The 72,089-nt window shown below is 38.7% G+C and overlaps 2 protein-coding genes and 1 pseudogene across 4 annotated transcripts; all 3 read left to right on the top strand.

Moving 5' to 3' along the window:
• The first annotated feature begins 9,547 nt into the window (after positions 1 to 9,547).
• Positions 9,548 to 10,480, top strand: LOC110259580 (olfactory receptor 2T27-like). Its single transcript, XM_021085063.2, has one exon. It carries the CDS (start codon positions 9,602 to 9,604, stop codon positions 10,478 to 10,480), a length of 879 nt encoding a protein of 292 aa, XP_020940722.2. The 5' UTR covers positions 9,548 to 9,601.
• A 20,745-nt stretch (positions 10,481 to 31,225) lies between these two features.
• LOC146405405 (uncharacterized) lies at positions 31,226 to 48,070 on the top strand. 3 transcript variants are annotated; one of them, XM_085015242.1, is made up of 4 exons: positions 31,226 to 31,279; positions 31,536 to 31,655; positions 46,014 to 46,190; positions 47,822 to 48,070. In XM_085015242.1, the coding sequence occupies exons 2-4, from the start codon at positions 31,589 to 31,591 to the stop codon at positions 48,010 to 48,012; spliced, it is 435 nt and encodes a 144-aa protein (XP_084871368.1). In that variant the 5' UTR covers positions 31,226 to 31,279; positions 31,536 to 31,588; the 3' UTR covers positions 48,013 to 48,070. The 3 variants fall into 3 exon arrangements, with proteins under 3 accessions (XP_084871368.1, XP_084871370.1, XP_084871369.1); XM_085015244.1 differs by having other exon boundaries at positions 31,240 to 31,279; positions 31,567 to 31,655; XM_085015243.1 differs by having other exon boundaries at positions 31,244 to 31,407.
• Positions 48,071 to 48,447: 377 nt separating this feature from the next.
• LOC110259579 (tyrosine-protein phosphatase non-receptor type 2-like) lies at positions 48,448 to 56,444 on the top strand (annotated as a pseudogene).
• The last annotated feature ends 15,645 nt before the right edge of the window (positions 56,445 to 72,089 follow it).

Raw genomic sequence — 72,089 nt, 5'->3', positions numbered from 1 at the left:
AAATATAAATGGAAATGTGACAAACATGGGGCTGAAAAAAAAGCCACATATTTTTAAAAAATAAACTCATATTATTCTACTTCCTACTCAAAACCCATAATGACACAAATGTACAGATGGAATAGTTCCTGGTGGTACTTTTTCTGATAGAATAGTAGAGCAGTGCTTAGTTAACCACAGAAGGTAACCTGGCCAGCTTTATGCTTGGTTAGGAAAAGAGGTTCTTTCTCCCTGGCCTTCAGCTTGCACAGTTTTTAAGACTAGTTGGGTACTTGGAACCTTCAAGGAAGGTAAGGGTCTTTATGCATGAATATTAGAAGAAAAACAAGATCAATGATAGTTGCCATTAGATCATAGAGGATTAAAAAGAGATTGTTACATAAGCACCTTCCAGCTCTAGGAGTCAAAAGTCCAACATTGCACTGGGACAAGGTCAGTGGTCAATAAATACAAGTTGAATGAGTAAAAGCAAGAATGAATGAATAAAAACACTGCAGCAACAAAATAGGTTTACATTTGGTTAAAATAAGAATAAACTTAGAGGATGTGGGAACAATTAACAACCCCAGAGTTGTTGCTCTTGAACAAGATGCTTTCCTTTTGGAGTCTCAATTTCAGCTTCTGAAAAATAAGAGTATTCACCTCACTTCATTGTTGTGTTGATTGACATTATACATTCTGAGAGCATGACAATATTATCATTGTGACCTTCATGTTCAGCTGGTAGCAACAAACATTTATCTGATCCATAGTCACCTAAGGAAGTAATCAAGTAATAAGATATTGGAGGTAGAAGATACTTTATAATTTTTATATTATTCAGAGATATGGAATCATTTATTGTTCAGAAAACAATGAGACGTTTGATTGATTCTTTCAAAAAGTAGGCTAAAAGCCATTGTTTTCACTGAAATAACTGGTTGACTCATTCCAAGTTGTCAGTTTAAGAGACTTGTGTAGACATAACCACCAAACATGTTAACATGACCTAAATTCTCACATATCCATCTAGGGATGGATGATTACACATACAACATGCTGGCTGCATGGTAAACACAAAAGGTCATAGGTTTCACCAAGACCCAAACCTGGGTTCACACTCCAAATCTACCACCTGCTGGGCAGATGACCTTGACTATTAAGCTAATCCTCTGAATTTCTATTTCTTCATGTGTAAAATAACAATATATTTACTAATTTATAATATTATGTGAGGATAAAATAAAACAATATGTTGTGTCTAATACAACATGATAGATAAAAATAATTTGCTTTCAATTCTGATTGCTTTCACAGCCGAGGAATAAAAATCCATTTTAACAACAGAACCAAAAAAATAGCTATAGTTGAAAAGTGACTTCAATAGATATTTTGAAGTAAGGTAGGATAGGGGAGAAAGAGGGAGGGGAATGAGAAAAGAGGGAAAGAAGGAAGAAAGGGAGGGAGGAAAGAAGGGAAGTAGGAAAGAATGGAAAGTGCTTATCCACATCTCTAATTGCTGACTAGGGAACAGTTTCCCTCAGACACAGAGTTGATTCTATGTTGATCTAGGCAACAATTCCCAAGCCTACCCCACAAGCAGTCTGTATATACAAGAGTTTGAAACAATAGTGTGGGGGGGAGGGGGGCTCTGGAGCCCCTTAGGATACTGCATTACGGCTAAGGAAGTATTTGTGTGTTTTTTTTCAGAGGAGCCCACAGTCATCCAGAAACCCTTAACTTTATCTCAGACCTTGACACTTGCACTGATTTAGAATTCTTTTCAGTATAGATTGTATCTTTTTTCTGAAGCCACTTAACTGCTCCTAGGAAATAGGAGCAAGCAAGCAGAGAATAACAGCTCTCAATTTTGAAAACTCATCCTATTCAACTGCAGAGCCTCAGGTATCTGCACAGGTAAGGAACTTGCTCCCCTATTTGTAAAAAATCCCAAAGGATGAAGAGCCACAATCTTCCTTAATCAGCTATTTCAGAAACAAAGAAAAACCTTCTCTGCCAGACATCCTTCTTACAGTCCATCTCGTTCTACATCCATTAATCAAGGGGACTTTGTTAAAATGCTGGTGGAGGAGAATTAAGAAGTGCGATTAGTCACCCTCTACCTCTTTTCTCTTGTCAGTATATAAGCAGTTTGTTTCCATCGAGGTTTTTGTTTAAGGAGAGTCTATAAATTACTTGGCTCAAGGTTAAAATATGTCCACCAACCAGCATTTCTGTAAGTCATTACTTGAATTTAGACTGAAATTTGGTGACCAGTCACTCACCACTTTTGGAGCTGTGGGATCTCAGCAAGCAGTGAGGATGTTGTCAAAACAAAATGATAAGGTATAACAAGTAGTGGTTTCAGATCAGACTGAGTTTGAACCCACTACTCTGGTGTCTGCCATTTCTGAAACTGCATTCTACTCTGTAAAACACAGATAATAATGCCTTGCAGAATGTGCATTTAGCACTCTGAGCACAGTCCTGGGACACAGTAAGCTGGTAGGTGGAAATATTAGAGCTGTGTATATCCAGAAACTATGGGGCTAAGAAACCCCAAAACCATGTTAAGCTTTGGAACAAAGAGACACTTATCTCTGCCCTCACCACCCCTTCCCCTGACCTATTTCAACTGGTGAAAAAACTTCTCATAGGTCAGTCATGTATTATCTTCCTGACAGTTCAGATTTTGGCCACAACTGTAGAACATCAAACAAGTCAGCAGAACTGTGAAAATTTTGACCACAAATCAGGCCAGTAGCAAGAGCCTGTATAGTGGCAGCTTTTTCCTCATACAGTCTGAGCTACATCTATGAAAGCCCAATTCCATCCCTGTGTTAAAAAGTAAAAACACCTGCCAGTGTTTTTGTATATATCTCACAACCCCAAATAATTCATCAATGGAACTGGCAGTTTGTGCCAAGCTTCCCATTGCCTCAGAAATACCTGACTATGCCTATTTGGATCTTATGACCCAGCCTGAAGCTGTTTTGATGCTCTAAATAGGTATGAATTTTAATTACTTCAAAAGGATCCTTTAGTCAGCTAGATGAACTTTGGTCTATACCTCACGTCTATCATGAGTGGTGGTTTTGTTCATTCATATAACAGCTAGATAGCCTCATTCAGCTGCACAATAGGCACATCTCAGCAGATTTCACCATGGAGCAGGGAATTGGTAATACCTTCAGAGAATACAAGTTTGTGCCAATATCACCCAGGCAATCAACGTTGTCAAGAGCAAGTCTTCCCAATCTTGGCACTGTGGACATTTTGTGCTGGTTAATTCTCTGTTGTGGAGGCTCTCCTGTGCACTCCTGTGTTTATCAGCACCACTGGCCTCTTCCCACTGTATACCATTAGCACTCCACCTTCTAGTCGTGACAACCAAAAATGTCTTCAGACATTGAGAAATTTCCCTGGACTAGAACAGTGGTTCTCAAACTTTAGCATTATCAGAATAACTGGAGGGCTTGTTAAAACAGACTTCTGAACTTCTGATTTGATCTGATGTGGTGCCTAAGAATTTGCATTTTGAACAAGTGGCTCATGCCACTGATCCAGACACCACGTTTTGGTGTAAGGAGACCTGGGTTCCAGGAGTTGGCATAACTGGCATGTTTGTGAAATCCCTAATTCAATAGTTCCAGATTTTCTGGACATTAGAACCACTTGGAAATCTTTTAAACCTTTCAACCATCCAGCCATACTCCATACCAATTAAGTCACTATTTGTGGATATAAGGCAGAGGCATCAGTATTTTGAAGCTCCTCAAAATAATTCTGATGTCCTGACAGATTTGGGAATCATGGTCCTAAATGCCATTATCTTATTTGTAATTTGGGGCTAAGCAGTTTATATCTTCCCAGCATGTATGTCCTGTAAGTATCAAGAGCCTACATGGAATTGTGCAGTTATTTTATCTGTGGATGAAAAAAATGGGGCGAATTCAGTTACAAAGGCCTTTCAAGCATTCTGAAACTGAAAGTAGCAGGAACAGGCAGCCACTTATACACTAATCACAGAAAGATGGATAGGGTATGTTGTGAAAATATGGATCACTGAAGGGGAAAACAGGAAGCCATTAGGAACACCATGTTGAAAGGACATGGATTTCAGGCTTCAGCTTTCAGGCCTTCCATGTGAACTCCCCAAGGGAACTGCTCTGGTTTCTGAACCTAAGCCTGGAGCCCAGGAAGGAAAAAATTCAACAAGAAACCGAAATTCCTGATGGAGACTGCAGATTGGCACAGTGTGGGGTGAGTAGGGGATGAAATGGGGAGTGGGGAGAAGGAGAAGTAATTTAAAATTCTTACCTTCATTTATGCAGCCCCATAATTGACAATGGGCAATTCTACAACTTTTCTTCTGTCAAACTTTGCAGCATTTAAAACCACTGATTTTTTTTTCATACCCCTCCCCTCCCAAAATGAGATATCTTAAATTGTAAAAACCAAGGCTGTGTCTTACCAAAAAAAAAAAGGAATAAAGAAAGAATGAAGGAAAAAAAATAAAAGGAAAGAAAAATCAGTCAAACTTAAGGGGAATAAAAAAAAAAAAAACATTATCAGTACAGAGAAATCACAAGGGAGAAAACGAAGTCTTAGGCTAGATATAGTCAATGACCCAAAATGGTCATTTGCATCAAGAATTCCTTTTTTGTTGTTGTTGTTCATTGTAGTAATTCTTTAATGCCTTCCAGGTGCCAGTTCAGATCTAGGCAAGGTGGAAGATGCAGCAATAGAAAAGCATTTCTCTCCCTTCTGGGAACAGTCTGAAAGGAAAAGAATCACCCTAAATAATCAGTCTGAGATACACAAACACACTCACTGCATACACTGCAATGAAGATGTATGTGTGTATAAATACCAAGAAACTGCCATGTGAATTAAAATCAGCAGTGTCAGGACAACCAAAGAAGCATTTCTGGATGCAGGTGCTCAGGCAGAGCCCCACAGAGTGGATGTTGAATTCAAATGGCTATGCCAGAGGATGGTCATAGAGGTAATAGTATTTTTGTGAATAAGTATGTGTTTCTTTCATCTACTCACCACACACCTCCCACAAACGCTGACCAGGAGCCATAGTGAACCACATCCTATGGAGAAATGTAAAAGAAGGAAAGGACAGAGTCCCTCATCACAGGTAATTCACAATCTAGATGGGAGATCCAGAGTGGAGTGGAGGACCCGACCCCATCACAACACACAGATCTCCCTCCAAGGTTTTTGAGAACAAAATTTGTGGAAGGGAAATCTTCAAGTGAAAGGGTCTGAGAGCTCTTTGTGGGTAAGTACAAGTGATGATTGTATGATTATTTTACAAAATATCCTTAAGTGAGGAAAGGAAGAGTTCTAGCATTTATTGAATATGTATTATACAAAAGGCACATCCTCAATATTTTTCTTATTCAACATTCCCAATAACCTTTAGAAAGGAGCTTCTCTTATAAAGAGAGAAGCAGAGGCTGAAGGTTATAAAAGTTGTAATAGTCATGATATTAATAGCAGCTGACACTTAAATGGCACATTTGTTCTCCCTGACTCTACTTAAAAGAGCACTCTACATGTATTTAAAAATGTTCTCAATAGTCCCAGCAATTTTTGAAATGAGGAGCCTGAGGCTCAGTAGCCTGTCCATGTCATAGGACTGGGAAATGGTAGAGCAGAAGCTTGAACTCCAGCAGCCTGAGATGAGAGACTAATTCCTTAAGGACAATGGTTTAAACTGAGTATAAACCTGTGAGAGACATTCTGACATGCCTGGTTAAACTCATAACAGATTCTAGGCATGTGAGCTCTTTTTCTTTTTCATTTGCCATAGAAGAAGGGGAGAGAAAGAAAGGTAAATGATGGTGGAGTCCTAGTACTAAGGTTCTCAACTGGGTGCAATTTTGCCCTGTAGAGGACATTTGACAAAGTCTTCAGGTACTTTTATTTATCACAACTGAAATAGAATGCTTCTGGCCTTTAATTGAAGAATCCAAGCTGCTTCTAAATGTCCTCCAATGCACAGGACAACCCCTCACAGCAGTGATCCATCCTAAAATGTCAATTATGCCAAGGTTGAGATAGCCCACTCAGTTAGGATAATTTTGGATTTGGCCTACAAAATCAAAAAATGTTGACCAAAGCTCACTCTGCTCATGGGGGAAAATGGGAATGATGGAATAAGTTTCTTAGAGTTGTAAAATCTACCGGTTCTAAGCCATTGGATACACCAGACAATACAATCTGTGCCTACAAGATGCCAAAACAAGGACAACATGGGGGAAATCTCTTTGGAGGAATATTTAAAATATACTTGGGATCTTGTTTTTTTTTATTAGAGTGCAATTGATTTACAATGTTATGCTGATTTTTACTGGGTAGTAAAGTGACCCAGTTACATGTATATACATATACATATATGTACATACATTCCCTTTCTTATATTATCTTTCATCATGGTCTACACCAAGAGATTGGATATAGCTCTCTGTGTTGTATAGTAGTACCTGATTGCATATCCATTCTAAATGTAATAGTTTGCATCTACTAACCCCAAACTCCCAGTCAATCCCACTCCCTTCCCTCTCCCCCTTGACAACCACAAGTCTATCTTCTATGTCTGTGAGTCTGTTGCTGTTTTTTAGATAGGTCATTTGTGCCATACTTTAGATACCACATGTAAATTATCATATAGTATTTGTCCTTCTCTTTCTGACTTTCTTCACTTGGTATAAGAATCTCTAGCTGCATCCATGTTGCTGCCAATGCCATTTATTTTGTTCTTTTTATTGCTGAGTAGTATTCCACTGCATATATGCACCACATATTCTTGATTCATTCAATGTCTGTCGATGGACATTTATGTTGTTTCTGTGTCTTGGCTATGTGAATAATATTGCTATGAACATAGGGGCACATGTGTTTTTTGATTTAGTTTTGTTCAGATTATATGCCCAGGAGTTTTCTGAGGAACCTCCATACACCTTTCTACAGTGTTTGTACCCATTTAAATTCCCACCAACAGTGTAGGTAGGAGGGTTCCTTTTCCCTGCACCCTCTCCAGCACTTATTTGTAAATTTATTAATGATTTATTGTGATCGGTGTCAGGTGGTACCTTGTTTTAGTTTTGATTCACATTTTTATAGTAATTAGTGACACTGAGAATTTTTTCACGTGCCTACTTGCTATCCATATGTCTTCTTTGGAGAAATGTCTACTTAGATGTGCTGCCCATTTTTCTATTATGTTGTTTTGTTGTTGTTGTTGTTGAGTTATTTTTGTTCAGAGTATGGTGAGGTGAATAGACCAAGAGATGAATGCCATTGAAAAGATAGTTTGTTACTCACAGTTCCCAAGAGGAGGGGGCATACAACACCACATGAAGCCACATGGGAAAGAACTAGGGTAGGTGAGGAGGCAGAAGGAATGAGGGAAAAACATAGGTAAATGCCTGTGTTTTTTGTGGGAAGAATTGGATGAGGCATGGTAATCAGCTGAGGAGGTTTAGGATTAGCTAGCTTGAATAATTTCATTGGGCTCTGGGATATAGGGGTGGTCTTCATCTGAGACCTGGCCCTGTGGTGATTTAGGGCAGGGGGAAAATGTTGCAGACTGCAGGAGCCTGATAAATGGAGGCAGATGGTTGATTTTCACCTAAAAGTCTTTCTCCCAGACAAGTTGTTTAATATCTCTATGAATTGGCTAACTCTAAGAAGGGCAGTTCCTCCCTGGTCTCCAAGAGCTCAAGAAAAAAGCATCTTAAAATGTAGAAAATAGAGGCAGTATGTCATATCTTCACTAAAGCCCATCTTGGATATTTGGGTCTAACAGTGTTAATTTCTTGTGCTCAGTTTCAGTGAAAGGCTTTGGGAGTGACCCCCACTACACTCTGAGCATATCTGATTCAGCTTTAAGGGACCTGTGCAAGCAGCCTAGATAAGAAAGTCCCCGTGGCATTGTGGGAAGAGCCAGGACAAGCACTAAGGAGAAGATTTTTCTGGCACAGTTCCTTGTGATATTCTGTGGGACCCAAAGCAAGACTTAGCGACTAAATTTCTTTACACCTTCAGCCTTTAGATTGTGGGCAGTAGAGTATCAACTCAGACCACACATAAGAGTAGCCTGAAAGGTTTGAGAAGCACAGGTATTCAGAGCCCACCCCCAAGGATTAGATTTAGGGAAACAGAAAATACAGATTGTCCATAGATGCTGTGAAGGGCATACAGAATAAGGCCATATTCTGTCACATCTCTGACCTGCTGTGCCTCTGAAACACTTTTCTTCCCTCCAACTCTGTGCCAGTGACCCAGTGGTGTCCACCAACTCCAATATTCTCCCATATTCTCATTAAAGAACACTGAGCAGTTCAATTTATTTCTCTTCAGTCTCTCCAATTAAGTCATTTGCAATCAAACACAAGCACAGAGATACAAGCCGGAATTCAAGGCATTTCCTAGGGTTTGGGACCCTGGAACTAATGAACTAGGAGGCCTCAGAGGCTTGGGGAATTTTTCTGGTGGGTAGCTCTTCACTGTCTCTCTTACAGCAGAATGAGTAGTCTGAATTTGTCTCTAATCCACACCTTTTAAAACTGCCTTAGGGTGATTTCTTTCCAATCATAGCTTAACCTGACATTTATTTAAATTGACTTTACCTGAACAAATGTAAATTTAAGAATGGAAAACTTTAGGGCACCAGATCCTTCCAAGGGAAACTATTGAGACTGGATTATCTACCCCTACACTGCAATCTACAAATTTATACTTACAATGAAGCCCAGTAACTACCAAAAAGTTTAAAAAAGATCTTCTTACTCAGATAATAAGACTTAGCCATAGTGAAACCATTTGAATGTGGCAGCATTTATGAAAATAACGACAACAACAATGTAAGAGCAATTGCTGCATCTAAGCACAGTGTGTCCAGGGCTCCTGAGGGACAAGGTGACAAGGGAAATACATCAATACACAACTCTGCTAGTTGATAAAACACAACTTGTCAGCCAATGTCACAGGCTCTCACCCTTTCTAAGAGAAATGCATCACGTGAATTCTCAAGTAAATAAGAATTTTGGATCACATAACTTACATGTGTATGTATCTGGTCCTCAGATTAAGCATGAGAGTAAATGCTTCATTTTTTATTTATTTATTTAGAAAATTAAATGTTTATTTATTGGAAATATTGACAAGTATGCATATTTTACAAAACATGAGGTGTTCTAATATGCTGTGGTTCCTTTTCTAGCTTTTCGAGATGGAAACTTTGATAACTGGTTTCCACTCTTTCCTCTTTTGTAATATTTGCATTTTGAGTTTTAAATTCCATCCCCGAGCACTGCTTTGGCTGTGTGCCAAAAGTAGTTTACAGTTTTTCATTGTGAGATAATGTTGAATACACGAAAGTTTGCAAGAATATTAGAAAGAACCCCCACGTCCCCTTAGTCAGACTGCCAGTTACTTTCTGCTGTATTCATCACCACCGTCTCTCTGACTCAGAGTGGTTGCCTCTGAGCCCTTTGTTTACTTTCCTCCCCACAGTGAAGTTCAGCTGGAGGCAGGCAGAGGGCACTGGAACCACTCCTCCACCACTGGCTTTATCCTCACCAGCCTTTTTAATGAGAGCCGGATGCACCTATTCCTCTTCAGCATGGTTGTGGTCATCTACACACTCGCCATGGCTGGCAATGCCAGCATGGTCCTCCTGATCTGGGCAGATGCCCGGCTCCACACACCCATGTACTTCCTCCTGAGCCAGCTGTCCCTCTTAGACATCTTCTTCACTTCAGTCACTGTCCCCAAGATGGTAGCAGGCTTCCTCTTTGGATGGATAAGCATCTCGTTTGGGGGCTGTGGAGCGCAAATGTTTTTCTTCATGTTCCTGGGTGCTGCAGAGTGCATCCTGCTGGCCCTAATGGCCTATGACCGCTATGTAGCCATCTGCAATCCTCTCCGCTATCCAGTGCTCATGAGCCGCCAGACCTGCCTTCTCCTGGTGGCTGCCTCCTGGCTAGGGGGGTCTCTCAATGCTTCCATTCAGACAGCGCTAACCCTGCAGTTCCCCTACTGTGGCTCACGGAAGATTGCACACTTCTTCTGTGAGGTGCCTTCACTGCTGCGGCTGGCCTGTGCTGACACTGCCACCTATGAGCAGGTGCTCTTTGTAACAGGCGTGGTGGTCCTCCTGGTGCCCATTGCATTCATCACCACCTCCTATGCCCTCATACTGGGAGCTGTGCTCCGGATGCACTCTGTGGAGGGGCGTCAGAAGGCCCTGGCCACCTGCTCCTCCCACTTGGCAGTCGTCAACCTCTTCTATGGTCCCCTCGTCTACACCTACATGTTGCCTGCATCCTACCACTCTCCCCGTCAGGATGATGTAGTATCTGTCTTCTATACAGTCCTCACACCCATGCTAAACCCTGTCATCTACAGCCTCAGGAACAAGGAAGTGACGGGAGCAATGAAGAAGGTCATAGGGAAGTGTGGGGTGGCTAGGACTGCTTAAGACCTAGGAGAAACCACACCCCCACCTCTAAGATGTGCCTGGGGCTTGAGGAGACCATTCTACAATTTCCCTCTGGCATGAGAAGAGTCCCAAGCCCACATATGCAAGAAAGAGAAAGGGGAACCCTCTCATTCCCTTTCAGATCCCACACTTCTCTTCAGAGATATGTCCAGATCATTGTACCCTCCCTATTTTCCTTCTCCACCTCAGCAAACTCCAGTCTGACTTCTCCATCCATCCCTTGTCCAAATCAACAATCACTCATCATCTCCAAGTCACTAAATGTCCAGGGGCTTCCCTTTTCTCCAGAGGGATCACAGATCTCTTTATCCCTGGCTATTTTCATAAACTTATATGTCTTACCCTCCTCCAGCTACAATAACCCCCTTACTGTTGCTCAAAATTACTAATCAAAATTCTACCTTGGGGATCATGCGTTGCAGAATCCTTGATGCTTAAGCGCTTCCCCCTACACTTTTCTGTGGCTTTTTCTTTCACTTCATTTAGAATCTCTTCAAATGTGACCATATTAGATATGTCTACACTGGTCATGCTACCCAAAATGGGATTACCATTCCATCCCACCATATTTGTCTAACCTCATTTGTGTATCCAGTGCTTCTCTTTCCTTTTAGAATGTGCAGTTCAAGAGAATAGAGGCTTTGATTTTAATGCTGATTCCTAGAAGAGTATCTGGAGCACAGATCCCATCAATAAATACTTGTTGAATGAATGGATAAATCCAAAGAACATTTTCTTTTTTTCTCTTTTTCTTTTTTAGCCATGCCTGCAGCATGCAGAAGTTCCCCAGCCAGAGATCAAACTTGTACCATAGCAGCCACCCAAGCCACAGGAGCTAAAACATTGGATCCTTACACCTCTTTGCCACCAGGGAACTCCCAAAGAGCATTTTCTTTTTCTTTCTTTCTTTCTTGCTTGCTTGCTTTCTCTTTCTTTCTTTCTCTTTTTTTTTCTTTCTTCCTTCCTTTTTCTTTCTTTATTGCTTGCTTTCTTGCTTTCTTTCTCTCTCTCTCTTTCTTTCTTCTTTTCTTTCTTCCTTTTTCTTTCTTTCTTTCTTCTTTTCTTTCTTTCTTTTCTTTCTTATTTTCTTTCTTTCTTTCTTCCTTCCTTCCTTTCTTTCTGTTTTTCTTTCTTTCTTCTTTTCATTCTTTCATTCTTTCATTCTTTCTTTCGTCTTTTAGGGCCACACCTTTGGTGTGTCGCAGTTCCCTGGCTGGGGTTCTAATCAGACCTTCCGCTGCCAGCCCACACCATAGCCACAGCAATGCTAGATCTGAGCTGTGTCTGTGACCTACACTACAGCTCATAGCAATGCCATATCCTTAACCCACTGAGTGAGGCCAGGGATTGAACCCACATCCTCATGGATACTAGTTGGGTTTGTTACTGCTGATCCTCAATGATAACTTCTCAAAGAACATTTTCTTACCTTATCCCAGCAGTGCTGACACTGTTGCTAGTTCCTCCTTGAAAACTCCTCTTCTCTATCAGTGACACCACATTTCTGATTTTCCTCCTACTTCTTTTCCGATCCTTCCCATTAAGTGAGGAGTGCTTCAAAACTTGATGCCTTGTAATAACATATAATGAAAAAGAATCTGAAGAAGAACCTGAAAACATGGTAATGGGAAGATTTTAAAACTGAGTCATCAGGGGCTATTTGCTAAGTGATACGGGGAAGGCTAGCACTAACAGATGAGAAATGCCAAAATAAAGTGTTTAGTGTTCTGTCAATTTCCTACTGTACAGCAGGGTGACCCAGTTACACATACAAGTATACACTCTTTTTTCTCACATTATCATGCTTCATCATAAGTGACTAGACAGAGTTCCCAGTGCTATACAGCAGGATATAATTACTTATCCATTCCAAAGTCAACAGTCTGAATCTATTAACCACAAGTTCCCAATCCATTCCACTCCCTCCCCTTCTCCCTTGGCAACCAGAATTCTATTCTCCAAGTCCATGATTTTCTTTTCAGTGGAAAGGTTCATTTGTACCATATGTTAGACTCCAGATATAAGTGATATCATATGGTATTGTATTTTTCTTACTTACTTCACTCAGTATGAGAGTCCCTATTTCCATCCATGTTGCTGTAAATTTTTTTCTTTGCTATGGCTGAGTAGTATTCCGTTGTGTATATATACTACAGGGAAAGTTTTGTCTGGATATATGCCCAAGAGTGGGATTTATGGGTCATATGGTAGTTCTATGTATATTTTTCCAAGGTACTTCCATACTGTTTTCCATAATGGTTGTACCAACTTACATTCACACCAACAGTGCAGGAGGGTTCCCTTTTCTCCACACTCTCTCCAACATTTGCTATTTGTGAACTTATTAATGATGACCATTCTGACTGGTTTGAGGTGGTATCTCATGGTAGCTCTAATGAGCATTTCTCTAATAATCATTGATGTTGGGCATTTTTTCATGTGATTGTTGGCCATCTGTATATCTTCTTTTGGAGAAATGTCTATTTAGGTCTTTTCTACATTTTTCTATTGGGTTGTTGTCTTTTTTGCTGTTGAGTTAAATAAGTTGCTTGTATATTATAGAGATGAAGTCCTTGCCAGTTGCATCATTTGAAATTATTTTCTCCCATTCTGTAAGTTGTCTTTTTGTTTTCTTTTTGGTTTTGTTTGCTGTCCAAAAGTTGTCAGTTTGATTAGGTCCCACTGGTTTATTTTTGCTCTTATTTCTGTTGCTTTGGGAGACTGACCCGAGAAAATATTCATGAGGTTGATGTCAGAGAATGTTTTGCCTATGTTCTCTTCCAGGAGTTTGATGGTGTCTTCTCTTATATTTAAGTCTTTAAGCCATTTTGAATTTATTATTGTGCATGGTGTGAGGGTGTGTTCCAGTTTCATTGATTTACATGCAGCTGTCCAGGTTTCCCAGCAATACTTGCTGAATAGATTTCCTTTTTCCTATTTTATATTCTTGCCTCCTTGTCAAAGATCAATTGACCATAGGTGTCTGGGTTTATTTCTGCATTCTCTATTCTGTTCCATTGAAAAGAAAGAAAAGGAAGAAAGAAAAGAGGAAAGAGAGAGAGAAAGAAAGAAAGAAAGAAAGAAAGAAAGAAAGAAAGAAAGAAAGAAAGAAAGAAAGAAAGAAAGAGAGGAAGGAAGGAAGGAAGGAAGGAAGGAAGGAAGGAAGGAAGGAAGGAAGGAAGAAAGAGGAAATGCTCTTTTGGAGTTCCCTGGTGGCAAAGTGGTTTAAGGATCCAATGTTTTAGCTCCCATGGCTTGGGTAGCTGCTGTGGCACAAGTTTGATCTCTGGCTGGGGAACTTCTGCATGCTGCAGGCATGGCTAAAAAAGAAAAAGAGAAAAAAAGAAAATGTTCTTTGGATTTATCCATTCATTCAACAAGTATTTATTGATGGGATCTGTGCTCCAGATACTCTTCTAGGAATCAGCATTAAAATCAAAGCCTCTATTCTCTTGAACTGCACATTCTAAAAGTAAAGAGGGAGTTCCCGTCGTGGCGCAGTGGTTAACGAATCCGACTAGGAACCATGAGGTTGCGGGTTCGGTCCCTGCCCTTGCTCAGTGGGTTAACGATCCGGTGTGGCCGTGAGCTGTGGTGTAGGTTGCAGACGCGGCTCGGATCCCGCATTGCTATGGCTCTGGCGTAGGCTGGTGGCTACAGCTCCAATTCGACCCCTAGCTTGGGAACCTCCATATGCCACAGGAGCGGCCCAAGAAATAGCAAAAAGACAAAAAAAAAGAAAAGAAAAGAAACAAACTAAAAGGAAAGAGAAGCACTGGATACACAAATGTGGTTAGACAAATATGGTGGGATGGAATGGGAATCCCATTTTGGGTAGCATGACCAGTATAGACATGTCTAATATGGACAAGTTGAAATGGAGCTGTTGCTGCCAGCCTACACTACAGCCACAGCACGCCAGATCTGAGCCACATCTGCAACCTACACCACAGCTCATGGCAACAGTGGATCTTTAACCCACTGAAAGAGGCCAGGGATCAAACCCACAATCTCATGGTTCCTTGCTGGATTTGTTTCCACTGTGCCATGATGGGAACTCCTATAGTTTTCTTTTTTGGTGGTATCTTTGTCTGGCTTTGGAATTAGGGTGATGGTAGTATCATAGAATGCCTTTAGGAGTGTTCCTTCTTCTTCAACATTTTGGAAAAGTTTAAGGAGGATGGGTATAAATTCCACTTTTTATGTTTGGTAGAATTCGCCTGTGAAGCCATCTGGTCCTGGACTTTTGTTTGTAAGCAGTGTTTTTATGACATATTCAATTTCATTTCCAGTGATTGGACTGTTCAGTTGTACTATTTCTTCTTGATTCAGTTTTGGCAGGCTGTAAGTCTCTATAAAGTTGTCCATTTCTTCTAGGTTGTCAAATTTGTTGGCATACAATTGTTCATGTTATTCTTTCATGGTTTTTTGTATTTCTGTAGTATCCATTGTGACTTCTCCTTTTTCATTTCTTATTTTGTTTATTTGGTTTTTTTCTCTCCTATTGTTGGTGAGTCTGGCCAGAGGTTTGTCAATATTGTTTACCTTTTCAAAGCACCTCTTGGTTTTATTGATTTTTCCATCATTTTTTGAATCTTTATTTTATTGATTATCTCTCTGATGTTTATGATTTCTTCTCATTTGTTCTTCTTTTTCTAATTCATTTAGATGGTGGGTGAAGTTGTCAATTTGAGATTTGTCTTCTTTTTTTGAGGAAAGCCTGTATTTCTACAAATTTCTCTATGAGCACTGCTTTTGCAGACTCCCATAGATTTTAAGTGGTCATGTCTTCATTATCATTTATCTCAATGTATTTTTTAATTTCCTTCTTGATTTCCTCATTGACTTATTGTTTTTTTAGTATTTTCTTTAAAACCAAGTTTTCTACATGTGCCTAATACTGCAAGGCCTGCCCAGGGCAGAACTTCTGTCTATTTTTTAACTGATGCATTCAGACTCTTTAGATCATCCCTTGAACACAGTAGGTACTCAGTAGTTATTGAATTAAGTTGTGTTTCTGGACTGTTTTTTATTATCTTTTTAAAAACCTAAATTAGAGCTAATTGTGAATTATGAAATCCAAGATAACATATTTTTTAGAAATATACAGATTAAAAGCACTTTGCTGGATGTGGAAAATAGTTTAGTGTTTCCTCAAAAAGGAAAGTATAGAATTAACTTATAACTCAGCAATCCTTTGATACAAAGAACTGAAAATGTGATTTAAGCAAAAACTTGTACATGAGTGTTCAAGGCAGTATTATTCACAATAGCTAAAGGAAGCAATCCAAGTGGCCATCAATTCATGAATGGATAAATAAAATGTGGTATATTTATATTATGGAATAGTATTCAGTCAGAAAAAAAAGAATACCAAAAAAATTTAGGAGTTCCTGTCATGGCTCAGTGGAAATGAAGCTGATTAGCATCCATGAGGACACAGGTTCAATTCCTGGTCTCTCTCAGGGGGTTAAGGATCCAGCATTGTGGTGAGCTGTGGTGTAGGTCGCAGACATGGCTCAGATCTGATGTTCCTGTGGCTGTGGTGTAGTCCAGTGGCTACAGTTCCTATTCAAGCCCTACCCTGGAAACCTCCATATGCCATCCCCATAAAAAGAAAAAAAGAATGAAATACTGATATATGTTATGATAGCTTCATGGATGAACCTTAAAAATGTTATGCAAAAGTGAAAGAAGCCAGTCACAAAGACCACATATTCTAAGGTTTTATTTTATTAAATTCTAAAACAGGCAAATCCACAAGATTAATAGTCCTAGAGGCTAGGAGGATAGGGGAATGCAGTGTGGCTCCTTAATTAATACAGGGTTTCCTTTGAGAAGATAAAAAATTCTGGAACTGGGTGGCACAACATTATGAATTTACTAATGCCACTTAGTTTTGCACTTTTACGTTTTTGTTGAAATGGTGAATTTTATGTTGTGTGTATCTTGCCACAATTTTTAAAAAGTACTTTGTAATACAGTCTTCATTTAATCCTCATGTCCATGGCTGATGACCTGACCTCTACTCCAAAACCTATAAAACTTCTACTATGTGCTAATGATAAGTCCAATTGTGGACTGAGTGTTCATCCTTGGACTAAAGCAGAGGGCCAACCCAATCAAGCACCATTTATTAGTTTCTTCCTGGTAGGACTTTATCCTGGCACTGCTGCCGAGAATGATACCTTGATCTGGTATTTACAGCCCTCCTCAATGGCCACCCTCTCCTCACCGGCCACCCTCTCCTCACCAACACCTTGCTAGAATCTGCCTTCTATTCCAACTACACAGGCTACTGTACCACCTTAATACCTCCATCATTGCCTGACTACACCTTTTCCCCAGCCCTTTTTCTCTCTTTGGGTGCTCACCACTCAATCTATATCTAGCACATAAGTGGGAGTATTCCATCTCCAATAATCCTCCTAAGCCCTACACTATGAAATCTCTAGCACAGGTATAGCTGTAATCTCTTTTCCCTAGGATAGTCTATAACATCTGCTCCAAACACTTCCAAGTAGATTATAAAACACTATAAAGCTTTAGCTTATAGTCTATGTATATATCTATACCCATATCCATATCTATATCTATATTCATATCTACATCTCTATTCCATCAGCTCTTAGAAAAATAAAATTATAGCGTTTTGAAAATCATACAAAATGATGTTCTTTACCTGCTTAAAACCTGAAGTGATTCAAAACAAAGAAAGTTATCAAGGATAAAGAAGGTCATTACATAATTACAAAATGGTAAATTTTCCAACAAGAAATAATAATCTTTAACTTCTATGTGTCTAACAACAGAGTATCAAACTATGTGAAACAATACTAATGAGAATTTTCTGAAACTATTGTCTGACACTGACAGTAATTGAACCAGGAAGATCAAACAACATCAAGTAAAATATATGCCACAAACATTACACCTAGATATATAATTTTCAAACTACAGAAAATGAAAGATAAACTCTTGAAAGAAGGAAAGATAGGAATTATATCTAACTTCTCTTCAGAAAAAAAGAAACTAAGAAGGAAATGGAGAGAATTATTTAGTGTTGAAAGGAAAATATATCAACCTAGAATACTGTACTTTGTGAAATTATCCTTCAAAATTGAGAGAACAGTCACATGCAAAATAATGAAACTGACCATATAAAAAATTACCTCAAAATGATTAAACAAGCACCTAAAATCATAAAACTCCTAGAAGAAAAATAGGTGGTGAGCTACTTGAAACCAGTCTTGGTAATGAATTTTTGGATTTGATACCAGAAGCAAAGCAAAGGTAAAAATAAAAGAAATAAAAATGAGAAACCTCAAACTAAAAATTATCTGCACAACAAAGGAAAGTATCAATAAAATAAAAGGCAACATACAGAATAAAAGAAAATATTTGGAAATTATATATCTGATAAAAGATTACTATCCAAAATACATAAAGAACACAAACAATTAAATAACAAAAAAGTCCTATTAAAAACATGAGCAGAAGATTTGAACAGACATTTTGTAAAAATGCAAAGATGGCCAATAGATACATGAAAAGATGCTAAAATTGCTAATCATCAGGGAAATGCAAATCAAAACCACAATGACATACCACCTCATACCTCTTAAAATAATGTCTATTATCAAAAAGACAACCCTCAAAATGGAAGAAAATCTTTACAAATGAAGCAACCAACAAGGTTGCGTCTACAAAATATACAAACAACTCATATAACACAAGAAAAACAAGAAAAAAAATTGAAAAATGGGCAGAAGACCCAAATAGACATTTCTGTAAAGAAGACATATGAATGGCCAGTAGACACATGAGAAGATGCTCAACCTCACTAATTACTAGAGAAATGCAAATCAACTACAATGAGGTACCACCTCACACTGGTCAGAATGGTGATCATTAATAAGTCTACAAATAACACATGCTTAGAGAGGGTGTGGAAAAAAGGAAACCCTCCTACACTGTTGGTGGGAATATAAATTGGTATAAACATGAAGGGTATTAGAGGTTCTTCAGAAAACTAAATATGGAGCTACAATATGATCCAGAAATCCCACTCTTGGACATATATCCAGACAAAACTGCAATTCAAAAAGATACATTCTGGGAGTTCCCATTATGGCTCAGAAATAATGAATACAACTAGCATTCATGAGGATGTGAGTTCAATCCCTGGCCGTGCTCAGTGGGTTAAGGATACAGCATTGCTGTGAGCTGTATTATAGGTCACAGATGTGGCTTGAATCTGCTGTTGCTGTGGTTGTGGCATAGGCTAGCAACTGCAGCTCTGATTCGACTCCTAGCCTGGGAACTTCCACATGCCATGAGTATACAACCCTCCCCAAAAAAAGATACATGCACACCTATGTTCACTTCAGTGCTAATCACAATAGCCAAGACATGGAAACAGCATAAATGTCCACCAACAGATGAATGGATTCAGAAGACATGGTACATATATACAATGGAATATTACTCAGCCATAAAAAGAATGAAACAATGTCATTCACAGCAACATGTATGCAACTAGGGATTCTCATGCCAAGTGAAGTAAGTCGTAAAGAGAAGCATAAATACCATATGATATCACTTATATGTTGAATCTAAAATATGGCACAAATGACCTAGCCACAAAAGAGGAACAGGACTCACAGACATGGAGAACAGACTTGTTGCTGCCAAGGAAGAGGAGGGGTGGGATGGACTAGGAGTTTGGGGTTAATAGATGAAAACTATTACATTTAGAATGGGTAAGCAATGAGTTCCTACTGTATACTACAGGGGACTATTTCCAGTCTTCTGGGATAGACCATGATGGAAAATAATATATATTGCTAGTCATATATATATGACTAAGTCACTTTGCTGTACAGCAGAAATTGGTATTACATCATAAATCAACTATACTTTAATAAAAAATTTAAAATGTTTTGATTATTCCAGAACTTATGAATAAAAGAATGAAAAACACACACACAGGGATGATAAAAACAAACAAATAAACAAACAAAAAACAGAAGAGTGTCCTTAGGAAGAGAGCATTCAGGGCTGGGGTAGATGGTACTGTGTTACCTTATCCATGTGAGGCTAGCCCTTCAACATCACTGTAAAAGGAAAACTCTGTATGTCACAGAAAGGAGGAAGGAAGGAAGGAAGGAAGGAAGGAAGGAAGGGAAAGAAAGGAAGAAGGAAGGAAAGAGAAAGTGGACATGTGTAGTCAAGGATGTTAAAAAATACATAAGCATAAGTGATGTAGTTTGCTGTGCACCTGAAACTAATGCAACATTGTAAGTCAACTATATGCCAATATTTTTTTAAGTTAACATAGAACTACCATAAGATTCAGCAATGTCCCAGCGGGCAGGTATAGTGATCTTGGAAATAGCACAAATTCCACAACTCTTGCCAGCACTGGTCAGGGGACCACAGGAGCAGTGCAGATTCTGCTATTAGCCACAGGATCTAGGAGCAGACCAGCAGGTGGGCAAAGACCTCAGGAAAAGCACAAGTTCTTGGGCACTGCAAAGAACACTCCTTCATTGGCCCAGCAGTGGGGGTGAGACCAAGGGAACTACATGTTCTATGGCTACAAAAAGAGCCTCCTAGCAAGAGTTAGGGACCATCCCCCACACTTAAGGCTAAAAAGAACTCTCCCTAGAATGGCCAAACAAAGGGAGTGGACTGTGGAATGGCACCTGTCCCCACAGCTACAGAGAGCAGTCTCCAGAGATTCATAGGCAAAGGGAGGGACTGCAGGAGTAGTTGCCGATTCTGCCAGCTACAAGAAAGTGTCCTGAGAGCTGTTGTGGTAGTGGGAAGGGTTGCAGGAGTCGCCATTGCCCCCTGCCACCACAAGAGCAATTCCAATTCTAAAGAAATTGAAAGCAAGACTCAAACAGATATGTGTATGCCAATGTTCAGAGCATCATTATTCACAATAGCAAAAAGAGGGAAACAACCTAAATGTCCATCAATAGATAAAATTTTTTAAAAATGTAAATACATACAATGGGATATTATTTATCCTCAAAAAGGGGTGAAATTCTGACACATGCTAAAAGATGACTAAACCTTGAAACATCATGCTAAGTGAAAAAAAAACACAAAAAGGGACAAATATTTTTGATTGTACTTATGTCAACTATCTAAAATAGTCAAATTCATAGAGACAGACAGTATAATGGTGATTTACAGGGACTGGGGGCAATGGGGAATCATGAGTACTGCTGATGGGTACAGAGTTTTTGGGGGTAATTAAAAAGTTCTGGAAATGGTGATGGTTGTGGTTGTACTTAACTCCACTGAATTGTACACTTTTTAAAATTGAAGCATAGGTAATTTAAAATGTTGTGTTAATTTCAAGTATACAGCAAATTTATTCAGTTACACACACACAAACACACGCATATATATCCTTTTTCAGATTATTTTCCATTATAAGTTATTACAATATATTGAATATTGTTCCCTATGCCATGAGAATGTCCTTGTGGGTTATCTACTTTATATATAGTTGTTGTATATGTTAATCCCAAATGCCTAATTTATTTCTCCCCCTGACCCCTGCTATCCCATTTGGTAACTATAAATTTGTTTTCTATGTCTGTGAGTCTATTACTCTTTTATAAATAAATTCACTTGTATAATTTTTAGATTCCATGTATAAGTGATATCATATGTTTTACTTTGATTTACTTCTCTTAATATGAATGTACACTTAAAAGCAGTTAAAAGGGTTCAATTTAATCATAACTTAAAAAAAAAACTTTTAAAGCCCTGACAGAGGTGCTTTGTAATCATTTGATAGAGGCAGGTTTGTAACCGTGTATGTGAAATCTACACATTTAAATTTTTAACATGGAATAATGTGGTCTAAAGATTGGAGCAAAGAAGACCCTCTGCTTTCAAAAAATCCCAACCCTACTGCAAGAAGAGTTGCCCACAGTTCCTGCTCCAATACTTATCAAAAGCCTCCTGTGCTATGATCCAGAACTCAGCCTGAATTATCTATCTTTGGTTCCCAAGTAATGTTCGTTTCACATTCATAAGAACTGGAGAGAAAAAAAAGCTTCAATATTTCTTCACTGCCACTCACTGAAGCATTGTCTTAGAATAAGATAAGCCTCATTTCTCTCATCTAAACAAAGAGAAAACTGGTATACACTATTTGCAAAAAAAAAAAAGGAAAAGAGGCTTCTAGGACCACACTGACCTATTCACGGGAGGTCAGGAAACATCTATACAGCTCACTCATTAGCACAGAAATTCAAATGTATACAGCCAGACAATAACTTAGTCATCATTATATAGATTAATACAGATTATTTAGAATTCTTACCTCAGCATTTGTAGAAAGGTGGCAGGAGCAAACTGGTGCAACCTCATAACGGAAACACTGATAATGAAATCTCATTCCGGAACATGTAGCCCAGAGCATGTTTCCCACAAACCCATCAGGAGACAAGTACACCAATGTTCCTGGAGGGGGCCTTGATGACCATCCCCCAGAGGAAGGAAAAGTCAATAGTAATAAATGCTACTGTAGTCAAAAATAATGGGACTAGATTTTTGCACAGTAACATATACTGTAGCATATGGAAGTTCCCCAGCCAGGAATTGAATCCCAGCCACAGTTGAAACAATTCTGGATCCTTTAATCCACTGTTCCAGGTGGGGGATCAAACCCACACACCTCCCCAGCAACCCAAGGCACTGCAATTGGATTCTTAATCCACTGTGACACAGTGGGAATTCCATGTCTTTTTAAATATATTTTTATTAAAGTATAGCTGTTACAATATTGTGCCAGTTTCTATTGTACAGCAAAGTGACTCAGTCATACATATACATACATTATACACACACACACACACACACATATATACACACACATACATTATTTTTCATTATGTTCTATTCCAGGGGACTGGATGTATCTCCCTTTGCTACACAGTAGGACTTTATATAGTCTATCCATTCTAAATGTAACAGTTTCCATCTATTAACCCCAAACTCCTAGTCCATCTCACACCCCCTACCTTGGCAACCACAAGTTTGTTCTCTATGCCCATGAGTCTGTTTCTGTTTTGTAGATAGGTTAGTTTGTGCCATATTTTAGATTCCATATATAGTGATATCATATGGTATTTGTCCTTCTCTTTCTGATTTATTTCACTTAGTATGATAATTCCTAGTTGCATCCATGTTGCTGTGAATGGCATTATTTCATTCTTTTTTCATGACTGAATAATAGTCCATTGTATATATGTACCATATCTTCTGAATCCATTCATCTCTTGATGGACATTTATATTGTTTCCATGTCTTGGCTATTGTGAATAGTGCTGCAGTGAACATAAGGGTGCATGTATCTTTTTGAATGGAAGTTTTGTCCTGGAATTCCTGTCATTGCCCAGCAGAAACAAATCTAACCAGGAACCATGAGGTTGCAGGTTTTATCCCTGGCCTCACTTAGTGGGTTAAGGACCCAGCGTTGCCATAAGCTGTGGTGTAGGTCACAGATGAGGTGCAAATTTGGGAGTTGCTTGACCCCTAGCCTGGGAAACTCTGTATGCCTCAGGCATGGCCCTAAAAAGCAAAAAAAAAAAAATGTCCAGATATATGTCCAGGAGTGGGATTGCTAGATCAGGTGATAGTTCCATATTTAGTTTTCTGAGGAATCTTCATACTCTTTTCCATAGTGGTTGTACCAATTTACCTTCCTACTAACAATGTAGGAGGGTTCCCTTTTCTCCATATCCTCTCCAACATTATATCATTATTATTATCAACATCACTATTATTATTATTACCATTGACTTTTTGATTGTGGCCATTCTAACTAGTGTGAAGTGATAAAGTGATACCTCGTTGTTTTGATTTACACTTTTCTAATAGTTAGTGGTGTTGAGCATCTTTTCATGTGCCTGTTGGCCAACTCTATCTTCTTTGGAGCCACAGTTCAGAGTTCCACATGACTAGGATCAGGGTACCCTCCAGCAGATGAGAGTAACCCCTGGCCATGAGCCAGAAGGAAAACAGAGACCTCAGTCCTAGCAAGAAACTAAATTCTGCCAACAACCAAAATTAGCTTGTAAAAGGACCCTGAGCCTCAGATGAGACTGCATACTGGACATAACCTTTATTTCACCCTGGTGAGGACCCAGCTAATCAGTGCTAGACTTTTCTACCCACAGAAACTGTTAAGATAATAAGTATATGTTGTTTTAATCAACTATATGTGTGTTGATTTCCTCACAGTATTAGAAAACTAGTGTACAGAAGATTTACTTACTTTTTGCTTTATAGGAACATAGAATCAAAAAAACAGGAATTTCTTGTTAACTTTCTTCCACTATACTGTCAACTTATATCTCTCACTTTTACCCCTTTGTCCCCATCCTCTTATTACAATAAAAGGCATGTTTCTTCACACACTTTTTACAGGCTTTCTCAAATGAATATTTAAACATGGTCCCATCCTTCTTACTTTAACACAAATTCATTCAGTCCCACTTTTCCATATAGTTTCTTCCTTTTCTCTTTTCTCCAAGATACAGTCAAGATTCCTAAACTTGAGTCAGTCTGGAGTCAACATCTTCCCCATCATGGGATGCATGTATATGAAATCATAGCATTTGTTTGGCACATTGTAATAAACATCTGAGGCTGCTCACAGGTGAAAACAACTAGTGTGAGTGCTCCACACACCCACGGAAGTGGTTCTCAATGTGTGTTCCTTGGGTCAGGAGCAGCTGCATCACCTGGAAACTCATTAAAAATGCAGAATCTAGGATCTCAGTCCAGAACCATTGAGTAGAACTATTGAAACAGGGTCCAGCAATCTGTGCTTAATAAGCTCTTTATGTGATCCCAATGTACAGCTAAATTTGGTTCTGAATACACCCATTGCTGATGGTGGTAGGGAAGGGCCAGCATCTCCCTTCACCTATAACACATTCCCAGTGCACTAGCTGAGAAGCATAAATTTATCTACATTAACAACTTATAGTTTCTCAATTAACTGTGAGTTCCTAACATTTAACAATCTAGTTTTGGCAGTACTGAAATCTCATTTAGGGATAATCTTAGGGGTTTTGGTGGATTGAGAATGACATGGTCAAGAAATGACACAACCTAGTGGAGCTAGCGATCATACTCTTCAACCATAGTCAATGTGATGCTCAGACACCAAGCTGGGATGAGGCAGTGCCTGGTCTCTTGACATAAGGATGAATCCAGCAGGGAGGAAAAGGCCAGACTGGCACTGACACTTCTGCGGCCCCACTTTTCTAGCTGTGGCCTGCTAGTCTCAATGAATCATTTAATTACACTCTTACCACGTCATCCACTGGGATGTTTGTATTTCCTCTCTTCATTTATTATCTATGGAATTTCTACCCACAAACTGCAGTGGATCTCAGTCCAGAGCAGTGCAGCTCAGTATGGTAGCCATTGGTGAAATGTGACTACTGTTCTAATGAGCTAGAGTTTTTATTTTATTTCAGTTACTTGAAATTTAAAAACTAATACTTCATTCAATTATTAGAAAACTTTTAAGTATATTTGTAATAATTTGGGTATGCGGCTTTCCTTTTCTAACTATAAATTTCATAAAATCAAAATAGAGATAAGGATTTTCCATGAAAATTTAGCATCCAAGTTGATATAAGTATGAAATACTCAATTTTGAAGTCCTGGCACAAAATGAGAGAGGATGTAAACCATTTCATTAATATTTTCTAATTGATTACATAGTGAAATGATAATATGTTGGATAAATAGGATTAAATAAAATATAGGCATACCTTGTCTCATTGTGCTTCACAGATTTTGCACTTTTTAAAAATTGAGGGTTTGTGGAAATCTTGTGCCAAACTAGTCTATCAGCACCATATTCCAACAGTAATTGCTTATTTTGTATCTCTTTGTCACATTTTGGTAATTACTGAAATATTTCAAACCCAGAAAAAAGATTACAACTTGCTGAAGTCTCAGATGATAGCATTTTTTAGCAACAAATTATTTTTAATTAAGATACACGAATTTTTTAGGTAAAGTGATATCACACACCTAACAGACTACAGTATAGTGTAAATATAACTTTCATTTGCACTGGGAAGTGAAAAAAATTTCATGTATCTCCTTATATTAAGATAATTGCTCTCTTATTATGGTCTGGAACCAAACCTGCAATATCTTCAAGGTATGCCTATGTATTTTTAAGTTAATTTCACATATTTCTTTTTAATTTTCTGGAAATTTTAAAAGCACAAATGTAGTTCATTTTATTTCTATTGGACTTCCCTGGTGTAGATTATCAACAGTCCAATAGTAAATAGACATTAGTGTAAGACATTTTGTGTTCTCTCTTTTGCAAGGTGCTGTGCTCTTTCCTCATCACTTTATTAAGTTTTTTGAGACAAAGTTAATAGCTCATCTTTCTAAGATATATAGATGGTCAAGAGGCACATGAAAGGATGCTCATCATTGCAAATTATTAGAAAAATTTAAGGAACATTGTAAATCAACTATACTTTAATTTAAAAAAGAAAAATACAAATCAAAACTACAATAAGATACCACCTCACACCAACCAAAGTAGCCACCATTAATAAGTCTACAAATAATAAATGTTGGAGAGAGCATGGAGAAAAGGGAAACCTTCTACACTGCTGGTGGGAATGTAAATTGCTGCAGCCACTATGGAAAAGAGAATGAAGGTCCTCACAAAACCAAAAATAGACTTCCCCTATGATCCAGCAATTCCACTGCTAGGCATATATCCAAACAAAACTATAATTCAAAAAGATGCATGCACCTTGAGGTACAAATCAGCACTATTTACAATAGCCAAGACATGGAAACAACTTAAATGTCCACTGACAGATTAAAGGATAAAGCATTTGTAGCATATACATATATAATGGAATACTATTCAGTCATAAAAAGAATGAAATAATGCCATTTGTAGCAAAATGGATGGACCTGGAGATTATCATACTAAGTGAAGTAAATTAGACAGAGAATGACAAATATGATATGATAACATTTGTACATGTAATCTAAAATATGATACAAATGAAGTTATCCACAAAACAGAAAAATACTCACAGGCTTAGAGAACAGACTTGTAGTTGCTAAGGAGGAGAAGAGGTGAGAGAGGGATGGATTCAGAGTTTGGGATTAGCAGATGCAAACTATTATATATAGAATGGATAACATCAAGGTCCTACTGTATAGCACAGGGAACTATATATTCAACATCCTATAATAAACCATAATGGAAAAGAATATGAAAAATCACATATGTATATATGTATAACTGAATCACTTCTATAAAGCAGAAATTCACACACTGTAAATCAACTATACTTCAATAAAATAAAATCTTAAAAAATAAACATAATATTCACCCTTAAAAAAAAAGTTCTTCTTTCTTATTAAAGGGAAGAAACAACAAGGGATCCAAGTCCTCAAATAGTTATTGATGTTGCGAATTACTAATCTGTGTTAGTCCTTAAGCCTCTCCACAAAAATTCACCTCCTTCAATTATGAAAGGGTTATTCTGCTCCATCCCCTTAAAGTTAGGCATGGCCATTGGAATGTGATTTGGATGGACAAGAGGGAGTGGGATAGATTAGGAGCTTGGGGTTAATAGATGCAGACTATTACCTTTGGAATGGAGTGAGATCCTTCTATGTAGCACTATGAACTATGTCTAGTCACTTATGATGGAGCATGATAATGTGAGAAAAAAGAATCTATACATGTATGTGTAACTGGGTCACCATGCTGTACAGCATAAAATTGACAGAACACTGTAAACCAGCTATAATGGAAAAAAAATCATTATATGTAAAAAAAAAGAATGATTAAAAGATTTGCCATATTACCCTCCCCCTGCTCTGGTGACTAGGGAAGTCCATGTTGATATAGAGCTTCCTGCTACCCTATGGCAACATAGAGTATAATTTAGAAATAAAATGTCCACGGTGTTAAGCTACTGAGGCTTGTGATATTGAATTATAGCAAAACGATTCTGACTGAAGCACATTCTATAATTGGCAGTTGAAGCCAGGAAGCCACCCTGATCAGGTGTATACATACATGTGTGCTGCTATATCTTGTAATTGTTGGAGTTTGTTCTCTTACTGAACTCTGAGTTCCTCGAGGGAAGAGACAGTGTGCATTTAATTACTTCACACCACCAGCGGATCTGTCACATAATGAGAAGTTAGTACCTATTCGAAGACTGCATAGAACAAGTGAATTAATGGATGATTTTCATAGCAGGTGGCTAAGTCTTTTGAGCAAAGAGTTTTCTCAGAAAAAAAAATAGGAGAAGAGGAGTAAAAGACGGTTAAAGTAAGTTTGGAGCTCAAGTAAGGATATAAGCATAAGTCTGTTGTAACACATACCTACAGGTTTGAGAGTTCGTTTTGTAGTAGCACATAGCTATAGGTATGAGAGTTTGGTTTTTTGCTTGCTTGCTTACTTGAATTTTGTTTTTACTAGTGCTGTATGTTTTTATTTCTGATAGTGCCTATATGATTCTGAGTCAGATGCTGGCAAGTCACCTGACAAGAGAAGAACACTAAAGAAACAAAAATACAAGCAGGTAAATAGATAATAACTAGAATCTAAACTTAATCAGTAATGATTTGAGAAGATAAAAAGGACTCCCCAGTGGAAGGGGATAAAAAGGTGCTTTTAAAGCAGTTGAGGTATTAATGGGAATGTAAACATCTGTTCAGATAGAGCCAATTTAAAGAGTTGAAAATCTTCCCACCATTGACTAGGCAGGGAGGGAAGACAATGATAAATGCCAGCTGCAAAGTTAATAGGAAACATTATTTCTCCCAGGCTGAATTTTTTTCTCTCTCTCTAGTGAAGTGGAGTGACTATTACTTTCTTACTCACTGAAACACTTGCCTGAAAAATCTAAGTCACTTTGACAGACAAGCATCCTAGATCTCCAATGCAGGAGCAAATGAGCAGATAAGGGGTTTCTACATTTACTTATTCCTATCTTAACTTTGTCATTTTAGAGTCAACCTCACAGTCCAGACTTGACATGGATCTATTTACATACAGTTTTGCTCCACTTTGAGCTTCATATTCTCCTAAATGCCACCCTTCTCCCAATCCTATAATAATTCTTTCTTTGGTGAGGTGTCCCACAGTTCTTACACAAGCTAAGAAACTTAACTCTATAGGACTATAGATTTGTCTGGATGTCTAGTTGATTGGTCTAGCACTAACAAACTTTTCTCTACTATTAATATTTTGGGCCAGATAATTCTTTGTTGTGGTGGTGAGGGAGGCTGCTCTATGCATTGTTTATCATGTTCCACAGAATTCCTGACCTCTATTCACTAGATTCCAGTAGCACCCCAGTGTGACAACCAGAAATGTCTATTACATTGCCAAATATCCCCTTGGGAATAAATTCACCACCAGTTGAGAGTCACGGGACTAGGGCATGCATTCTCAATGAAGGCAATATCATAGCAAGATTTTGAATTTTCAAGTTTTCTAATGAGAGCGTTTTTAAAGGGGGGATAATAAATCTTAGTACAAAGGTGTGTGGCCCTCCAAAGGATCATAGTACATAAACAGGTAAACAATATATTAGTAGTATTAAAATTTCATAAGGGAGGAGTCAGTTAGGAAGGAATAGAGTCTAAGAAAGTCTGCCTAGAGGGACAATAATGAAAAGAAGTTGAGAAACCATGGGCTTGGATAAGCTGCCACGGAAGCAGGAATAAGAATATTGGAAGTACCCAAAGTGGGAGTTAAAACACTAATAATGGCAGGGTCCAATCAGAGACAGGCGTCTGGGAGTTGGAAATTCTCTTCAGTGATTGTATGGGAATGGAGCACAGGCAAAATGCAAAGGAAAGCAATTCAATCTGATAGCTCCAGAGTTTGATCTATTTGAGTTTAAATCAAATTAAAATTTTAGTTTCCCATCTAACTAGCCACACTCCAAATGTGCAATTGCCTCAAGAGCAGAGTGGGTTACATATACTACTTTCTTATGGCTGCTCTAACAAATTACCACAGACCAGATGACTCAACACAACAAAAATGTATTCCCTGACAGTTCTGAAATCAGGTGTTGGAAGAGCCACCCTTCCTCCAGAGGCTCTAGGGGAATCTCTTCCTTGCCTCTTCCAGCTTCTAGTGGCTATCAGCATTCCTTTGTTTTTGACTGTATCACTTCAATCTGTTTCCACAGGCTCATAGCCCTATCCTTTTCTCTGAGTCTTCTCTGTATGACTGTCTCAAAACTTCCCCTGCTTTTCTTTCACAAGGATACATGTGATTGCCTTTAGACACCACCCAGATAATCTAGGGTAAATGTCTCAAAATCCTAACTTAATCAAATTTTTCACCATATAAGGTAACATTCATAGGTCCCTAATCTAGGGATTAGGATGTGGACATATCTTTGGAATAACTATTCAGCCCATTAAAGTACTATATTAGCACAGACATAGATCATTTTCATCATTGCAGAAAGTTATTTTGTACAGTGCTATATAAAGATTATAATATAAACCAAGTGTCAAAACATTTGATGAGTGGTCAGAAATGACCTAGTAGCTTGTAATTTATCAAAAAGAATGAAGGCAGTAGATGTAAACAGCAAAGAGGGAGTTTTTTTTTTTTAATGGGGTTAAAATAACATAAATTTCCCATCTTAATCATGTTTAAGTGCACAATATAGTAGTTTTAACAATAGTCACATCACTGTGCAACAGCTCCATATATTTTTTTTGTATCTCAAAACTGTAACTCTATACCCATTGAGCAACTCCCCCTTACCTTCTCTCCAACCACCAGCTCTTGGAAACCACTACTCTTTTGTTTTGAAGAGTTTGACTACTTTCAATACCTCATATAAGTGGAATCATGTAATAATTGCATTTTTGTGACTAACATTTCATGTAGAAAAAACATCTTCAGGGGATATGCATAGTTCCGTATGGTAGGATTTTCTTCTTTTTTAAGGATGAATTAACACTCCACTGTATGGATAAACCACATTTTATCCACTCATCCCTAATGAACATTTCGGATGTTTCCAAAAAGGAGCAGAGTTTTTGTAGCTGCTGTTGCCAAAGCAAAGCCTGGAAAATAGCAATAGGGGAATGGAGGAATTCTAACACTAGCGATGAAAGGCAGAAAGGAACTTTCATTCATTCAACACACTGACAGTGCATTTGAAGTTACAGGCACAGGGACCGGGTATACGGTGAATTATGCATGTGCACAAAGTCCCTAACTCCCAAAGTCCTCAGTCCAGGGTTTCACTGTCAAGGAGGTGTGGAGTGTTAGAAACTATTTTGAGGTTCCAGAATCACTATAAGCCACACTGACCACTTGAGGGGAGGGTGGCAGGACTGCTCAGAGAGTTAAGCGTTTTCTGAGAGATGCTTAGAGTTGGTAGGGAAGAGGATCAGCCACATCAACACATCGTTAACAGGGAAGGCGAACAAGTGCCAAAGAAAAACAAGGAGGCCAGCGAGTCTGAGATCTTGCAATTCTCTGAACTGTGGAAGTAGCCCACCAAACACTCTCCAGTCACGTGAGCTTTCAAGCACTAGCACCTCATTGGCCAGGGCTCCCAGCAGGGCAGGAAGAGCAGGAGGAGGGACCAATGGGGAATAGGTCACCCCGGAAGCCAAAAGCCCTGACCTGGCACTTGCGCAGTGCCCTCTGGCCCGCCTGAGGAGGAGTCCCGCTTGAGGCTTAAGGTACCCTGGTGTAGTGACCCCCCTGGCCAAGCAGCCAAATGGGGGATGGCGTGGTCCACTCACTCGCAAAGCCCTGTCTAAAGTAGCGGAGAAGACAGAGGCAGCCCCGGACCTCTTCCGAATTCCAGGTGCCTCCAAAGGCTGAGCTCACAGTGGCCTGCCCAGCTCTGAGGGCCCCCGGGAGTGGTTCGTTGGCAGCAGAAAGTCTATTTCTGGGGGAGGGCGGCCTGGATTAACTGGGTGTTCTTTCCTCCAGATATTGGCTGACTGGCCCCTGTCCTTCACAGAGAACAGGACAAGGCATCAGCCATGTGCCCAGCAGCTCCAAGCAGCCTCTTCTTGGCCTGCAGCCTGGCCTTGGCACCCTTCCTCACAGGTAAGAGTGCATGGTGGGTCCTTGTCCAAATTCCCTCATGCCTATATCCCCACCACATTCCAAATTCCTACTGGTCAATCCTATATCCCTAACTGACTTATCCCTTGTATTCCCGCATTCTTCCTTGCAGTCTCTCATTCCTGCCTTCCTGCCTGAATTCCTCCATTACTATATGCATTCTGCAGACCTTCAGTGGCATTTCCCTTGCAGGTGTTGTGCTCAGCAAGGCGCCTTCAGTGATTAAACAGACATGGTTCCTGACCTCATCGTGCTTCCAATCTACTTACCAGTGTTGGGAACAGAGTCTTGAGTGTCACCTCCAAATCAGCCCCTTACTGTGAGGCCTCACGCAAATAGTTGAGCCCATCCATGCCTCTTGTATCCTTATGGAAGAGCTGGGAATATTGGTTCCTGCCTTTTGTGAGGGATATGGGAGATAAGGAAAGATTGACACTTAAGATTTCATTAAAGGTATTGATTTAAGATAATAAAATAGGTTTTATAAGATAGCAAAATAGGTTTATTTTGAAATAGCAAAAATTGGAATTCAAGACACACAATCTGGTAATCCACAGTCAAGTCCAGAGAACACAGGAGAGAAACAAGTTCTTTTATAGAGTAGAAGGAATATTTGGGAGGGGATCTTAACAGTTCTTTGGAGGAAATTGGGAGTTGGAAGTGTAGTAGCTTTTCATTGAATTGTGGCAGTCTCTTCTTGGCTGGGCTGTTGCCAGGCAGAGAGAGATCCTTCCTTCCTCCTTTTAGGGCATGAATTAGTAACTTTCTCCCTGTTGAAGTTGCAAAGGTACCTCTTCCCACTGGGTCTGTGACTGATGTGGAGTGGTAAGGAATAAGAACTCCCTCTGCTGGCCTATTACATTTTAAACGAGGTTTCTGTTTATTAATTTTCACATTTTCCATTTTTGATCAGTGTCTTTCTCTGAAAGCATCGCTGATCAAAGGTCTTTTTATTCCTGATTCAGTGATGTTTTGTCCCTCACTGCCAAGAAGGACCTTTCCTGGAAGAACCTTTCATATCCCACATCAGAGGGAAAGTGCACAGACTGGAAATCTATTGAGGTCACATTTGAGTAACAAAAAGGGGTAGGAAGGAGATATTTCAGGCATTTCTCATCCAAAGACCATATCTTTGTAGGTAGTGCAGAAATAAACATGAACCAATACATGATGGCTTTTTGCAAAAACAGCAAAACTTCAGAGAACTTTTTATTTTTTATTTTTTTTAATTGTACAGTTGCACTATATAATTATAATTATCATAAATTCTTTGATGGAGAGGAAATCAAAATCAGTTCTAAGAAGACTTAAGCATTCCAAGAATGATGTCAAATGACCCCCTTCATGGTGGATTATGCACTTATTTACTATGAGATATATTTCTTCTTCAGAGATTCCTTGTTTGTGTATCAATTGTAGATTTTTGGTTTGTGGTTATTCTGAAGTTTTGATATAAGAGTCTATATGTATATGAGATTGTTTTCAGTTGTTGTTCTCTTAATTGCAAGTTCATTTCTAGTGTCCTGCATTTGTACCCACCTCTTCTCGTGATTTCTGATTTTGATGGTATAATTGTGCATGGATGATTTCGTATCTTTACTGTATATGTACCTTTATTGGTGAGCCTCGTCATTTGTGGAATTTTTGTTTCCTGTTCCTGTCTCTTCTTTCCTGCCTAGAGAAGTTCCTTTAGTATTTGTTGTAAGGCTGGTTTAGTGTCGCTGAATTCTCTCAGCTTTTGCTTATCTGAGAAGGTTTTGATTTCTCCTTCAAATATGAATGAGAGCCTTGCTGGGTAAAGTAATCTTGGTTGGAGGTTTTTTCCTTTCATCACGTTACGTATATCATGCCACTCCCTTGTGGCCTGCAGAGTTTCTGCTGAAAAATCTGCTGATAGTCTTATTGGGGTTCCCTTGTATGTTATTTGTTTCTTTTCCCTAGCTGCTTTCAAGATTTTCTCTTTGTCTTTAATTTTGGTCAGTTTGATTAATATGTGTCTCAGTGTATTCCTCCTTAGGTTTATTTTATATGGCACTCATTGTGCTTCCTGGATTTGAGTGAGTGATTCCTTTCCCATGTTAGGGAATTTTTTGGCTATTATCTCTTGGAATATTTTTTCTGTCCCCTTCTCTCTCTCTTCTCCTTCTGGCACCCCCATAATATGGATGTTGGTGCATTTCACATTGTCCCAGACTCTCTGAGACTCTCTTCATTTGTTTTCAATCTTTTTTCTCTTTTCTGTTCTGTGTCCGTAATTTCCACTAACCTGTCCTCCACCTCGCTTATTCATTCTTCTGCCTCCTGTATTCTGCTGTTAGCTGCTTCTAGTGATTTTTCTATTTCAGTTATTGTATTTTGCATCTCTTCTTGTTTAAGTTTTATATCTTGTATCTCTTTGGTCAGTGTTTCCTGTAAGTTATCCATCCTTGCCTCCAGTTTATTTCCAATGTCTTGCATCATCTTCGGCATCAACAATCTAAAGTCTTTTTTCCTGGAGGCTAAGAATCTGCTCATCACTTAGCTGATTTTCTAGGGTTTTTCCTTTCTCCCTCATCTGAGGTAAAGTTCTCTGTCTCTTCATTTTTATAGGTTTTTGGTGTGGTGACCCTTTTACAGATAATAGGGTTGTAGCCTCTCTTACTTTTGGTGTCTGCCCCCCTTGTGGCTGAAGTCTGTATGGGAGCTTGGTGTAGGCTTCCTGATGGGAGGAGCTGATGCCTGCCCACTTGTAGGTGAAGTTGATTCTAATCCCTCTGGTGGGTGGGGCTTAGTCTCTGGATGGGATTAGAGGCAGCTGTGTGCCTGAGGGGTCTTTAGGTAGCCTGTTTACTGAGGGGTGGGGCTGTGAACCCACTTGGATTGTTGTTTGCCCTGGGGCTTCTCAGCACTGACTGAGGGTGGGGCCAGATTTTCCCAAAATGGCCACCTCCAGAGAAAGGCAGCTGCTGAATATTCCCGAGAGAGTTTTGCCTTCAATGTCCCTCCCTCACAACAAGGCACATTCACTCCTGTTTTCCCAGGATGTCCTCCAAAAACTGCAGTCAGGTTTGACCCAGATTCCTATGGAGACCTCACTCTGCCCTGGGACCCAGTGCATGTGAAAGTCCATGTGCACCTTTTAAGAATGGAGTCTCCGTTTCCCCCAGTGTTGTGGAGCTCCTGCACACAAGCCCCACTGGCCTTCAATGCCAGATGCTCCAGGGGGTCTTTCTCCTGGTGCTGGATCCCAGCATGTGAGGGTTTGATATGGGGCTCAGAACTCTCACTCCTGTAGGTGAGTCTCTCTCTCTGTGAACCAGTTAGTTTTCAGTCTGTGGAGCTTCCCACCCGGGAGGTATGGGGTTGTTTATATCATGAAATCGCCCCTCCTATCTCTTGATGTGGCCTCTTCTTTTTCTTCTGGAGTAGGGTATCTTTTTTAAGGTTTCAGGTCCATTTGGGTGGGGATTGCTCAGCTTTTAGTTGTGAATTTTGTTGTTTTTAGGAGAGAAGTTGAGCTCCAGTCCCTCTATTCCGCCATCTTAATCCTCTCTCTCCAGAGACCTTTTTAGAAACAATACTGTCACCTCAAAGAGCATTTTTGAAACCAAATGTTTTATCAGTAATACAGCCTGTAGGTTGCAGATCAGAGACTGTGAATTTGAATAAGCATCTGGTCAGTTAATAGTACAGATAAGAATAATGACAATAAAGACACAAACTAATGGGACCTAATTAAACTCAAAAGGTTTTGCACAGAAAAGGAAACCATTAAAAAAAAGAAAAGAAAAGATAACCCACAGAATGGGAGAAAATCTTTGCCAATGATGCAGTAGACAAGGGCCTAATTTCCAAAATAAACAACTTGTGCAACTGAACAGCAAAAAACAAACAACCCAGTAGAAAAATGGGAAGATTTAAATAGATGTTTTTTCAGAGAAGACATATGGATGGCCAGCAGGAATGTGGAAAAATGCTCAACATCACTAATTATTAGAGAAATACAAATCAAAACTACAATGAAGTACTACTTCACAGCAGTCAGATGGCCATCACTAACAAGTCAGCGAATGACAAATGCTGAAGAGAGTGTGGAGAAAAACATACCCTCTTTCCCTGTTGGTGGAAATGTAAATTGGTATAACCACTATGAAAAACAGTATGGCGGTACCTCAGAAAACGAAATATAGAACTACCATATGATCCAGTAATCCCACTCCTGGGCATATATCCAGATAAAATTTTCACTGATAAAGATAAATGCACACCTATGTTCATTGCAGCACTATTCACAGTAGCCAAGACATGGAAATAATCTAAATGTCCAGCAACGGATGAATTGATTAAGAAAATGTGGTACATATGTACAATACTATATTACTCAGTCTTAAAAAAGACAAACTAATGCCATTTGCAGCAACATGGATGGAACTAGAGATTCTCATACTAAGTGAAGTAAGCCAGAAAGAGAAAGACAAATACCACATGATATCACTTATTTGTGGAATCTGAAATATGGAATATATGATCCTATCTAAAAAAACAAACGGATCATGGCAAAGGAGATCAGACTCAGGGTTCACAGGGAGGGAAGGTAGAGGGAGTGGCATAGATGGGCATTTGGGGTTTTTTTGATGCAAATTGTTATATTTGGAATAGATAGGCAGTGTGATCCTACTGTACAGCACAGGGAAATGTATGTGACTGGGTCACTTTGTTGTACAAAAAAACTTGAAGAAACATTGTAAATCAACTATAATTTTTTTTAATTCTTTTTTTTTTTTTTTGTCTTTTTGCCATTTCTTGGGCCACTCCCATGGCATATGGAGGTTCCCAGGCTAGGGGTCTAATCGGAGCTGTAGCTGCCAGCCTACGCCAGAGCCACAGCAACATGGGATCTGAGCCACGTCTGCAACCTACACCACAGCTCACGGCAAAGCCGGATTGGTAACCCACTGAGCAAGGACAGGGATCAAACCGGCAACCTCATGGTTCCTAGTGGGATTCATTAACCACTGCGCCACGACGGGAACCCCATCAACTATAATTTAATAATAATTTTTAAAAAGAAGGAGACTTCTGTGAATTCTAAACCTTCTAATAGTCTTTGTCCAGACATCTTATGAAAGCTATCTCATCATATTTTGTCTGCTTCAATTCTAGGAAATCTTTACCTCAGGTCACCAGATGCTGTGCAGGTCTAGTCAGTATTTGGTGCTTTCTTTAGATGAAGCATGTGAATCCAAGGGTTTATTCCATGGAATTTGTCCATATAGAGGCTGGCTAGCAGTACGTGTTAGGGGCCTCTCCAATGAGGTTAAAGAGAATACTTCTGGAGGCATCTTTTCCAATTGATGAAATATCCAGTTTGCAAGTAATGATGCTTGAGGTCTTCATATCCTGAGAGTTCACTGTGAAATGATAGCTCTACCAAAACATGGCTATTTTTAATAGAAGCCAATACAATATTGGAACATATCTCCTTTTATCACTTGTGGATTGAAAGAAGCAGGAGCAAGTGCATTGGGCATTATATGACTATCTCAAAGAGTGACATTTTATGAGTTCCAAAAGTGGTGACTCTGAGACTTAGGATGACCAAAGGTAATGCTTCTGGTCAAAGTACATGGGGAGTCTTTACAAATTTCACCAATTGATAATCTACAAAAAGGAAGTAAAAATATACAGTGGAGAAATGACAGTATCTTCAATAAGTGATGTTGAGAAAACTGGACAATTACATGTAAAAGAATGAAATTAGAACATTTTCTCACACCATATATAAATATAAACTCAAAATGGATTAAAGACCTAAATGTAAGGAGGGAAACCATAAAACTCCTGAAAGAAAATATCTCTGGAAGACTCTTTGGCATAAATCATAACTGTATTTTTTTTGATCTGTCTCTTAAAGGAAATACAAGCAAAGGTAAACAAATGGGACCTAATTAGACTTAAAAGATTTTCACAGCAAAGGGAAATATCAACAAAGTGAAAAGATAACCTACCAAATGGGAGGAAATATTTGCTAATGAGATGAACAGTAAGGGGTTGATATCCAAAATATAGAAATAGTTTAAACAACCCAATATCAAAAAAAAAAAACAAGCAACCTGATTAAAAACTAGTCAGAAAACTGAATAGACATTTTTCCAAAGAATACATGAAGTAGGCCAACTAGCACATGGAAAAATGTTCAATATTATTGATCATCAGAATTGCAAATTGCAAATTAAAACCACAATGAGATATCACCTCACCTGGTCAGAATAGCTGTCATCACAAATAACAGATGTTGGTGAAAAAAACCCATAACCTGTTAGTGGCAATGCAAATTGGTGTGGCCACTATGAAAAACAGTATGATGATTTCTTAAAAAAAAATGGAACTACAATATGGCCCAGCAATTCCACTACTGAGTATATATCCAAAAGAAAAAAAATAAAATAAAACACTAATCTAAAAAGATACATGCACCCCAATGTTCACAGCAGCATTATTTACAATTATCAAGATATAGAAGCAACCTAAGTGTCCATCTACAAATGAATGAATAAAGAAGATGTGGTATATATGCATACTTATATGAAATTTTGCCATCTGCAACAACATGGATGACTTGGAGGGTTTTATGGTAAGTGAAATAAATCAGACAGGGAAAGACAAATACTACATGATTTCACTTATATGTGGAATCTAAAAAAAAATAAAACAAATGAGTGAATATAACAAAAAGGAAACAGACTCACCGATATGGGAAATAAACTTGTCATTACCAGTGGGGATAGGGAAGTGAGGAGGGATAAGATGGGTGAGGAATTAAGAGTACAAACTATTATGTATAAAATAAGCTATAAGTATATATTGTACAACACAGGAAATATAGCCAGTATTTATAGTAACTATAACTGGAGTATAACCTTTAAAAATTGTAAATCAGGGAGTTCATGTCATGGCTCAGTGGTTAACAAATCCGACTAGGAACCATGAAGGCCAAGGGTTTGATCCTTGGCCTTGCTCAGTGGGCTAAGGATCCAGTGTTGCCGTGAGCTGTGGTGTAGGTTGCAGATGTAGCTCGGATCCTGCATTGCTCTGGCTGTGGTGTAGGCTGATGGCTACAGCTCCATTTAGACCCCTAGCCTGGGAACTTCCATATGCTGTGGGTGCGGCCCTAAAAAGACAAAAAGACCAAAAAAAATGTAAATCATTATGTTGTACACCTGTAACATATTATGTTGTACAAACTATATCTCAATTTTAAAATGCTGTTACAAAAACAAAATGAAATTTTATCATTGGAGTCTTAATAATGACATTAGTGTGTTTGACTAACCCTGAGGCCTGAAGATGGTAAGCACAGTGAAAGTGTTCTAAGGCCAGCCAGACAGCACAGACTTGCCAAAACACCTAACCAGTAAAATGGGTTCCTTCATCACTGTGAAGTTCAAAGAGGTTCTCCAGATAAAGATAATATTTTCTAAAAAAATTTTAGCCACAGAAGAAGTGGCCTGTCTACAAGAGAAAAGTTTAGTCCAGTAAGAAAACATACAGAATGACGTGTGTGTGTGTGTGTGTGTTGTGTGTGTGTGTGTGTGTGTGTGTGTGTGTGTGTATGCAAGTGTAAGACAAGACACCATCAAACTCCTGGAAGAGAACATAGGCAAAACATTCTCTGATATCAACCTTACAAATGTTTTCTCAGGTCAGTCTCCCAAAGCAACAGAAATAAAAGCAAAAATAAACCAGAGGGACCTAATTGAACTGACAAGCTTTAGCACAGCAAAGGAAACCATAAAAAAAAAAAAAAAGACAACTTAGAGAATGAGAGAAAATAGTTTCAAATGATGCAACTGACAGGGGCTTAATCTCTAAAATATGTAAACAGTTTATACAATTCAACAGCAAAAAGCCAACAACCCAATTGAAAAAGGGGCAAAAGATCTGAGTAGACATTTCTCCAAAGAAGATATACAGATGGCCAACAAGTACATGAAAAAATGTTCAACATCACTGATTATTAGAGAAATGAAAATCAAAACTAATTTGAGGTACCACCTCACACCAATCAGAATGGCCATCATTAATTAATACCATAAGTAACAAATGCAGGTGAGGGTGTGGAGAAGAGGGAACCCTCCTGCACTGTTGGTGGGAATGTAAGTTAGTACAATCGCAATGGAAAACAGTACGGATATACCTTAGAATTCTGTTTAGAACTATCACATGACCCAGCAATCCCACTTTTGGGCATATATCCAGACAAAACTTCCCTTGAAAAAGGCAAATGCACCCGCATATTCATTGCAGCACTATTCACAATAGCCAAGACATGGAAACAACCCAAATGTCCATCAACAGATGATTGGATTAGGAATATGTGGTGTATATACACAATGGAATACTACTCAGCCATAAAAAAGAACAAAATAATGCCATTTGCAGCAACAGGGATTGAACTAGAGACTCTCATCCTGAGTGAAGTAAGTCAGAAAGAGAAAGACAGATACCATATAATAGCACTTATATCTGGAATATAATATATGGCACAAATGAATCTTTCCACAGAAAAAAAAATCATGGACATGGAGAACAGACTTGTAGTTGCCAAGGGTGGGGAGGGAATGGGAGGGACTGGGAATTTAGGGTTAATAGATTCAACTATTGCCTTTGGAATGGATAAGCAGTGGGATCCTGTTGTATAGCACTGGGAACTATGTCTAGTCACTTGTGATGGAGCATGATAATGTGAGAAAAAAGAATGTATACATGTATGTGTGACTGGGTCACCTTGCTATGCAGTAGAAAATTGACAGAACATTATAAATCAGCTATAATGGAAAAAATAAAGACCATTAAAAAAAACAAACAAAAACCAAAATGTCCAGGAGCATTGTGAATAGGTTTTCTCTGGATTGTATTTTGGAGAAGTGGGACAAGCAAGATAAGCACATTTTGAAGCCTTATTAATATTTCCCCACCAGTATTGATTCATGAATGCTATCATTTTTGTCAGTGAATCAATGGTTTAATCAATGTACACTGGTAAGGAATGGGAATCTTACAATTTCTGGTAGGATTGATTATTATTTGGCCCAAACCAGAGTTCTCCCTTTTTATTTAACCAACAGTTACTAGATTTCCAATATTCTTTTCCATTTTCCAGGTCCAATTTTTGGACATTTCTAGTCAATTTTCCTAGATTGTTATCTCAGGAAGCATCCCTCTGGACCATGGCAGAGGTTTGATAGTTCCTTTAAGAGCAGCACTTTTGGCAGAAATACCATCAGGATGGTTTCCTTTAGCCTCTAGGAATGTCCAGGGATCTCAGTTATAGCCAAAGTATCTGGCAAGAGTACGGCATCTAATAAATTTTGGTTATAAGAGCAATTTTTAATCTTTTCCCCACTAGAGGTAAGGTAACTTCACTGTTTCCATAGTTTCCCAAAGACATGGGCTACTCCAGAGGCTTATTGGGGTAAAAATGTTGGTGATTTTATCCTTTGACAAAGTACAAACCTGAGTGAAAATGTATAATTCAGAGTGTTGAGTTATAGTAGCTAAGAGACAGTAAAGATGCTGCCTCAGGGTTATTGGAGCAAGAGGTTTTGTCTCTGGATTCCACTTCTGACATCAAGAAGATAGTGCTTTTAACCCACCCAGGGCACTCTACATTTTAATAGAAACCAAAGCCTAAGGCTAGAAAAATTTTTTAAAAAAGAAAACCTCTTACTGCAACAGCAGACATAATAGAGTTTATGAGATGAGTATTTGGTTGAGAGCGCAGGGAGATCCGTTGATCTGCACAAGGTACACACACTAATAATTTCCTTCTAGTTGAAGTGCCTTGCCTTGGGCACCAGAGGGGCAAGGGAGACTTGAGGAGAACTTCAAGGGGAAAAGAGAAAGTAATAATCCCACACTTAATTAGGTGACCACTTGTTTCCTCAAAAGTACCCTCCTTTTACTCCTCTGGTCATAGCTTGCTTTGTGGTTATGATTTATAGTGAAGTTTGCTTTAATATTTTCTACAATAAGCCTTTTCCCCAGCTTTATTGATATGTAGTTGACATACATCACTGTATAAGTTTAGGGTGTACAGCGTAATGATTACTGTAGTAAGTTCAGTTGTTTTCCCTGTGATGAGAACTCTTAGGATTTACTGTCTTTTAACAACTTCCATATATAATACCGTTAATTCCATATATAATACTGTTATAATAGTGTTAATTATAGTCATCATGTTGTATTATATCCCTAGTACTTTCTTATTTTATAACTGGAAGTTTGTACCTTTTGACTACCTTTCTCCAATTTGCCTTCTCCCCACCCTGGTAACCACAGATCTGATTGCTTTTTCTTTTCCTAAGAGTTTTTTTTTTTAATGCCACACAGTGAAGTTCCTGGCCAGAGATCAAACCTGTGCCACAGCAGTAACAATGCTGGCTCTTTAACTGGTAGGCCATCAGGGAACTCTGAGTTTTCTTGGTTTTGGTTCCACATATAAGTGAAATCATACTTATATGATTTAGCATATAACTGACTTATTTCATTTAGCATAATGTCCTCAAAGTCCATCCATGTTGTCACAACTAGCAGAATTTCTTGTTTTTTTATTGATGATAGATGATAGATAGATAGAGAGAGAGAGAGAGAGAGATGATAGATAGATAGATAGATCTCACAACTTCTTTATTTATTCATCCATTTATGGAAATTTAGATAGTTTCCCTATCTTGGCTGTAGGAAATAATGCTTCTATGAACATAGGGATGCAGATATCTTTTCTAGGTTAGTGTTTTTGTTTCCTTTGAATATACTCCCAAAAGTACTCCCAAAAAAAACATGGGGTTTTTTTGTTTGTTTTTTGTTTTTTGTTTTTTGGTTTTTTATTTTTTTTATTTTTTGTCTTTTTGCCTTTCTAGGGCTGCTCCCATGGCACATGGAAGTTCCCAAGCTAGGGATCTGATCGGAGCTGCAGAGTTGGCCTACACCACAGCCACAGCATTGCCAGATCTGAGCCATGTCTGTGGCCTACACCACAGCTCACCACAATGCTGGATCCTTAACCCATTGAACAAGGCCAGGGATTGAACCCACAACCTCACGGTTCCTAGTCGGAGTCGTTAACCACTGAGCCATGGTAGGAACTCTGACAGTTTTATTTTTAATTCTTTGAGGATCCTCCATACCATTTTCCATGGTGCCTCAACCAGTTTACATTCCTTTTCTCCATATCTTCACCAGCATTTGTTATCTCTTGTCTTTTTGATAATCATAATTCTATCAGGTGCAGGGTGATATTTCATTGTAGTTATGATTTGCATTTCCGTGATTACTAATGATGTTGAGCATCATTTCATATCTCTGTTGGCCATTTGTATCTCTTCTTTGGAAAAATGTCTTTTCAGGGTTTTTGCCCATTTTCTAAATTTTATTTTCAGGGACACACCTGTGGCGTATGGAAGTTCCTGGGCTATAGGTTGAATCAGAGCTACAGCTGCCGACCTATGCCAAAGCTACAGCAATGCTGGATCCAAGCTGCATCAGCAACCTCCACCACAGCTCACAGTAACACTGGATCCTTAACCCACTGAGTGAGGCCAAGAACCAGCGTCCTCACAGAGACTATGTTGGATTCTTACCAGCAGAACCATAATGGGTACTCCTTTCACCCATTTTTAATTGGAATGTTTGGTTTTTTGCAGACCTTTTTTTCCCCCCTCACATCAATGGACAGATCCTCTAGACAGAAAACCAATAAAGCAACAGAGATCCTAAAGGAAACAATAGAAAAGTTAGACTTAATTGATATCTTCAGAGGAAAGAGCAAATTTTAGAATCCATCTGTTCCTATTATTTATCATTTTTATTTACTTATATTTATTTGGTTTTAATTATGTATCTTTTAAAACAAATTAATATGTGCTTATGGCATAAAATGCAAAAGGTATAGAGTAGAGAGTATATGCTCTTTACCCCCCGCCAGCTCAAATTCTTTGAGACAACCACAGTTATCCTTTTCTTGTGTACCTTTCCAGAGATGGTCTATGTATTTACAAACAGATTCAAATGTACCTTTTTCTTACCATGGCAACATTTATACCGATGGTTCTATATCTTGCTTTCTTCCCTAATGGTAAACCTTGGAGAACTTTTCACATCAATGCATACTGGAACAACATATTCTATATATCCATTTCATGAACATCCCAGAATCCATCCAGCCATGAGCACTTCAGTCACTTCTAATCATTTTTTTTTATCACAGAGGATGATGCAGTGAATGACCTAATACAAATGCAATATGTAGGAAATATCTAGAAATTGCTGGTTCAAAGAGTTTATGTGATCTAAATTTTTATTCTTTATCATCAAATTGCCCTTTAAAGAATTTATACTAATTTACCCATCAGAAACAGATGAAAATACCTGTTGCCCAAACTCTCGCCAACACACTTTATTTTTAATTCATATTTGTCTAACCACGAAAAGACCCTAGAGCAGTGCTGTCCAATAGAATTTTCTGCAATGAGCAATATGTCTGTATCTACACCATCCAGGACAGTGGCCGCTAGCCATGTTCAGTTATTAAGCATTTGAAATAAGACAGGTGCAACTGAAAAACCAAATTTTAGTTTTTTTTGAAATTGATTTAAATAGAAACATTGGACAGAGTAGCTTCAAGCAGAATGAGTTTAAAAATTTGGAAAGAGAGAAATGGGCATATGAGACATATTACAGAGAAATTATAAATTGGAAAGCTTCTTTAATGTCATGACTTAAATTTTTATGTTATTTTCTTTTGTTTGATTTTTTATTTTTTTATTTATTTTTTAATATAATGATTTTTATTTTTTCTGTTATAGCTGGTTTACAGTGTTCTGCCAATTTTTTACTGTACACCATGGTGATCCAGTTACACATACATGTACACATTCTTTTTTGCCACATTATTATGCTCCATCATAAGTGACCAAAACTTTCATTAATCTTGTCTCTCTGCACTGTGTTCCATCAAACGAGACTCTCTAGGGAGGGCAGGCCAGATTAGCCCTGCATCTCTAAGGCTTTATATGTCTAGAGAGCTCTAGCCATCTCTGGACTCTGCCTCTTCCTCTTATTATGGCAGCATGTGGCTCCCAGCCCCCAGATGCCAATCCCCAAACTCCTGCTCTTGCCCAGGGTGGAGGCTTGCTGCCCTCACATTTGCAGGGCCCAGGGTACATTGGCTCAATATTTAAAAGTTATACATTAATATAAAAACAAAAAGGTTAAGATGGAATCTTTGTCTTACTAGAGAAACATACCTTCAGGATTACCTAAAAGGCCTGGGGTTTTCACACTCCTAAGGAGTCCACGCCAGGGAATGCCGGCACTGAGAGATTCCCACCCTGGTCACCAGCCCACTTCCTCTTCCCACCTCATCTTCCCCTTCACTGACATACCAGTTTTCAAGTCCATACTCCCCATTCCTACAAGTTCTGCAAACTATTTATTCTACTTGACCAAGAAATGTCAGGATTGTTGGTTCAGGCTCCAAAAGGGCATATCCTCTTGGTGTCACACACTACTCTCCCTGTGGGGTTTGGCAGAACCAGAGGAGGGGAGGTTCTGCTGGAAGTGGAAGGTAAACAATTTAAATCACTTTTTAGTAGCCTGAGAAAAGTTTTACAGATAATAAATACTGTTGGCTTTTGCTCCCTTTTTTTCACCCTGCCCTTACTTTCCACAAGTTTCCACTTCTTCTTCCATAGTTCCTTCCACTCTCTGCTCTGCTGCATGACACCTTTCGCTGGAGCAGTAAGTCTAGTCTTTGTTCTCAACAATAGCTGGTAGTGAGGACATTTGAATGGAGACAGGGGGTCAGTGACATCAGTTCACTAAGGCATTGTTACAAAGCCCCAAAGACAGAGAATGCAAGAGGAGTTAAGTCTCCTTCTTCTCAGCTGGGGGCCCCTTCTTTGAGCATCCTGTGCCCTTTATTTGTAATACAGTTATTCTTTGCAAGTATTTGGAAGTAGGTCTCTTTTAGGCCTCCATTCCAAAAAGTTACCCTTTCAGTGAGACCGTCTCTAACCACCCTAATAATTGTAACCACACCCTGCACGTCCTATCCTATTCTGTCTTTCTCATTAGTATTTATCATCACCTGGCATACCATGTCATTTTCTTCTTTCTTTAGTTTGCCTCCTCCATCTGAACTTAAGCTCCATGAGGGCAGGAATTATTGCGGTAACTCCAGTGTGACTCTCCAAGAGTCATGGATGGGACAGACCTAACTCTAATTCTGCTCTGTGAGCATAGGTTCATTTGCCTGCCAATGAAGGGCCACCAATTTTCCTTCTTTCTTTTTTTTCACAGTCTCCTGGGAGATTAAAATGAATGATCTAGAGGAGAAGGATATTGATGAATTCCAATCCAATGGCTTTAAGTGTCCAACATGCTTTGCAGTGTTAGGAAGAAAGTGTGACAACACTCTCAAGTGGTGCAGAGCAGATAAATTGAAGTGTGTTGAATTTTCTGGCATCATAAACACAGGTACTTTCCTATGATGCAGTGTTGTATAGCCACAGAACAAGTGGCACCCTCTCACAAGATGATGGGGTATGTATATTAAGGGTAGTATTGAGGAGAAATAAGCTTAGAAATGAGGATACCTGCAGTTCCTTTTGTGGCTCAGTGGGTTAAGACCCTGACATTGTGTCCATGAAAGTGCAGGTTCAATCCCTGGCCTTGCTCAGGGAGTTAAGGGTCTGGTGTTGCTGCAAGCTGTGGCATAGATCACAGCTGTGGCTTGGATCTAGCATTGTTGTGGCTGTGTTGTAGGCCTGCAGCTGCAGCTCTGATTCAAACCCTAGTTCCAGGAACTTCCATATGCCGCAAGTGTGGCCCTAAAAAAAAAAAAGAAAGAAATGAGGATACCAATAGTGGGTTGATTCTGAAAATGTGTCTAATTGGCTTTCTCACATTCATTCATTTGTTCATTTGTGGATTTTTGCACGCTTTTATCAGAAAACTCTCAGCTAGTTTTGAGGAAGTTGTTTCAGCATATTGCATGATCTTTCATCCTCTGCAAATTTTGTTTGTTTGTTTTTTAACAGAGGGGTAATTTGTGCCTTATCCTACCCTGGGACTTTTTTTTTTTTAATTTTCACAGTCAATGTTTTGGAGAAAGGCAGTGTCTAAACTTAAACTTTACTCAAATATGTTGTAAAGCATAATTTACTATGCTTCCTTTGAGAAGATCTAACATGAAACTCTAAACACCTGTAGACACCCATTAGAAATTATGAGCAGTTCTATCATGGAGTGTGAAGAGCAATAAGCAGAGTTCCATGAGTATTGGGTTGTTTACATAGCTCTTCTCTCTCAGTTTTTCCTTCTGACTCTGGAGAGCTCAGCCTCCTTGAAGCTCAGCATCAGTGAGATAATTGCAGAGTCTAGTCATGTTAGTTGGTCTCTTGAATTCTTACATTTCTACTTGCATAACAGAGTGATCCTCCATTTTAAAATAGCAGTCACTGGCTATGGCACCCAGAGAAGGCAAGATAAAATCACCAGGAGCATAGTGTGGCTGCCATGTAAAAGAATGTATCTGATGGTACTTTGAAAGGCAGAGACCACAGGCTAAATGATAGCTATTTTATGGCTATTGCTACTTTTTGAAAGATAACCCCCCCAAAAAAAAGATAACCCAGACCAAGAATAAGAGAAAATTAGATTTGTGTACCTCAAACATGAGGGGGTGTATATAACCAAAAAACAGATGCACCAAATCCTTGTGGATCAGCAGCATGGAGGATGCTCCTAACAAAGTCATTTGAGGACTAATAAAAAGAGCAAGTTCTTACTATCATCTCCACAAAATGTCTATAAAAACATCATGCTAGATCCTCAAGTGATAGCATGGATTGGGAAAAAATTTATTTAAAGAAAGTTTGTAAAATAGACCAATATTTGACTGTTATAGATTGTAGGGGATTCAGGGACTTGAAGGTCCTAAATTTGGAGGACACCAGCCCATTTCCTCTGCTAGAGAGAGACATATTAAATGACTGCCACCCAAATGTGGCCTGTCTGATATCTTACTCCAGCCCAATCTTGGTGGGTAAAAGGGGGATATAAGGAAAGAGGAGAAGAGTGGAAGTCTCATTTATGGTTTTTTGCAGGTGTTAAAGACATAGCTGTTGAAATGAAGAAATGCGTACAAGCAGACCTCTGCAAAGAGACGATAACTTATATGGGTTTTCCAATTGCTAACCAAAGTAAAAATTGCAGATCAGCCATCAGAAATGGGGCCAAGATCAGGTCCCCAACTCCCATCATCTTTGTTCTTTTCCTGGAGAAGCTGCTTTATTGAGCTCCTCCAAGGGCCCAGCCATCTCCATTTGTGAATTAAACATGTGTTTTTTTTGGTCTTTGTATTCTTTCATGCCCATTAATTTATCTACACGTTTATTCAGCTGTCAGTTTGTTTACTCATTCGGCAAGGTTTACTTGTGTACCCACCCCCCACACACAAAGTGCGTCAGGATAAATATCAATCAGTGCTGGCTGTCTTCCTTTAAGAATACCCCAGGGCATTTAGAGAATAAGGGTATGCACAGGATAAATGTTAAGAAAGCAAAAAAAAGCAAGAATAAGACTGGTACTCCTCAAGTATCCAAAGCTGACTGCTTTAGACACTAGGTAGAAGTGGAAGACTGTATGGATTTGATTAGGGAAAGGCTAAGGTTTTAGATGAACTTTGAGGAGATCTGTACTATTTAGCAGCAGGAATAGTGTGTATTTCGGCATGGTGATGAGGAAGTGGGCAGAGGCTAAAGTGCAGCAGTTAAGATTAATGGTAGGGAAAGTGGAGGAGAGGAAGGTGTCAGTAAATATATGGACCCAACTAGAAGCCTACTTCTGAGAGTGATGGGAGGTGGCACCAATGGGTGAACACAATAGATTCATTGAACTGAGCACAGGCCTCCTCCCTCCATGATGGAAAGCAATTCCCCTCAGTCCTCTACAGATATGATCTGAAGGCTGAGGTCTCTGTGGCTCTGGCTCCTAATTGCTCATTAGCATCACCTGGTGGCTTCAAATTACAAGTCTTCTGCTTTAGATGAGTCATGCAATGTAAGGACACTGACCAAATAAATACGTTTTGTCTCAAAGGACTTAACAGATTTTTGAGGAAATGTCAATTCATGACCCACAAAATCAAATTCATTGCACAGACATCTGTCAAAGAAAATTTTCAGCTAAACATAATTGAATTAGTTTCTATCATGGAGTTCCCGCTGTTGTGCAATGGGGTTGTTGTCTCTGCAGCAGCAGGGCAGACGTAGGTAGGTTCAATCCCTGCTTGGCATAATGAGTTAAAGGATCTATTGTTGCCAGAGCTGTGGCATAGGTCGTAACTGTGGCCCAGATCTGATCCCTGGCCCAGGAACTCCATATGCCATGGGGCAGCCAAAAATGAAAAAAAAAAAAAATGCTTTTTATCATCAGGAATGATTCTTTAGTTATCTTGGTTCGTATATCAAGATTTGTTGGAATTTTTAAAGGCAGGTGTTTTTATTATTGCTTCATTCCACTGGAATTATTTCAGCTCAGTTTTTAAAGTAGCCTCTATTAAAAGTGTCAGAGGTAGTTTTTAAAGTCACTGAATGTATATGTGCAAATGCAATGAATCATCACCAGTTTATGGCACTCTGAAATAGAATACAGTGAATTTAATGATCTCGCATTCTTCACCAATGCTCCTTAAATGAATCTTGGGAAGAGTATTGCAAAAATTTATCATACTGTTTTCTCCAATTCAATATTTCCTTGAAACAAAAAGAATATCTGCAAATATTTAATAATCAAAGACCAGAAAGGCAATTTATGCTTACTCATTGATATTACACTGCACATGCATGCTAATGCTAAATTTTAATCTCCAATAAAAGCTAAAGCTAATTTGTGATCTTTGTAGATGGATATGAGAATTTATGTTGAGAATGAAATCTTTCATAAGATAAACCAATAATAATTTTACCCATTTTTAACATGAATCAAAATACAAAAGATTGTAATTATAATCAACACTGTTATGTAATATCTGTAAAAACTATAAGAAAATTAGAACCCTTTTTTGATATTGATAAATTTAGAATTGTTTTTAATTTATGCAATAGCCCTTTCAATACAATATTAACAATATTGAGTGGGCAGAGAGTTAGTGAAGTTACCTAAGTTAGACTGATTCAGTTCTGAAATTTATATGGTTTTGCTTCAAAGTCAAACCAGGTCTTATAAAAAAAAATAAATCAATTTTGTCCATGTGAATGAGAATACTAAAAAAAAATTACTTTTTCATAACTAATTCAGTTATTAGAAAACAGTTTTATGAAACAGTTGACTTACATGAATCTACTTTTCAATTTTCATTTTAAATTTTGTGAAATCTAAAGATAAATCAAGTATTTTTGATGAAATTTTGAAATATGCTATAAGTGTAAAATACACATAGGACTTTGAGGACTTTGCAAGGAGAATACTTCATTGATATTTTCATATTGACCACACAATGAAATGATAATATTTTGTATATATTGGGTTACATAAATGTTGGGTTTTTTCTTTGTCTTTTGTCTTTTTAGGGCTGTGCCCATGGCATATGGAGGTTCCCAGGCTAGGTGTCTAATTGGAGTTGTAGCTGCTGGCCTATGCCACAGCCACAGCAATGCCAGATCTGAGCCAGATTTGTTTCTGCTTCATCATGATGGGAACTCCAGTGGAAATATATTATGAATATTAACTTTCTGGGAGTTCCCATCATGGCTCAGTGGTTAATGAATCCAACTAAGAACTATGAGGTTGCAGGTTCAATCCCTGGCCTCACTCAGTGGATTAAGGATCCGGTATTGCCATGAGCTGTGGTGTAGGTTGCAGATGGGGCTCAGATCCTGCATTGCTGTGTCTCTGGCATCAGCTGGTGCCAAAAGCTCTGATTAGACCCCTAGCCTGGAAACCTCCATATGCCACGGGTACAGCCCTAGAAAAGACAAAAAAAAAAAAAAAAAAAAAAAAAAAAATTCTAAACCACTGAGGTTTAGAAAGTCACGTTGCAGTCATACCTCAGCAGAGCAATATGTCCTAGAAGGAGAATAGACAAAGAGTCAGGTATAGGTCTCTCCTCCTGAGCACTCTTCCCACTCCTCTAACCTTACTGCCACCATTTTCCATCAGAAATAAATTGAATGTTCCCTCCTTGAGGAAGCTTTCTCTGTCTACCCTCCCAGAGCAGCTGAGTGTTCTTGTCATGCACTACCATAAAATCTTTATTGATGTCCTTATAACACCCAACACTTTTTATTTTCAATAATGTTTTTATAGTCTTCCCTACTTCAACATAAGCCATATCTGCTATACTTATCACTGTATCCCCTGTGCCTGAGTTTTCTATGCTGTATGTCATTATCCTGGAAGTAGAATGGGGTCCACTGGAGTAGAACCTCTTCCAAAATAGATTCTCTCACAAAGTCTGGCCAGTTGATGTGGCAAGTCTGGGGCTGCCCACAGTTGACAGTTGGAGTTCTCTTCATGTATATCCTCCAGTTCTTCCATTTTCCCACATTTATTTGTCTCCCAAAATATATATGTTTTCTTTTTAAGACTGAGATTTTTTTTTGTTTGTTTTAATAATAATGCTCGATTGTTTTTCAAAGCAAACTGAAACCAAGTCCCCCTAAAACTGAGTTCCTCTGTCAGGTTTATGTTTAACCTTTCTGTTAAAAACAGTATTCTTTTTCTTGTTCAACACCTGTTCCCCTCAAGATTGAGTAACATCAAAGAAAAGGAGGGGTTGAAACTGAGAAGGACCGTGTATGACCTTCCTAGATACAAAAGCCTTTCTGTGTCCACAGTTTCTTGCTTGTAGGAAAAGGCTTTATCTTCTGAGACCTTCCCTGAGTTCAAAGGGCAGATCCAAAGAATTACTAATTAGGGAAGAGAGGTAATAAGGAAAGAAAGAGAAGCAGTCAAGAAACAGTAGTGTAATGCTAAAGCAGGGTCTTGTTTCATCCTCAAGGTAAATAAATAACAATACATCTCTGAGTTCTATAGCAACTAAAACCCCTACCCAGGTAAAGGGTAGTAACTTTAGGCTGAGCACAAGCACATGGAACCGAAACTGTTTGGAACCAGGAGGCTGATGATTGAGATTCCTGTACTACCACCATGTTGCCTCACTACTAACCAATCAGAGGAAGGTCTCACACTCGCACAAAATTTTGCCTATAAAATGTCTTACCCAAAAACCTTGAGGAGTTCAGATCTTTTGAGCACAAGATGCCCATTCTCCTTGCACAGCCCTTGCAATAAACCTTTCTCTGCTCCAAACTCTTGTTTCAGTTCATTTGGCTTCACCATGCATGAAACACACAAACCTGTGTTCAACAACAAAACAAGGAGAAAGAAACAGAGTCTTCCAGATCGCAGGATAATAACTATTAAAAAGTCTGTAGAGTTTGACTTCCAGTTTCCAGTCTGGCATGTAGGAAGCTTAAACATCACCACTCCTTCCAAACAAGTAAAAATCTGAACAATCTGAAAATTCAACAACTCTTCCCAGATCTATAAGAGAATGAGGCCACAGGGCAACTACTGACCTGAGACTGAGGCTTAGGTCTCAGGTAGGTAAAATAGGAGAGAATGAGTGGTAAATACAGTGAATCACAATTTAACACAGCAGAAACCAATGATTAGAAACTTGTTCAAGAACCATGCTGGGGTGTGGAAACCTGAACTGTAATTGATATGTTGCTGGAGGCCCAATGTGAACAAGTCTAAGAGATTAAAATCCTCAGACGGACCCAGTCATCTGGGGCTCCACCCACATACTTTTGAGTTACCTCCTGAAACTCTACCAGATTAGCACAATGAATTTCAGAGAAAAATCTCCATGTTTCCATTAGAGGACAGGGAAAAGGAATGATTTTGTAATATACCAGAACATTCTATTCTTCTTAACAAGGTCTGCCATTAGGAGAAAGTTTAACAAGTGTCTAACCTGAGATTTATCAGCACCTAACTGACCTGGGGGAGGGAAAATACCCATATCTAGCCTGCTCTATCATCCTGTGCTACTTAAAGGGGAATGGGAGGTAGGACTTAGAAGCATAAGTGGTCACAGTCCAGAGGCCCAAGCTCACTAATGAAACCTAATTATTTTCAAACTACAGAAAATCAAAGATTTAAAAAAAAAATCCTAAAACAATCTGTGGGAGGGATCACTGTACCTGTAGAGGAGCAAAAGAACTATACCCAACTTCTCACAAACAGTGCAAGCAAGAAGGACATGGAGCGAAATATTGAGTGTTAAGAGGGAAAAGGGAGTTCCCTTCGTGGCACAGTGGTTAACGAACCCAACTAGGATCTGTGAGGATGAGGGCTGGATTCTTGGACTTGCTCACTGGATCAAGGATCTGGCATTGCCATGAGCTGTGGTGTAGGTTGCAGACATGGCTGATCCTTCGTTGTATGGCTGTGGTGCAGGCTGGAAGCTACAGCTCTGATTCGACCCCTAGCTTAGAGCCTCCATATGCCACAGATGCAGCTCTAAAAAGAAAAAAAAGGGGGGAGAAAAAAACAAAACACCAAACTAAAATTCTATACCTGTAACCAGACAAGGGGATCTGTTCACTTGGTAGCTAAAGGCAAACATCCACTTACCAAGTGAGTTATGAATCAAGAAAATATTACTGTGAGCATGAGAACAAGTAGAACACTGGGAATAATTCCCAAAGCAGTGTCTCCCTGAACAAGGGGAAGTTGGTTCGTTTACTGAGAAAAGGGCTGGCTATTTAAAAGTGAAAGCCTTGTCATTACATCTAGAGGCAGGATTAATCTTGCACAAGTGCAGTTTGGAAGTGTGCCATTACATACATTATATTTTATGTTAATGAGGCTTAAGCTCCATTTGGTGAAGGGATGGGGGCAGATATTAAATAAAGCAAAGGTAACCTTTGGACATTTCTTAGTTCATCTACACAGACATTGGCCTAATTGTCAGGATCAGACTAGTTCAAGTCAGCTGGTGATCATATCTCTTCCTAAGCCTGTCAGTAGTCTGACAAACAGTACGTGCCTGTAACAGGATATTGAAATTGCTTCATCCTGGAAACTTTGGGTCCTGAAAAATAAAAAGAGTCAATTGCCAGTATGAAGGCATTCACACCCATTCCAGTTGCACTTTCTCCTATGGGTTACTTGGGGTCCTGGTTGTAGACATACCCTGTGAAATTATCTTCAAAAGTGAAGGAAAAATAAAGACTTTTTCAGACAAACAAAAAGCCGAAGAGATTTGTTGCCACTACCTTGCAAGAAATGTTAAAATTTAAGATGGGAAAGATGGAAGATTAGGAAGTACCAGGAAACTGTCTCTTCATATGGAGAGCAATTTCACTGGCAAAATTTGTCTGATATAACTATTTTGGAATGCTGGAGTCTACAGGAGACTTTCAACTTCCCAGGGAAAACCTGAACAGTATATTGCCAATTTCTGGTGATTTGGGCTCTTAGCATACTAGAAACTACCCAGCCACTACCCCTAGCTACATCGCAGGCAGCTGTGCACATGTCCTTAGAGCAGTTTCCATTTTTAGTGTACAGGAACTGGAGTGGGCAAAAGACCCTGTCCTCCAAATATCAGGAATCTGTGGTTTGATTGCCAATTTCTGCCTCTAAACACAGAAGTGCAAAGAAGTGGGCAGCCATTGTTCTTACACCTCACCCATTTGCTGCAAATCCTTCCCCACTCCAGTTCTAATGACTTTCAGGAGGTTTGAAGGGTGAGCATCTTTTTGTTATCTCTTCATTTTTTGCTTCCCTCCTTTCAGGAGCCAGACAGTAAAGACTAGGGCATTCAAAAGTAACTGAACATATGAGAAAACTTAGTAACTATGCATTCCCAAGGAAAGGCTCAGAAAATACGTAAGAAAACATTAAGTTTATACCTCAGGCTAATCTTTGCCAATTCTTGGTACAGAGGCAGCCTATAAATAAATAAACAAACAAATAAATAAATAGTCATGGGCATGGACTTGGCAGAGCGAGGCATGGGGATGGGGGTTGTGGGGAGGGGCTTCACGGCACTTCTGGAAGGAGCTCTGTGAAGTAGGGGGATCCTAGGGTGGTTGCCTCCCTGCACTCCCCCATGCCCCACCCCAACCTCTGAGTGCCTGAGGGGTTTCTACATGGGCGCCCGTCTCCTCAGGGTCACCAGGCAGGCAGTCCTTCCCTAGAGTGGAAAAACTCTGTGATGGCCTCTCTGGCCAGCCATGGACCCTTTCACTTCCAAATGTAGTTGAGTTCAGCTCTTTTAAAATAACTGTTATCTGTTCTCCACCGTTTAACATTATTCCCAAGATTGCACTGAATGGTTGGAAATTCGCGTTAAGTCCCACTATCCTCACAGAGTGGCAAAGTTTCCAGAAAACAGAAAATGAATCAGATACAGTGATGTAAGCCCAGATACAGAGATGGAAGCCCACATGATCACAGTCATGTTAAACTACAGAATGCTGAAAATGATTATATTAACACCAGCTTAGTTGACATAGTGGAGGCGCAGAGGAGTCACATCTTAACACAGGGTCCACTTCCTAACAGGTTGCCAATTCTGGTTGCCATACTCATGGTTTGGCAACAAAAGACCAAAGCAATTGCCATCCTGAAAGAGTTGTGGAGTAGTGGAGAAAGAGTTGGTTAAATGTGCACAGTACCGGCTGACAAAAGGCAACGGAGAAATGCTGTTTAAGGAAACAGGATTCAGAATGAAGTTCCTGTCGGAATACGTGAAGCCCTATTCCACAGTCTATCTATCTACTGCAGTTAGGAAACACCAAAGTGGTGAAACTAGAACAATATCTCACTTTCATTACACTACCTGACCAGATTTCGGAGTCCCCGAATCACCAGCTTCCTTTCTCAATTTATAAAGTGCAAGAGTCTGGCCTCTGGGTCCTGAGCACCAGCCTGCGGTGATCCACTGTAGTGCCAGCATCAGGCAGTCAAGGAACATTTTCTCTGGTGGATACTTGCCTGTCTGATGGAAAAAGGAGACAATATTAATATTAAGCAACTGTTACTGAATATGAGACTATATGGAATGGGGCTGATTCAGATACCAGCTCAACTCAGATTTTCATATATGACTATAATAGAAGGAGCAAAATTTATAAAGGGAGATTCAAGTATACAGAAACAATGGAAAGCACTTTTTTTTTGTCTTTTTGCCTTTTCTTGGGCCGCTCCTGTGGCATATGGAGGTATCCGGGCTAGGGGTCAAATCGGAGCTGTAGCTGCCACCCTACGCCAGAGGCACAGCAACGCAGGATCCGAGCCGAGCTGCGTCTGCGACCTACACCTCACGGGAACACCAGAACCTTGACCCACTGAGCAAGGGCAGGGATCGAACACGCAACCTCATGGTTCCTAGTCGGATTCGTTAACCACTGCGCCACGACGGGAACTCCTGCAAAGCACTTTCTAATGAAGACTTCTGTCCTGTTTTTGATCATTCACCAACCAAAATAGTGACTGAAAAATACAATGGGAATAGGATAGGCCTAGAAGAAAAATTGACAGGTGACAGATATACAAGGACTGACCTCTAAAATGTAAGATGCTATGGAGGAAAACAGTGAGAGTGCCCTGCGGAAGTGCATTCAAGAGGACAAGAGAGCCAGCACAGCTCAGAATGTACAGCAGATGAAGCAGAGGCTCAATAAGACTGAGCGAAAAAAGAAAAGGTGATTATATTGATGACCTAGTCTCACTAAGATGGGGATGTTGTCAGTCATTCTGGTTGGCACTTTTGTTGGCTGAACACTGTTTTTTCATGCAAAATGTCCTATGAATAATTAATTTTGCCACAAGCTTTGGCACTGGTAGCTGATGGTGTTGCGTGAATCGCAGGGATCAGTCTGAGACTAGACAGTGTGGAAGCTGGATGCCCACGAGAGGTGGTGTATCTGGATCCACTGCAGCAGGTAAAGGCTCAGATGCTTGTGCAGGACTGGCTTATTCTCAGCTCTATCTGTGTATGTTAAGTGTAATGTCCTTTATCACAAGGATTTAGCTTTGGAGGCTGTCTGGACTTTAACCTGCATTTAATATAAGCAATAAATATTGTGCTTTTATCTACATTATTACTGGAAAGAAAATGACCTTTAAGTAATGTGTGTTATGTATAATGTACTGTTGACATGGGCATCAACATTTTATATTATTAACATTTTAAGGATAAATATATTGTATAAGCACCTATTTAATCTTACTTTTGTAGTTAAATGTTCTTTTTTAAAAGCTCAATTTGAAAAAGCTGTTACCATAAATAAATTGTACGTTGATTCAATTGTACTGGATAAGTTTTCCTAAAGAGAGGTTTAATACGAGCAGTTAGAACACTGAATAAGCAGCTTTTACTATGTATTTCCATTTCTTTTGTTTTACAGTTTCCCAATTTTATTTATTTCTTTTTGTCTTTTTGCCAATTCTTGGGCCGCTCCCGCGGCATATGGAGGTTCCCAGGCTAGGGGTCAAATCGGAGCTGTAGCCACCAGCCTACACCAGAGCCACAGCAACGGGGGATCTGAGCCACGTCTGCAACCTACATCACAGCTCACGGCCACACCGGATCGTTAACCCACTGAGCAAGGCCAGGGACCGAACCCACAACCTCATGGTTCTTAGTCGGATTCGTTAACCAGTGTGCCACAACGGGAACTCCTACAGTTTCCCAATTTTAAAAAGAAATACAAAGGAACAAAATTTTTCTCTTAAAAGAAATCTTTGAAGGATAATTCTTATTGGCATAATCAGGTAACAGTTAGTCAAGACTTTGTAAAACAAACAAAAAAGGTGGTTTCTGTAAAAGCCCATTATTAATACCGCTTGTTTTTCATGAAAATTTCAATGTAATTACCATAATTTATAATTGGGGTATATCATGATTAGGAAATAAAAATAAACAGCAGCTTTTTATTATCCATGTTTTCAGTTTACTAGACTGAACCCTTGAAGTAAAAAAATTTTAAGTTCTTTCTACTTCAATAAATAGTATTATGATGTTCAAAAATTAATTAATTACTGTGTATTATAGTAAATAGTATTGATAAATCTACATATCACACTTTTTAAAAAGAAAAAAATACGTCTATTTCACAAATTACAAAGCAGGTAAATTCCAAATGGACCAGAAATTTAAATGTTTAAAAAAATGGAAACATAGAAATACTAAAAAACAGGGGTGAATTTCTATATATCCTAGAAGTAGCAAAACTGTTTCTAAGACTCAAAATAAATTCTATTAAACAAATATCAAAATCTTTTGAATAATAAACACACAGACTATAAGCTAAGTGATAAATAGGAAAAATATATAGCAGACTAATAATTAACATCCCTAACACAAAAATTTTCTAAAAATAACATCTCTACACACACACACACACACACACACACACACACACAAAAACACACACACAATATGCCAGACAAATGAGCAGTTCATGGAAATATAAATGTGACTTTTAATAATATGAAATGATACACAACCTCCCTCATAATAAGAAAAATAAAAATTATAACTCTCTGAGATACCATGTCACACTTCAGATTGGAAAAAAAATCTGCTACACAAGAACAGCACATTCTGATTCATTGTTGGTAGAAACATAAAACAATATAATATTCATGAAAGGAAATGGCAATAGCTAGCTTTTACCCTTGTACATAGCAATCTCACTTCTAAAAATCTATACAAAAATTACAATGGCAAAATGAAAAGGTGTGTACACAATACAATCATATTTTTAATACCAACTAGTTATATGCTATATATAGCTATGTATACTAATTATATGATAATACAATCACTTAATAAAAGACTAGAGATAGTTCATGATTATTAATTGTTCACATCTTGAATATGTCTGCTTATTTTTTCCTGCTAGATCCAGAAGATTCTAAGATTAAAATCTCCAACAAATCTTGTCAATGTATTCATTTCCTCCTGCAGTTCTATCTGTTGTTTCTTGATATATTGTGATACTGAATTAATAAGTTCATAATGTCAGTATACAACATCTGTCTTTGTCTGTTACGATGTTTGTGCCTTTTATTTTATTTTGATAGATATTAAGATTGACAGTCCATTCCGGTCACTATGCATTAGTCATATACTATCATCTTTGTTGTCTCTCTCTTATTTATCAGATGTCTATTTCTCTTCTTTTTTTTTATGGCCACATCTGTGGCATATGGAAGTTCCTGGGCTAGGAATCTAATAGGAGCTGCAGCTGGGACCTATACCATAGCCATAGCAACCCTGGATCCAAGCCACATCTGTGACCTACGCCACAAGCTTGGGGCAACACTGAATCCTTAACCCACTGAGAGATGCTGGGGATCAAACCCTCATTCTCATGGAGACTATGTTGAATCCTTAATTCACTGAGCCACAATGGAAACTCCAGATGTCTATTTATTTTACCTGTGTACTTATGTTACCCTAGGAATATGAGCTGCTTTGTCTAATAGTGTGCAGGAGGAAAGGACCAGAGACTGGCTCCAGTCTTTATCAGTCTCCACAAGTTTGAGAAGAGATCAGAGGAGAACCAGTAAATCCCAAAGAACCACAAAAGTCACTGTAGATCATGCTGGTAGACTCACCAACCACACTTCCAGTCCAGGTTTACCTTTAAACCCTTAGGAAGCAATAGCCCTGGGAGAAGTCCACCTTCCTAGATATAATCTACCATCCTTATGTTGGAGAAGAGAGTAAAGGAGTGACATTGCCCTGCATTTGCCTGTTTTCATCAAAACTCTAGTACTAATGGGAGTTCCCATCGTGGCGCAGTGGATAACGAATCCGACTAGGAACCATGAGGTTGCGGGTTCCATCCCTGCCCTTGCTCAGTGGGTTAACGATCCGGCGTTGCTGTGAGCTGTGGTGTAGGTTGCAGACGCGGCTCGGATGCCGCATTGCCGTGGCTCTGGCGTGGGCCGGTGGCTACAGCTCCGATTCGACCCCTAGCCTGGGAACCTCCATATGCCGCAAGATCGGCCCAAGAAATAGCGAAAAGACAAAAAAATTAAAAAATAAAAAAATAAAAAAAAATTAAAACTCTAGTACTAAGTTATTGACACCAATGGTAAGGCTGTTGTGGCTGGCTCTTGTGACTGGCTTCTCTAGACAAAAGGGAAAAAAATGACTGTGGCAAGGGGACATATAACAGAGGCAAGAGTAAGCATCCATCTGACGCCTCTCTCAGGCATCTTGTAATGAAGGTACAAGATGACATATTGAGTCCTACATACTTTCAAAATAAAAATCAATGGATAGCTCTTCCATTAATACTTTATTCTCTGGGCTTTCTAAGGTATTCCAACTTTCTCTGGCCCATCATCTGGGGAATTTCCTCTCAAACTCAACAGCTGATCTTTAACTCAAAATGTAAATTCATCAGCTGTTATTATCCAACCTACATGGTCACATATATACATATTCTTATTTATTTCCCTTAATCACGTAGGAAGATTTATCCTTCTTCCTATTTGGGGGGAAGGTGGGTAACCCAATTTAGTTTAACATATATTTTTGAAATGCCCACTGTCCATGTTATATAGGGCCCTCATGGACATTAAAATACATTTTATAATCAATCTGGATAAAGACAATTAAACAAGAAATTACAACTGTCATGTGTGTTAGAAGAGGAGAGGCACAGGGTATAAAATGAAGAATGTAATATTCTCTCTTCTTCCCTCCTATGTCCTTCTTTGCTGTATCTCCAAGAATGGATTATGATTTAGGCATTACATTTAACTTCCAAGGAGGACATATTAACCATTCTGACCTTGCTCTCAGGATGTGAAGATTTCAGTTTACATTCTGAATGCTGGGAAATGTGGACATTTTCGTCTTTTAATCTCTCATTTCCCAAGGCTGCCCTGAAAAGATTTCTGAGTCAACTCTCAATTTTTAGCTTTGTTTCCCTCCACAGAGCTCTTTCCTCCTCTTCTTAAAGTAGCTTAGCCTGGTTTGTGAGTCCTGATATCTGTTGGAATTGGCATGGACACAAACACCATCTTGATAACTATACTATGATTTGAAATACTTGGCTCTTTTTGTGACTCTGACACCCTATTCTTCTCACATTCCTTCTCCCTCAGTGGCTGCTCCATTTTAGTCTCTTTTTCTGGAACAGGAGAAACACTGGGATTCATTCCTTTGCACTATTGTGAAGAGCTCATATTTGACACTGGTGCTGCTTTATCTGGGTTTTGTAAAACACACATATACAGTTAAAAGGGAAAATTCTTTTGCTTCTCCTTACTTGCAGCACACTTCTGACAACAGATATGTCAGAAGATTTTGCTTTTCCTCACACCAAGCAATTCTCCCATTCTTTGAAGTCACCAACTGGGTGGCTTACAAGTCAAGTCAATTCTGACATTATCTACCTGGAGTTAGTGTCAGGTCCCACAGATGACAGTGCTCAGTCCCATAAGACTTCCTGTCATGTCACAAGCCAATCAAAAGTCCAGGTTGTCCCTATGCTATAGGTCAAAAGTTCCCACAAACCCCTCCTCATGCTTGATAAGTTACTAGATTACCAGTTTGTTAGAAAAAGGATGTAATTTAGGAAGGGCCAGATATAGGAGGCAAGGTAGGTGGGAAGGCCTGTAGAGCTCTCATGTCCTCTCTAGAACCTCCATGTATTCAACAACCAGGAAGCTCTCCAAACCTCTTGGATTAGGCATAGTTGGCCATTAAGGATTAGGTCCATTTCCAGCTCCTCTCCCCTCTCAAAAGGGCTATAGATTGAAAAAAATAAGATTCCCACCCCCTAAGTCTTGGCTCCTGCAGACTCCCACTGGGGCCACTGCGCTGTCACAATGGTGTTGCTCATGTGCACAAGACAACAAAGAAACAAAGGGGGAAATCCTATACTCTTTGAGCCTGAACCAAAGGGCTTCTCCTGGTGCTCTTTTTTTACTGTACTTTTGTGCCCACTGCCAGGAGACACCAGAGAAAAATTTGTAAACATCATCAATTCAATGTTAGTTTAAATTCTGGCTTTCCAGCTTTGATTTTATTATTGTATCTCTTTTCTCTTACTTTGTAAATCTTTCTAATTATATGAAACAAATTTTATCATATGCTTTATCCTAGAATATATAGAAAATTCTTTCAGAGTTCCCATCATGGCGCAGTGGTCAACAAATCTGACTAGGAACCATGAGCTTGCATGTTCGATCCCTGGCCTTGCTCAGTGGGGTAAGGATCCGGCATTGCAGTGAGCTGTGGTGTAGGTTGCAGATGGGGCTCAGATCCTGCATTGCTGTGGCCCTGGCGTAGGCCGGTGGCTACAGCTCTGATTAGACCCCTAGCCTGGGAACCTCCATATGCCGCGGGAGCAGCCCAAGAAAAAGCAAAAAGACAAAAAAAAAAAAAAAAGAAAAAGAAAAAGAAAATTCTTTCCAAATTGCAATACTAATATTCCAATAATAAGTCTGTTGAGTGAAGTATAAAGTTTATCTAGCTCTTTATTTATTTAGTTTATTTTTCCTTACACCACAGCCTACCTAGGATGAAAAATGGATTATTTTCTTTTCAAAATGACTTGGAATAATCATTTCCCTGTATGGTTATTTGACCAACTTAATGCACAATTAAGTTCATTCATTTTACTTTGTTTTCAATGTAATGTAGGGTTTATTTTTAACAGCAATTTATTTGGAGACTGTATAAAATTTCTGCATAATTCATAAATCAGAAATGTATTAAAGAGTTTCCTCAGTAAAGTCTTTCTAGCCTTATCTCCAATATGCCATCTTCTTCATTCTTATGGGAGGAAGACATAAAGATAAACATTTAAAATTTTTGTTTAAAAAAATAAAAATAAATTCTGGTTTTCTTTCCCAATCCACCTACTATTATTTATTTCTCAAGTCTTTGAATAGCTATCCCATTCATTCTGTCCAGGTCTTATAGCTAGATTAAATATATGAAGTCCATCTTTCTGTAATGTATGATCACTGATGTCACAGTTCATTTGGTTTTTCCTGTTTTCATTTTTAAACTTGATTCCCTAAGGCCCTGTTTCTACTTAGGTTGGTGTTCATATTGGTTGGAGGTTGTACACAACACCTTGAGGAGGTAAGATTTCCACTCTCTACTGATGGATCTGAATGAAGACAGGGAGCACACCCAAACTTCAGGCTACTTTCAAATCAATCTCAGCATTGAATTTCACATGAGCAGGTACCATCAGCCAAGGGTTTGTGGGTGGCCTGAGATCCCTCTGGTGTCTGCTGCCATGCACACAACCTCTAGTGAACCCAGCACACTGAGGCTGTCTCACTTCCCAGATCTCTGTGTTAAATCTTCCAGCTCACATGCCAGTTCATTCTTGCCCAAAACAGCCCCCCAAACTGTCTGTTTGCCACCAAGATCACACTTACCTTGACTACACTCCAAATCAAGTAAGCACCCTGGAATGGACAGTAAAATTTAACATTTTTATGAGGGTAAGGAGACCAGTACACAGGAGAGAATGGAAACAACCCCAGTCAAGAACACTCAGTCTTCACAGACATGGAAAACAAATGTATGAAAAGAGGAGAGGAAATTTGAGATTAACAAATATACACTACTATATATAAAATAGAGACAACCAAGGGCCTACTATATAGTACAGGGAACTATATTCAATATATTATAATAACTTATAATGGAAAAGAATCTGAAAACAATATATATATTTGCATATATATATATATATATATATATATATATATATATAAAACTGAATCTCTTTGCTGTAACCTGAAATACTGTAATCAGCTGTACTTCAATTTAAAAAAATAACACCTAGTCTCAACATTCTTATCCAAAGTTCAAGAGTTTTAACCAGTAGGCATTTTGTCATGGGTCTTTGATTAAATTCCAGGAAATGGAAATATCATGTGTCTGTGTGTCTGTGTCTGGGTGTGTGTGCATGTGCATGTGCACATGCATGCATGCTCACCCATGCTTTACTTTATCCAGCTCTCATGGATGCTTTTTGGGAAAGAAGATTTGTCAGCCTCTGCATTCCATCATACCAGAAGCCCTAACTTAAGGATTTAGTGGTAGAAAATAAACTCAGAGAAATTAAAACCCTGAGAAGGGCAGGGCATACCATTGCTAGCTTTCCAGCTTGGGTTGTAGGGGCATGTAATGAGAAATGGGGCAGCCTCTAGATGGGAGAGCAGCCAGCCAACAACCAGGAAATGGGGGCTTCCATTCTATAACATAGGAACTGAATTCTGCCAACAACCAGAAAGAGATTGTTCCTCTGATTCTCCAAGTAAGAGTCTATTGTCCAGCACCTTAATCTCAGCCTTGTGGGACCCTAAGAAGAGAACTCAGCTGAGCCCACACAGAAGCGATCTACAGAATTTATGTTGTGATGTGATAACTTGGTGTGATATCACTACAAAGTGAAAATTTGTTACCTTTCAATAGCAACAATACAGAGCTCCTCAAAACCAGTTTTCACTGTTCATTGTACCCACATGGGGACTTGATCCCTTCTCCAGTATCTTCCTTGACAAGTGCAGCCAAAATACCTTACTCAGACTGGATATAGTACTCATAAAATCTGATCAAAATCAGAAGTGACCTGCCAGAATCTTAATCAACCAACTTTGACGGTAAACTGATCTCTAAAATTATCTTTAGTTGCATCATTTGAAACTATTTTCTCCTATTCTATAAGCTGTCTGTGTTTTCTTTTGGGCTTCCTTTGCTATACAAAAGCTTGTCAGTTTGATTAGGTCCCAGTGGTTTATTTTGGCTTTTCTTTCTGTTGCTTTGGTAGACTGACCAGAGCAAACATGTGTAAGGTTCATGTCAGAGAATGTTTTGCCTATGTTCTCTTCCAGGAGTTTGAGGGTGTCTTATCTTAAGTCTTTCAGCCATTTTGAGTTTATTTTGTGTGTGGTGTGAGCGTGTGTTCTAGTTCCATTGATTTTCATGCCACTGACCAGGATTCCCAGCAATTCTTGTTGAAAAGACTTTTTCCTATTTTATGTTCTTGCCTCCTTTGTCAAAGAATAATTAACCATAGGTGTCTGTGTTTATTTCTAAGTTATCTAATCTGTTGCATTGGTCTGTCTGTCTGTTTTTGTACCAGTAGCACACTGTTTTGATGGCTGTGGCTTTGTAATATTGCCTGAGGTCTGGGAGAGTTATGCCTCCTGCTTGTTTTTTGTTCCTCAAGATTGCTTTTGCAATTCAGGGTCTTTCATGGTTCCACATAAATTTTTGGATTGTTTGTTCTAGTTCTGTGAAAAATGACATGGGTACTTTGATAGGGATTGCACTGAATCTGTAGATTGCTTTGGGTAGTATGGCCATTTTTACAATATTAATTTTTCCAACCCAGGAGCATGAAATATCTTTCCATTTGTTTACATCTTCTTTAATTTCCTTGATTAATGTTTTACAGTTCTCGGCATACAGGTCCTTTGCCTCCTTGGTCAGGTGTATTCCCAGATATTTGATTTTGTGGAGTGCAATTTTAAAAGGTATTGTATTTCTGTATTCCTTTTCTAATATTTCATTGTTATTATACAGAAATGAGACTGATTTCTGAATGCTAATCTTATATCCTGCTACTTTGCTGAATTTATTGATCGTTCAAGTAGTTTAATCTCTAAAATATACAAACAACTTATACAACTCAACAGCAAAAAAACCAATGGAAAAATGGGCAAAGGACCTGAAAAGACATTTCTCCAAGGAAGAGAGACAAATGGCCAACAAGCACATGAAAAAATGCTGAACATCCCTAATTATTAGAAAAATGCAAATCAAAACTACCATGAGATACCACCTCACACCAGTCAGAATGGCCGTCATTAATAAGTCCACAAATAACAAATGCTGGAGGGGGTGTGGAGAAAAGGGAACCCTCCTGCACTGTTGGTGGGGATGTAAGTTAGTACAACCACTATGGAGATCAGTATGGAGGTACCTTAGAAAACTATACATAGAACTACCACATGACTCAGCAATCCCACTCTTGGACATATATCCAGACAAAACTTTCCTTAAAAAAGACACATGGACATGCATGCTCATTGCAGCACTATTCACAATAGCCAAGACATGGAAACAACCTAAATGTCCATGGACAGGTGATTGGATTAGTAAGATGTGGTATACATACACAATGGAATACTACTCAGCCATAAAAAAGAACAAAATAATGCCATTTGCAGCAACATGGATGGAACTAGAGACTCTCATCCTGAGTGAAGTAAGTCATAAAGAGAAAGATGGAGTTCCCATCATGGTGCAGCAGAAATGAATCCAACTAGGAACCTTGAGGTTCCAGGTTTGGCCCCTGGCCTCACTCAGTAGGTTAACGATCCAGCATGGCCATGAGCTGTGGTATAGGTCACAGACAAGGCTCAGATCTGGCATTGCTGTGGCTGTGGCAGTGGCCAGCAGCTACAGCTCTGATTCAACACCTAGCCTGGGAATCTCCATATGCCGTGGGTGTGGCCCTAAAAAAAGACAAAAAAAAAAAAAGAAAGAAAGAGAAAGACAAATACCATATGATACCACTTATATCTGGAATCTAATATATGGCATAAATGAACCTTTCCACAGAAAAGGAAATCATGGACTTGGAAATGGACCTGTGGTTGCCAAGGAGGAGGGAGTGGGATGGATGGTGTGCTTGGGGTTGATAGATGCAAACTACTGCCTTTGGAATGGATTAGTAATGAGATCTTGTTGTGTAGCACTGGAAACTATGTCTGGTCACTTATGATGGAGTATGATAATGTGAGGAAAAAGAATATATACGTGTATCTGTAACTGGGTCACCATGCTGTACAGTAGAAAATTGACAGAACACTGTAAACCATCTATAATGGAAAAAAATAAAAATCACTATATAAAAAATTATCTTTAACATAAATATAATTATTACAACTATTTTGTACTATAAACTACTCTTTGTTCACCTCCTGTAGGAGGAGAGCAATTACAACACACACTGTAAGACACAGATTAGGCTTAAAGTTTCAGTAATGAGAAGAGCCAAGAAAAACTATTCAACAAATACAGGAGCTTGTTCAGCAAGGATATGGAAGCCAAGGCTCAGCTGATGCCTGGAAGAACCCCTTGTTTCAATCTGCTGGACAGAGGAATTCCTGACCTCAGGCTGGCCACTGGCCAGATCCTAGGGAGGAGCCACCCAAGGAAGATATTTCATTCCCAATTTTGATTCCCTGCTGCTCTGAGTAGGACTCTAACTTTTTTTAATTTTTTGTATTATACTTGATTTAAAATGTGCTATTAATTTCTGATGTACAGCAAAGTCACCCAGTTATACATTTATATACATTCGTTCTTTGTCGGGAGACTTGTTTCTACAATTTTTTCAGCCTCTCTATTTTCTATGCTGAAAACTCCATCTTGTCCTGCTTTACCTTTATCCTGCTTGAAAAACAGTTGCAGTGCTGGTAAATAACTTAAGCTTAAGAACAAATACCCAAAGGCATAAGTTATTCATGTGGTCAGCTGAATGAGGACATAAGGCATTGGTCTAGGCATGCCATTTGCACAGCATGATATGTCTTGTTAAGATAAGAAGAAGATGAGCCTCATGGCCCCAAGGGGTTTATGAGGGTTGTTAGCAGGATATGCATCAGCAAGGAGAATGAGGTGCAAACCTAGGCATGCCTGGTTGCAGCAGATAGGATTTCCATCTGAGGAAGAACAATGGTGGTTCTCTAGATGCTATGCATAGACAGCTGACACCAGGCTTCCTCAATGCTAATGATTGTCAAATGCCTAAGGTTCAGAGTAAAGGCTTAGCCAGCTACATGACTTTTGGAAAAAAAAAAAAGCTATATTCTGCACCTACAGCCCCCTCCTCACTTGACGTAATCCTAAAGAGCACAATAAAAGCAGTGTGGTTTCTTGAGGCAGTGCTCTTGGTCCGTGAGAACTTGAGTCCCCCATTCCCACCTTTGACTAAGACAAATGTCTCTGTGTTTTGTTTTATTTTAAACTTTTTCTTAAGTTCCACAGCACTCATTCTTCATCCCTCACCTGCTGAGCTGGTCCCAGCAATTCTTTGCATTATCCTCCATCATGTTCCACATGATTAGATGTGGTTCCCGAAGCTATACAGCAGGATCTCATTGGTTATCCATTCCAAAGGCAATAGTTTGCATAGAATAATACCAAATTCCCAGTCCATCCCACTCCCTCCCCTACTCCCTTGGCAACCATAAGTCTGTTCTCCACATCCATGAGTTTGTTCCTTTTCTATACATAGGTTCATTTGTGCCACATATATTAGATTCCATATATTAGTGATATCACAAGGTATTTGTCTTTTTCTGACTTACTTCACTTAGTATAGCAGTATCTAGTTCCATTCAAGTTGCTGAAAATGGCATTATTTTCTTCTTTTTATGGCTGAGTAATACTCCACTGTGTATATGAACATGTTCCAGTGTTCATGCGGTACCTCATCTTTGCTCATGTGTCATTGGACATTTAGGTTGTTTCCATGTCTTGGTTGTTGTGAATAGTGGTGCAATGAATATAGGGGTGCATGTATCTTTTACAGTGAAAGTTTTGTCTGGATATATGTGCAGGAGTGTGATTGCTGGATTATATGGTAGTTCCATGTTTAGTATTCGGAGGAACCTCCATACTGTTTACCATAGTGGTTGTACCAATTTACATTCCCACCAAAACTGTAGGAGAGTTCCCTTTTCTCCACACCCTCTCCAGCATTTGTCATTTGTAGACTTATTACTGATGACCATACTGACCAGTGTGAGGTGTTAACTCATTGTAGTTTCAATTTGCATTCTCTGATAATTAGGGATGTTGAGCATTTTTTTCAGTTCCTTTTGGTCATCGATATGCCTTCTTTGGAGAAATGTCTACTCAGGTCTTCCGCCCATTATTCAATTAGGTAGTTTGGTTTTTTTTGCTGTTGAGTCGTATGTGTTGTTTGTATATATTGGAGATTAACCTTTGTCAGTTGCATCATTGGAAATGATATTCTCCCATTCCATAAGTTGTCTTTCTTTTTTCTTTTGGTTTCCTTTACTGTGCAAAATCTTGTCAGTTTGATTAGGTTCCACAGGTTTATTTTTGCTTTTATTTATATTGCCTTGGGAGACTGACCTGAGAAAACATTTGAAAGGTCAATGTCAGAGAATATTTTGCCTATGTTCTCTTTTAGGAGTTTAGTGGTATCTTGTCTTCTATTTAAATCTTAAAGCCATTTTCAGTTTATTTTTGTGCATCATGTTAGGGTGTATTTCACTTTCATTGATTTGCAGGCAGCTGTCCAATTTTCCAAGCACCACTTACTGAAAGACTGTCTTTTTCCCATTTTATATTCTTGCCTCCTTTGTCAAAAATTAATTGACCATAAGCATTTGGATTTATTTCTGGGTTCTCTATTCTATTCCATTGGTCTGGCTGTCTGTTACAAGTACCACACTGTCTTGATGACTGTAACTTTGTAATATTGCCTGAAGTCTAGGAGAGTTATGCCTCCTCCTTGGTTTTTGTTCCTCAGAATTGCTTTGGCAATTATGGGTCTTTTGTGGTTCCACATAAATTTTTGGATTATTTGTTCTAGTTCTGTGAAAATTTTCATGGGTCATTTGACAAGATTGCACTGAATCTGTAGATTGCTTTCAGTAATATAATATGGCCATTTTGATATTAATTTTTCCCACCCAGGAGCATGGAATATCTTTCCATTTTTTGAATCCTCTTTAATTTCTTTGATTAATCTTTTATGGTTCTCAGCATATAAGTCTTTCACCTCCTTGGTCATTTATATTCCCAGGTATTTGATTTTTAGGGGCACAATTTTAAAAGGTATAGTATTTCTGTATTCCTTTTCTAATATTCCATTTAGTATACAGAATTGCGACTGACATCTGAATGTTAATCTCATATCCTGCTACCTTGCTGAATTTGTCAATCAGTTCCAGTAGTTTTGGGGTTGAGTCCTTAGGGTTCTCTATATATAGTATCATGGCCTCTGCATACAGTAACAATTTTACCTCTTCTCTTCCAACTTGGATACTTTTATTTCTTTTGTTTGTCTGATTTCCTTGGCTAGCACTTCCAACACAATGTTGAATAAAAGTGGTGAGAGTGGGTATCCTTGTCTTGTTCCAGATTTTAGTGGGAGGGCTCTCAGCTTTTCTGCATTGAGGATTATATTTGCTTTGGGTTTGTCATAAATTGCTTTTGTTATATTAAAGTATGTTCCCTCTATACCCACTTTGGTAAGAGTTTTTATCATGAATGGATGTTGTACTTCATCAAATACTTTTTCTGCATCTATTTAGAAGATCATGTAGTTTTTGACTTTTCTTTTGTCAATGTGGTATATGATGTTTATTGATTTGTGTATGTTGAACCATCCTTGTGCACCTGGGATGAATGTGACCTGGTCATGCTGTATGATCTTTTTGATATGTTGTTGGATTCAGTTGGCTAAAATTTTGCTGCAAATTTTTGCATTGGTATTCATCAAAGATATTGGCCTATAGTTTTCTTTCTGGTAGTATCTTTGTCTGGTTTTGGAATTAGGGTGATGTTGGCATGATGGAATGCCTTTGGGAATGTTCCTTCTTCAAACTTTTGGAAATGTTTAAAGAGGATGGATATATGTTCCTCTTTGTATGTTTGGTAGAATTCATCTGTGAAGCCATCTGGTCCTGGGCTTTTTTTTGTAGGGAGTGTTTCTATGACATATTCAATTTCTTTTCTAGTGATTGGACTATTCAGTTGATCTATTTCTTTTTTATTCAGTTTGGGCAGGCTGTAAGTCTCTAGAAAGTTGTCCATTTCTTCTAGGTTTTCAAATTTGTTGGAATACAATTGTTCATAGTAGTCTTTCCTGTTTGTTTTTTTTTTTTGTATTTCTGTATTATCTGTTGTGATTTCTCTTTTTTTATTTCTTGTGTTGTTTATTTGGGTTTTTTCTCTCCTCTTCTTGGTGAGTCTAGCCAGAGACTTGTCAATTTTGTTTACCTCTTCAAAGAACCGGCTCTTGGTTTTATTGATTTTCTCTGTTGTTTTTTGTATCTATTTTATTGATTTCCTCTCTGACCTTTATGATTTCCTTCCTTCTGCTGACTTTTGGTTATGTTCGTCCTTTTTTTTTATAATTCATTTAGGTGGTGGGTTAAGTTGTCAATTTGAGATTTTTCTTCTTTTTTGACATAGGCCTGTATCGCTATGAATTTCCCTCTAAGTGCCCTTTTGTGGCATCCCATATATTTTGAATGGTTGTGTCTTCATGGTCATTTGTCTTGAGGGTTTTTTTTTAATTTCCTTCTTGATTTCCTCATTGACACATTGGTTTTTTAGTAGCATGTTTTAGTCTCCAGATAGTTGGTTTTTTCTCATTTCTTTTTCTGTGGTTGATTTTTACTTTTGTTCCACTGTGGTCAGAGAAGGTACTTGAAATAATTTCTATACTCTTAAATTTGTTGTGATTGGTTTTGTTCCCCAGTATGGGATTAATCCTTAAGAATGTTCCATGTGCACTTGAGAAAAATGTAAATTCCAATTTCTTTGAATGTAGTGGCCTGAAAATGTCAATGAAGTCTATCTTTTCTATTGTGTCATTTAGGATCTCTGTTGCCTTACTGGTGTTCTGTCTAGAGGATCTGTCCATTGATGTGAGTGGAGTGTTAAAGTCTCCTACTCTGATTGTATTCCCATCAATTTCTCCTTTTATGTCTGTTAGTATTTGTTGTAGGTATCTGGGTGCTCCTATATTAGGGGCATGTATATTGATGATTATAATGGCCTCTTCTTCAATGGATCCTTTAACCATTAAATAGTGTCCTTCTTTGTCTTTCTTTATGGCCTTGCTTTTAAAGCCTATTTTTGTCTGATATGAGTATTGCAACTCCTGCTTTCCTGTCTTGTCCATTGGCATGAAATATCTTTTCCCATCCCCTCACTTTCAGTTTATATGAGTCCTTTGCCCTAAGGTGGGTCTCTTGTAGAAAGCATATTGTAGGTTTCTGCTTTTTTATCCATCTGCTACTCTGTGTCTTTTGATTGCAGCATTCAGTCCATTTAATGTAATTATTGATAAATATGTATTTACTGCCATTTTAAACCTTGTTTTCCAGTTGATTCTGTTTCTCCTTTCTTCCTTTCTTTTTTTGGTTGCACGAATTCCACTTATTTTATGCTTGTGTACTTTTCTTTTTAGTTTTTGTGAATGTAATGTTTGGTTCTTAAGTATATTAACCCCTTCCTATATCTGCTTGCTTTAGCCTGATAATTATGTAGGCTCAAACACATTCCTTTAAAAAAGAGTC

The sequence above is a fragment of the Sus scrofa genome, chromosome 2, assembly GCF_054392235.1.
Source record: "Sus scrofa isolate SSC_HxYL_T2T_F1_AM1 chromosome 2, Sscrofa_HxYL_maternal_Yorkshire_Landrace_v2.0, whole genome shotgun sequence".
Taxonomy (NCBI): Eukaryota; Metazoa; Chordata; class Mammalia; order Artiodactyla; family Suidae; genus Sus; species Sus scrofa.
The sequence above is the reverse complement of the archived record's forward strand: the minus strand, read 5'-3'. Positions and strand labels throughout refer to the sequence as shown.

What these genes read in the sequence shown, in the direction of transcription:
- LOC110259580 (XM_021085063.2), top strand. Translation starts at nt 9,602, where the DNA reads ATGCACCTATTCCTCTTCAGCATGGTTGTGGTCATCTACACACTCGCC.
- LOC146405405 (XM_085015242.1), top strand. Translation starts at nt 31,589, where the DNA reads ATGTGCCCAGCAGCTCCAAGCAGCCTCTTCTTGGCCTGCAGCCTGGCC. An exon ending in CTTGGCACCCTTCCTCACAG is followed by an intron (nt 31,656 to 46,013) that starts GTAAGAGTGCAT and finishes TTTTTTTCACAG; the next exon opens with TCTCCTGGGAGATTAAAATG. An exon ending in TTCTGGCATCATAAACACAG is followed by an intron (nt 46,191 to 47,821) that starts GTACTTTCCTAT and finishes GGTTTTTTGCAG; the next exon opens with GTGTTAAAGACATAGCTGTT.